The sequence below is a fragment of the Saimiri boliviensis genome, chromosome 2, assembly GCF_048565385.1.
Source record: "Saimiri boliviensis isolate mSaiBol1 chromosome 2, mSaiBol1.pri, whole genome shotgun sequence".
Classification (NCBI taxonomy): Eukaryota; Metazoa; Chordata; class Mammalia; order Primates; family Cebidae; genus Saimiri; species Saimiri boliviensis.
Genome location: NC_133450.1, coordinates 210,883,260 through 210,955,348, shown reverse-complemented (window position 1 = coordinate 210,955,348; position 72,089 = coordinate 210,883,260).

Below are 72,089 nucleotides of genomic sequence, written 5' to 3'. Positions count from 1 at the left end.
ACTCTTCTAAGTGACAGAAACAGCAAGACTCATGGGGCTCAGATTTTATAAGGTTTATGTTCTAATCAGGAAAACATTTAAGATAGTAATAAGTGGTATGAAGAAGATAAATATGATGGTGTGTTAGTAAACAATTGATTCTTTACCAATATCTAGTGGGGAATGATTCTAGTAGGAGGGAAAAGTTAGTACACAGGTCATAGGGCTACAATAACATTAGACTTTTGAATGACAGAAGTGTGGCTGGAATATAATAAGGAAAGCTGAGTGTGCGTGATTCTGAAAAGATAATCAGGCTCTTGATAATTTAAAGGGCCTCATGATCTACTTGTAGATCATAGTCAACAGTTTTGATTTAATTTTAAGTGCAATCGGAAACAGTTGGAAGATTTTAAGCAGGCAAATTACATAATCTGATGTATGTTTTAAAAAGATGACACAGGCTTCTGTGTAGGATTACTTTAATACTCCTTATTGGCCTTATGACTAAGAGTGTAAGTCATAAGATGAACAAGGAGTATTAAAGTAATCCCAAGAAATAATGATGGCTTGAACTAGGGCCGTAGTAGTAAAACTTGGAAGTAAACAAATTTGGACTACTGTTTTGAATGTTCAGTTGGTAGAATTTTGTAATAGAATGATTTTTAATGATAGAATGAATCTAGGGAGTAAAATTATTAAGAATAACATAGATTTTAGGGTCTGAGAGTCACATAACAAAAGGACAATGACTAGAGTAGAAACAGATCATGAAATAGAAAAAAGGCTCAAAATTGCTACATTTGGTAATTCATGACAATTCATTTCAGGTCGTGAAGTGAGAAAAAAGCTCAAAATCTCTACATTTGGTAATTCCAGGAAAATACATTTTTAAATATATTTTATATAGGAGTATAGTATTCAAGGAAGCCTGTACCAAAGATAAAACCATGATGGTTACCAGCAAACAGACGGTAATTGAAGCCATGGGGCTAAATGGCTGGACAAGCTAATGTAGTGAAAGAGTTCAGATATGAGATCAGAGATGGCCATAATTGATTTTAGAGGCCAAACCAAAAATTAGCAGTCAGGCTGAAAAACAGTGACAAAGATAACTAGGAAGGAAAAGCTAGTGCGGTAGGATTAACACAAGGAGAATATGTTACATAAAATGCTAAAGACACTTTGGGAGGCCGAGGCAGGTGGATCGATCATGAGGTCAGAAGACCGAGGCCATCCTGACCAACATGGTGAAACCCCATCTCTAAAATACAAAAAATTAGCCAGGCGCAATGGTGGCGCATGCCTGTAGTCCCAGCACTCGGGAGGCTGAGGTACGGGAATCACTTGAACTCAGGAGGTGGAGGTTGCAGTGAGCCGAGATTGTGCCTCTGCATTTCAGCCTGTAGACAGAGCAAGGCTCCTTCTCCAAAAGAAAAACAATACTAAAAGAGAGACAACAGAAATTTCTTTAAAAAAGAAAAAGTGACCAAGTCTGTTGAGTGTTTCCAAAAGTTTGAATAAAAGGAGAAGAAATGACAATTGGATATTTTCCTCTAGGATGGAATGTGTTGCTTTTGACTAACAGCAACAGTTTTATAGTTAAAGTCAACATTTATAAGACTTGAAAAGAGGAGGAAAACTGATCATTGTGTAAGTCAGAGAAAATGAAGAGAGACTGTGGCATCCAGTGTAGCTGGGCATAAGTTGGGAAGGGCTAAAGAGGTAGACTGAGGCCAATACTGAAAATATCTGGGTTTTATGGAATTTATGGTAATATAAAAAAGGAGCCAGTAAATAATATTAAGGGGAGAAGTAACATGATCCAGACTGCTTTATAAGGCCAGTATTTCATTACTGGTATAGACAAAATAATTTTGAAGATAAAGAGACTTGCTCAAAGGCTACTGAAATAGACCAGATGAGAGGTAATGAGGTATGAACTCAGGCAGCACAAATAGAAATAAAGAATAGGAAGAAGTTTCAAAGATGTTGCTGAAAAAAAAAGAGAAATAATGGTTTGCTGGTTTGCAAATTGTTGCGTTGCTGTGGGCTCATAACAATCCATTCCTGTGGCCAGCTCCATGGTGAGTCAGACAGTTGTCATTTTACAGTGCGTGAATTAGTGGTCTGGGGATTACTGCTGGCTGAAATGTGTGCAGTGCAAAAAGGTGGGGTTGGGAGCTATAATGTGAGACAGATGCAGGGAGAGCGCATTGAGAATCCTCTGCACATGACTAATTGCAGCCTGTGGTTAGTTTACTGATAAGGAGGCTCTTGGAGCTTGCTGCAGCCACCAGAGGATTTTGCTTACCTCTGACCATCTGCTCCAGCTTTGGTTATCTTTTCTTCTTCCATCCAGAGTCCCAGAATGACTTCCTTAAAAAAAAAAAAAAACAGGGAAGGGGAAGGAAGAAGGAGAAAAATAAAGAGCTATCACCTCCTCAAATTGTTCTCAGATTTGAATCTGTATTGGGGGCAAGGGGATGCATGCATGCACTCACACTCAGGAACCCTTGGTTCCAGCATGTGAAGTGGGAAAAGGTATTGGTGCCCTGATTGAAGCTGGGGTAAAAGCCGAAAAGCCAAGTCTTCTCGGCCGACCCCACTGGGCCCTCCTAAGGTTTCTACTGAGATTGTGGCGAGTGCAGTCAGTGAACCACTCACCCAGTGCTCTCATTTTTCATGCTGGGAAACTGAAACTTTAAGAGATGAGGTGACGTGAACAACTGTCATGTAGCTGTTCAGTGGCAGAATGACACCAAAATCAAGTTTTAATCTTGAACTGTTCTCATAATGTATTAATTTTATTCAGAATTACAGGCTACCACTCTGATTTCTTATAGTTTGTTGCTCAGTGGAATAAGCATGTTTTTTTTTCAGTCTGATCTTTTCAAATCTGAGGCTTTACTGACCATCAAAGTACTCCCACTTTAAGAACTGGAAAATTCCTAGAGATAGTAAACAATCCACCAGTGAGCATACTTTTCACATGCAAAATAGCCAAGAGTCCATCATGTCCCTTCCTGCTCCACACACCTCCTCTGTCAGACTCTTACACTTCAGGTCAATATTCCTCTTATCTTATCACCCCAGGTCCAGGTACCAAGCAATTCAGGATACCTCCTTCACTCCAGAGCTCACTGAAATTATTTAAATTAGATAATCATAAGCCTAGTCCTCACCTCGTCCTTCCTATGACTATCATAATAAAAGCTCTTACTCACATTCTTTTCATATTCCTCCTGCTTCCTGCTCAACTCTGATATTCTCCATATAAACTTGCCTGGTGTGGCATGCTCCTACCTTTTGGGAACTGTAAGTAACAAACTATCTTTTCAATGCTAGGCTTCTTCTAATCTCCCATGGATTAGAAGAAGCCTGAATACCTAAATAACAATAAGAACTATGTTTTAAAACACCCATGTATCTTCCCTGTGTTCTTAGTTGTCTTGACTATTTCACCCACTGCAGTGTGAGCTCCTAGGAATAGGAAGAAGATTTTGCTCAACTTTGAAGTCTCCGAGTACCTGGCACAAACAGTAAACACTTAATACATATGTTAAAATTATGAATGTGGGTTTTTAAATAAAACTTGGAAATTTAATACATGAAAAAACCTCTAATAGGCATGATCACCATTCTCAATGAGCTGATAGTCAAGTCTTACCTAGGAAAAATAAAATATGCATTTAGGCAACTGAAATAAACAGTATGCAATTTGCGAAAATAGAAACTCAGATGTGTTCATGTCCACCAGGAAATAAAACTATCATGGGTGTAATTTAAGAAGTGGAACTGGGTATTGACAGGCAAAGCCAGGTATGAGGCATTTCAGTTGGTAGGTATGACATAAATAAAGTCACAGATGTTTAAACACTTCAATATCTCAACTTTTCCTTTACAAAAATGACCAAACAAATAGCATCAATTAAAAGATGAAGTCTTCCTCTGTTTTCTTCACCTGACCAACTCATCTGCATTCATTGTTTGAGAAACCTGTTATTCCTCAAGTCCAAACTTCTTCACTCTCTTCAGTGTTCCCATAGCCCCCATCTCTCTCAACCACAAAATGTAGAGTATTGTGTAATATTGTCCAATTGTCTATATTTCTCATTAGACTTTAAACTCCAGGAAGGGGGTGTGTGTGTGTGTGTGTGTGTGTGTGTGTGTGTGTGTGTACAGGGAATGGTGGTATCAGTCTTGTTTTGCTCATTGCTATGTCAACATTGTCTAGCACACAGTGAATATTCAGTAAAGGTTGACTGATCAATTGATTGCTAAAAAAAGGAAGAAAGGAATTTTTCCAATTTGACTGCAGTCAAAACTGTGTCGATGAGCTGGGAGGTGATCATATAATTTATCATTTCACCTGTGATACTATTACGGCTAAAGGGAATGTCATTATTAACTCTGTTGTGACAACAAGAATAAATGAGATTTGCCTTCACAAGTCGGGGTTTTAAGTTACATTTTGTCTCAACTACTGTCTGCCCTTAGCCTGGTCTAATACAAAATTTCAAGAAGGCAAAAGTGGCAAACTTAAAGATAACATTTCAAAGCTCAATCATTGATGCTTCCTCCATTGTCTTGATCACCTGCTCTGGAAAAGGTTTTCAGTACTTCAACCTTGGATGCAAAAAGTTGCCAGACAGTCTAAGACAATGTTTAATAATAGTAATAATAAAAATAGTGGGAGTAATAATAACAAACTGTCTTCATTTTTAATTGCTACATTACAAGGTACTACAAATTTAGTGACTTCAGTGACTTTAAATTTGCTGCCTTAACAGCTTCTATAGGTCCAAAAGCCAGGTATAGAGTGATTGGATTCTTCACCAGGCTGAACTCAAGGCATTTGCTAGGGCTATAGTTACCACCAGAGTGTTGTGATCCTCTTCCAAACTTGCTGGGTATTGGCAGGATTCCTTTCTCACGTCTGTAAGACTGAGGTTTTATTTTCTTGCCAGCTTCAGATGAAAACTACTCTCTATTCTTAGAGAGCCAGTCTCAGAGTTTTGCCATGTGGTTCCCTCCATACGAAGCATGCAAAATTGATGCCTACCTTCTTCCAGGCCAGCCAAGCACATCTCTCTGGCTTCCTCTTCTGCAAGAACCAGAAAAACTCATTGCTTTTAGAGGACTTATGTGATTAGATCAGACCCACCTAGGAAAACCTCCCTTTTTGCTGTATACTGCAACATAAGATCACAGTAATAGCTTTTCATATTCACAGGCTCCACCCACAATAAAAAGTAGAAGAGATTATACAAAAGTGAGGAGATTTTGGAGATCATCTTAGAATTTTCTCTACCATGTTTCATTTTCGAACAGTTCTCCATAAGACGGGCACTGTGATAAGCACGATGCATACATTATCTTATTTAAACAGCACAATCATCTTATGAGGTAGAGGTTGCTATCTTTACCTTAAAACTGAAAACACTGACACTTAGGGATTATACTTGATGCTGTGGGACCACTCAAAATTCTTCCTCCCCACTTCAGGATTGAGCCCCTGTTCTCCCAATTGCTGCAAGATTTATTTGCTGAGGACTCTTAGCTGAGTCCCTCTCCAGGAGACATCATTGGATAAAGACAATTGACCTTAGTCAGAGCCACACTTCTTCCCCAGAGGAAGCTCACATTCAGTGACTGGAACTGTAGGTTATGAAGTCTCAGCTCTTTGGTCTTGAAACAGGAACATGCAACATCCAGCCCCAGAAGTCCTCACAGGATCAGCTGTGGCTTTTCTTACAAATATCAGAATCTGGGTTTGTTTCAGAGAAACTGACATAGCACAAGGAGATAAAAAATAAACAACCAAAAAAGCTGTGACCTAGTTCACAGAGATAGTATTAATAAAAGCTAGGACCAGTGTTTAAACCCACGTACACACAACCCATGCTGTAAATTACTGTGGTATACTGACTCTTGATCACTCCTTATTAGTCACTTAAGCATTGCAAGTGGAGAATTTGGAAAATGATCATGTCTGTTTCCTCTGAAATCTGAGATCAATTTGGGCATGTTATTATTTGCACAAAGAAGAAATGGAAGAATATTTTACTTTTTTACTGGAGTCAAGATACACAATAAACCTGCGATTGATTTCTTGCCCAATGTTATCAATTCAAATACTTTTGAGAGTTGGACAAGAAATAATAGGTCTCTGGGCTCATCACTTTTTAGTATGAAATTGCAATTCCAATGTCACTGCCTGCATGTCTGCATTAATAGGAATAACTTAAGTTTCCAGGTTTCTAGTTTCTAAATGCTGGTCCTTGTTCCAGGCTGGTGACAGCAGAGTGTCAGGAGCAAATTAGGCATTCAATCAATAGCTGATAAATAGATGGATTATTAACCATCACCCTTAATTTTCTGAACAAGACTGCAGTATAAAGTATCAGGTATACATTTTTAACAAGTCTTTCCAAGTGGTTCTGATGCAGAGTCAGATTTGAACTGCATTATTGCGGTAGTGACACTAATTTTTATTTTGGCAAAATACACCTATTGTCAAATTGATTATTTAACCACTTTTAATTGCAGTAAAGTAGACACAACAGAAATGACTTTTACAATTTTAAAGTCCTTATTTCAGTGGCATTAAACACATTCACAGTGTTGTGCAACCATCATTACTATCTATTTCCAGAACTTTTCCCGCAGCCCAAAAGGAAATCTGTGCCTATTAAGCAGTCAGTCTGTATTTCCCCATCCAACAGCTTTGAGATAGTTGTTACATTGAGTCATCTGACCCAGTTTATGTCCTGATAACTCACATATTTCATGTCTGTCCCCTGAGTCTAGTCATTTCAGACTGAATTCCCTCATATGGCATAATTTGGAGACCACACATAACATGATTTTTCTTCTCTTGATCTGTTTATATTTGTACAAATCCCCTTTAAATTACACTATCTGAAACCTGGCATGCTTTTGCCAGAATGCATAAAGCAAAGCTATCTCTCCTGCCTGGAGCCTAACATTATACTTCTTTAATTTAACCTTAAATAGTTTTGAGAGCAGCTATTTTACACTGCTGATACCTATTGAACTTGAGAACTAATTTTTTATATGTGCTATTGGTAGACTTTATTTCCTTGTGTGTAAAGGTATTTTAGGAATCTAAACTGAGGACTTCATATTCATCTCTTTAAAATTTGTTTTAAAGCAACTTTTTTTCCAACTCACTGAGATCTTTTGAGATATGATTTTAAATTTAATTTTTATCTTGATCAAGTGAGTTTCAAATGTCATATCAGGTTACATAATTCAGGTCCTCTGACAAAACTAGTGTTGGATTTTTATGAGCCTTGGAAAGGCTCAGACACTGTTTTGGAAATATCCATTTATCTATTTCATAATTCACCATAGCTACTTAGAACAAAGGCAGAGCTATAGTATATTCTGCAACGTTACTGTGAATAAGAAGAATGGAGTCCCTTCCTGTATTTGTCAGTGTGAAAGGCTGATTTCTATAATGACCACCCAGAGATCTCCTGTCCTAGCCATACTCCTGTCATGTGTCATTATGGTGACATATCATCAGTCTCGTAATTATGTTATCTGGCACAGCTTACTTTAAAATAGAGAGATTGTCTTGGATTATCTGGGTAGCCCCAACATAATCATATGAATCTCTGAAAGCAGAGTGTTTTCTCCCAGTGGTGGTAGAAGTAGAGTCAGAGGGATTTAAAGCTTGAGAGAGACTCAAGCTGTGGTTGTTGCTTTGAGAATGGAAGCGGAGACCATGTGAGAAAGAGTGTAGGAAGCCTCTAACATCACAAAGCAGACATCAGCAAGGAAATGAGGATCTCATTTCCCATTGAGAAAATCTGTTAATTCAGCAACTGGAATGAGCTTGAACATAGATTCTTTTTCAACGCTTTCAAATAAGAGTCAAGTCCAGCAAACACCTTGATTTTAGTCTTGTCAGGTCTGGAGGAGAATACCCAGCCAAGCCCATCTGGATTTTTCACCAGCAGAAACTAAGTGATAACAAATACTACTGTTCTAAGCCACAAAGTTTTTGGTCATTGGTTATGCAACAATAGAGAAATAATATAGCCAGAGACTAGCTAATAAAATATAAATCATTCTTACTTTTGTAAATGGAGAGAATTGAATTTAATTGGTCAAACAGATTTGGGGTGGAGGGAAAAGCTAAAAATTCAAATAAATGAATTGGAGTCAATCTAATGATTCTGAGAAAAGAAAGCCACCATCACTTCTAGGGCTGGAGGTATAATGAGAGGAGGTGAATTTGCCAGAGGTCAGAGCTGAAATGATGCTGGTGCCAGCCTACTGGGAGCTAGAGCCACAGAGGAGATAAAGACACTGTAGGAGCCATCCAAGTCAGAGAGCGAACAAGGAGAATCTACTCTAAGTTTTCCCCTTCTTTTGCCCTCCAGTTGTCAATCAACCCCATCTCACTGGCAAATATACCAGGAGGCCAAAGAGCAAGGGCTCTTAGAAAAAGTTGTAATGTGGCTGGGCGCAGTGGCTCACGCTTGTAATCCCAGCACTTTGGGAAGCCAAGGCAGGTGGATTACCTGAGGAGTTTGTGACCAGCCTGGCCAATATGGTGAAACCCATCTCTACCTAAAATACAAAAATTAGGCAGGTGAGGTGGTGCACACTTCTAATCCCAGCTACGTTGGAAGCTAAGGTAAAAGAAATGCTGGAAGCTGGGAGGTGAAGGTTGTAGTGAGCCAAGATCACACACTGCACTCCAGCCTGGGCAACAGAGTGTGAGTCTGTCGTCTCAGGAGAAAAAAGAAAGAAAGAAAATGTTATGTCATTATCTGTGATTCAGAACAAAGACATAGAAAGGTAAGGAAAAAATTTGAAAGCAACAAGTTAAATGACCAACACAAAGTTTACATTATTGAGTTTATAGACTATCAAAATAGACAATAAATAATTTGGGTGTCATGTATTAAGTGTCCTGCTTTTTGTCAAGTGGTATGTCAAACAAGCATTTTATATATCTATCTTGTGGAATCATGTCAACAATCCAGAGTTACGTTGGCTCAATTCTTCATGCCGCCATCACTGCCCACTGCTCCTCCTAGGATAAGTTTCTCTCCCTATATTCCTGACTCAAGGTTTGAACATTTGATTTTCTGTGGCTAAATCTGTAGGCAATTGTAATCATATACCTGTTCCTTGGCCTGAAGAAGCTTCATGCTTTCACATGATCTCTTTTGTTATCCCAGAGGAGAAATGAGTCCCAGTTAACATGCAAATCCAAGGAAGATAAGACAAGTACTGCAGAGTCAACTCAGACAACCACCAACAGGGATAAGCAGAGCCACCTCCAATTCGGCAGGCTGTGAAGAGCTCTCTCTCCAGCAAGGTGCAGGCTCAATCAGCCAATGCCCTGTGATTATGAAAATAAGTGATTTTGTCTTAGCCCCAGAATTTTGGGTCGGCTTAATAGGTACCATCACTGTGGCAAAGTTAATTGCCACAAATGTTGGAAAGTAGATAGCGGAAGAACAAAGTATAGATGATTAATACATTTACCCAAGATCACCAGAGTTAGTCAGCAGCAGAGATGGTATTTAAGCATAGGTTTTCCTGACCACAGACCCTAGGCTTCTAAACACTACCTGTACTAATTATTAATAAATCTCAGATTCTAGTTTCAGATTGGAAAGCACATGCAGAGGTTCATGATTGTTTGAGATTCATCATTCAGGTCCCACCTCTTTTTCTTTTTAATGGAATTGCTGTCAGAGTGGCTCTTCTTTTCTTAAGGAATGAGATATCACCAGGAGGACCCAGCTCCCACTGAGAAGAAACAAACACAGATCCCAGCAGCTGCCTGAGTAAGTTCATGCCATCCATCGTCCCCCAAGCTGCTCAGAGACAGTGATGCAGTGTTTCAAGCTGCCTCTGAAATAGGCGAGCAGCTGGGCTGGAGTGTGAAGCTGGTGATTTAAGGTGGTGTCTCTGCCACTCCATGCTGCCACTATGCCCTCAGAGGAATTCACGTAAGTGGGGAGTAGATGAGCTCTCGAGGGAGCTGGCCAGGCCAGTGGTGCTGAAGCACAGGGAGATTTATGGCCGTGTTTCCAAATGGCTGCCAGCAGACCAGTGAGGCTTCAAAAGCCTGGAGAGCCTCTTCCCTTGCTCCACTCCATTTCCACTGCCACCACCTAGTTGCCATTCCCAAAATCTCAGGCCTGGACTATAGCAACAAAAGCCCTGTCACATAGGCTTGAATCTCTTCCATTTTTATGTGGTGGGGATTCAATGATTCATACCTCTTTGACCCCTTTGTGTCATACATCCTAATAAAATAGTCATAATGGAAAAAATATAAGATTAAATATCAGAGCTCTATATTTGGATCCCAAATAATATTAGTTATTACATAACTGGAATTGTTATAACTCTCATATACATATAACTCTCAGCTATTACTGTTATTATTGTTATTATTGTTACCATGGCTAGCAATTATTTAATACTTCTAGGTTCTAAAGGATATATATCAGAGCACAAGCCTATAAGGTAGGGACCATGATCCTCACTGTATAGACAGAGAAATCGCAACTCAGAGAATGTAAGCGCCTTGCCCCAGGTCCCATAGCTAATGAGTAATGAAGAGTGCTTAAACCCAATACTCTAGGCTTTAGAAACTGCATGCTAAACTGCTTTGATGTTCCACTTTCTAGCTCTAAGCATTGAGCTACTGACCTAATTTCTTTTAGACTTGTTTTATTTGTCTAAAAATGGCAAAATAACATCTCTGTTAGTTTTATTCACTTAGTTGCAAGTGATGGAAAATTCAACACACATTTTTCTTTAAGAACAGAAAAGAAATTATTGATTAATGTAACTGATTTTCTTTTTAAACAGAAGTTTCAATGCCATCTCTACCACTTAGCAGTGTCTTTCTCTGTGCTGACTTCACTCAAAGTAGGATCCCTATAGGTGGTGCTCATGGCAATTACAGGGTCACATGCTACTGTCTAGAGCAACTCCAGTAACAAGAAAGCATCTTTTCTCTAATGGTTTTAATAGCCATCCTAAGGTAGATTGATCCTAAATCAGTCTAGTGAGCCTCAGTCACGGTAGCGCAGAAGTTAGAAAACACAAACTGGATGTGATGAGGTCATGCTAAAACCTGTAGTAAAAATATTTCAGTCAACCACCCAAAATGGATGAATTCATTGTGGGGACAGTCTATTCTTAAAAACCAAACCAACCCAAACAAAGCAATATGTTGCCACTAGAAGATTAAGGAAACTGGCATATTCTAAGCATCGAAATGTATAATGACATCATATATATGATTTTATCCTTCTTTTCATAATAGTACCAAAAGCAGGTATGGTAGGTATTCTCATCAGAACCATGTTATAATTGAAAAAACTTGGCTGACAGAAGTTGATAAACTTTCCCAGGATAACAGAGACAGTTAGGTTACAAAGGCTGGAATCACACCCATCTATACTAACTCCAGATTTTATGCACTAATGTTAGAACTGGAATGTGTCATCCCCTTAAGCAGCAACCACTCTTTTGAGTAACAGCTTCTTGGGACTTAAACCAGTACTTGTAAGTGTATATAGAACACATCTCCTTGCAACCTGTACAACCAAGGACATTGGACCCCTATCAAAAACACGCTGTTCTGGAAGACTTTTAGGTAAGCGTTTCTACTGAAATATTGAATTTCTTGTTTCCTTATATTCCCTTCCCAGGTAGAGTACTGAGATATCTCAAAGAATTGGAGCCAAAGAAATCTAGGCCCTTTTGCATTCTATCTTACTAGCTCAACAGAGAAGAAGTGATAGCAGCCCAAGGACCATGCCAGCAGACAGATTTGTCTTGGTCAACATAGGTTCTTGGCCTGGAATTTGCTATCCTTGTAGGTGTGCTGTAAGGAGAGGCAGAGTAAAATGGAATCTGAACTGGAGAAGAGTCACTGGGAAGCGGTAGTTATGTGAGTGAAGGCTTAAAGCAAAATATGGCTGAGAAATCAGCCACCAGAGAGAAAGTAGACAGCAAAAGCTGAAAATGGGAGGACTGAGAGGTCTCACACCGTCTGCACATCCATTTAGATCAACTCTATTGGAATATATCATCATTTAATACAGTATTGGATAAGCATATTCACTGACATGTGAAGATGCTCAGAATATAGGAAGCAATATGTATTGCACTAAACAATCGACGTGCTAATTTCTTAACCCCCAGTCACTTCCTGAGGTACAGTTATTCACATTTTGAAGATTAGTCCATCACCAAGTTTAGAATTGTTGTGTAAGCAGTTCAGTGTTATAAGTACCTCATAGATGACTCTCATTGTGCAGTTCAAGACTCTAAAAAATGCACAGAGAAAGGCCAAAAAATGTAAGATAAACTTTTTTAAAAGGTGGTTTTGTGGGCATTTGTTTTTCTTTTTGTTTATTTTTCTTTTGCTTACAGGGATTTTTCCACTTTTGTTATAATAATAAAGCATGTATCACTTTAGTTACTCAAATGATTATAAATCGAACAAAATTTTCTTAATTTTCATTAAGAAATATTAAAATATTTTTTACCATATGCCTAGTAAATAAACTTTTTCTTGTAACCATATGTTTATGGTTTGTGGATTCAAAATGCATAAAACAGAGCCTTTCCTTTCAAAGAGCTCAAAATCTTGGACTAGCCATGAATCTCATGAATAAACTATAAGCAAGTAGTAACTGTGTGCTACAGGAATCTAGCTGCGGGAGTGATGGATTAATACATTTATTTGCATATGTAACACTAATAATTGCTAATATTTATAGTAAACTCGAAGACTTTTAAAACCCACAGTGTCCATGATCCCATTTGATTCTGAAAGTAGCTATGTAAACTATTTAGAAAAAATATGTAGACTTACTGAGCACTGCAAAGGACGTCAATGTTCAGAGACACCGAGTGACTTTCAGAGTAAGCAACTAATAAAAGGCAGAGGATGGTTTTTAACCCAAAAACGCTGACTCCAAGCTCAGAGCTCTTTTCACCAGAGAGTGCAGCCTCCCATGTAATATACTATGCTTTTGAAAATGTTTTACGTTTATCTTACTTATTTTTACTAAACCAATTAATTTAACTAGGTTATGTAGAGTATTTATTCTATGCTGAGAAAGTAGCTGAGTTCTGGAGATGAAAAAGTAATAAGTTCCACAAGAAAATTATATTTGGGGGATTAAATATTGAAAGTATAAACAAAACCATAAGTACAGAAAGGTGAGTATCAGTTTTTCCACCTTCTATTTAGATTTTTTGCATAACGTATTTCCACAAATATTAAATTAAATATATTATATTTTCTTTTAAACACCATAAACTCTTCCAAACATATTACCCTTTTTACCTGAATATATTAGTAACCTACTCTTATGCCATTTTAATGTAATAAAATATGATTGTAAAATATTATATCTCGAAAAGGCATGAAAAGGACACAGAGTAGGTATGGAAATACTTTTGTTCAGTTAATGAACAACTGAATGAATGATGGAAAGAAATGCCTGTTACTCAAAGATCCAATCAAAGGATTGAGTATCATCTGTTGCAATGTGGTTGTTTTTTATCTGAATTAGTTGGAAGTCTTCAAGAATAACCTTCAGCTTAGAAACCAAAGTGCCTTCCATTTAAGAATACTTGCAGATTATTGGTGATTTTTAACACTTATCATTTCAGTTAGTCCCAGTTTATGTATTTCCTTACAAAGAGAAATTTTATTAGTTGTAGTCAAATACTGAAGATACCATTAAAGGGAACTACAAGAGAGAGAATTTGTCCTTGTAATTCTATAAGTCTTCCTTTTTCTTTCTCTCTCTCCTTATTTCTTTTTCTTCCTTCATTTCTTTTTTAAGCTTTTATTTCTTCTTTACTCTTTCTCCTTTCCTTCCTTTCTTCCTTCCTTATTTTCACCCTTTCCTTCTTTAAAATAATAAATTAATATTCATAAAGGCAGTGTTGTGGGTTTTAAAAATTATTATTATACTTTAAGTTCTAGGATACATGTGCAGAATGTGCAGGTTTGTTACATAGGTATACACGCGCCATGGTGGTTTGCTGCACCCATCAACCCATCATCTATATTAGGTATTTCTCTTAATGCTATTATTCCCCCAGCCCCTAACACCACAATAGTCCCCAGTGTGTGATATTCCCCTTTTTGGGTCCATGTGTTCTCATTGCTCAATTCCCACTTATGAGTGAGAACATGTGGTGTGTGGTTTTCTGTTCCTGTGTTAGTTTGCTGAGAATGATGCTTTCCAACTTCATCTATGTCCTTGCAAAGGACATAAACTCATTCTTTCTTATGACTGCATAGTATTCCATGGTGTAGATGTGCAACATTTTCTTTATCCAGTCGATCATCTTTTCCTTTTTTAAAATAATAAATTAATATCCAGAAAGGCAGTGTTATGTTTTGGTAAATATACTGGCTCAAACATGTACACTGGACATCAGATTAGAAAAGCTGCTTTATGTCCAGTCTCTGTCATTAGTGAGCACATTTATTTGACACTGGCCATTTAGTTACTCTGGATGGTAGCTCATTACTTATTTATTTGACAGATATTTCTTGAGAACCTTCTAGTGTTGACAGTAGAAGTATGGACCATAACTGAGGATCTGAAAGAGGGACTCTGTGGTTAGAGGGCAAAGAGGGAGGTAAGTGAAATGAAGACGGTTAGGTAAGCATGGATCAGATTATACGTAGTTTATAGAGCATGCTAACAATCTAACTGCTTATGTGGCAAATAAAGAAGTACATTTTTGCTGCTTGCCATAATCACATGACTGATTTTGTGACTCTGCTATTAATAGGTTAATAGTAACATCATGCCACAAGCTTGTTAAGTTTTTGTAATATCCCATTGCAATTATAGTGGAGGGCAGAGACTGGAAGTAAGGAAACTACTAGGGAAACTTTCATAATGCTTCAGGTGTAAATTGATACAAACCTTGAACTAGATACTTAAGATGATAATAGAAAGGAACACATGAGTCATGTGAAATCGAAATTAAGGAATAATATTGGGTTTTTACATTAAAAATAAAAGCAAAGTAAACTTACAAAAACACATGCTGAGACCTTCTATGTCCTACACAATATTAGCACCAGTCACTATGTGGTTGTTGATGACTATCTGAAGTATTCTGTTAGAGGATTCTGAAGCTACAGCAAGAGAGGGACAGTGTGTTCTGATCAATTGATAATGGCTATTATTGGCATAGGAAGGATGAGCAACAGCATGGATTCCCCAGATTACATCCTTCCTGCCAAAACACTTATTATAGAGGGTAATTGACTGAGACTAGAAAGACAATATGAATTTTAAGAATTTAGTTTTCACAGTTAGTATTTAAACTGAGACCAGTTCCCTTGTCTCCTTCCTGTTTTGTATCCTTTCTTTATGTTGTTCACTTTGCCGGAGGACATTGGATCCAAGGTAATCATTGCATCCATTTATCTTTGTATATTTCTTTTCTAAGGAGAATGACTCAAATGATCCAGGACCTTATATTAGCTTTAAAACTTGCAAAGCAATGGAACATGCTTTGTTTGAGTTTTCATATTTAGTATAAGACTGAACTGAATTTTTATCTTTATGCTGTACTATGATATTTTAAAAGTAACTTACTCTCCTAGAATAGAAATATCCAATACAACTTTCCAAGATGGGTGGGACTATTCCATATTTTCTTGTCCAATATGATAGTTATTAGCATCATTTAAATTTAAATGTAAATTACTTAAAATTAAATAGAATTGAAGATTCAGTGTGTTGGTCCTATTAGATACATTTAAAATGCTCAAAAGCCAGATGTGCCTAGTGGCTCCTGAACTGGACAGTATAGTTCTAAATCCCAGTTTTCTCATTCGAACTCATTTGAACTTAGAGAATTTATTTCTTGATCATCATGGAGACTGCTATTCTGTATTGATTGCTTGCTTAAACATTTCCAGCATTTTGAAAGTTATGAATATATTCACAACTTTAAGGCTTGATAGAGATAGAATATATAGATAGAATGAATAATTTTTTCTCTAAAGACAGAAGCAGGAGCGAATCTAGAACACCTTCACTTTTTCATTATTTTACACAACTATTAGTAGTTTAAAGGTTCTATTTTATCAAAGTAGAAAATAGGTTATTAAACTTACTTCACCAGTGATGAAACAGAATAATGGATGGATGGATAGATGAATAAATAGATGAATGGACAGAAGGCTTGCCCATAGATTTTGATTACATTCCAATTTTAGCAACAGGATTGTTGATTTCCAGAACCCAACTAATCAGCCCTGTCTGCAAATTGAAACTCTTCTCTACTGTGTCCTCTTAACAACTGTTTTCAAACTTTTCTTAAGGAATTACCTCAAGAATGTCAGGAAATTAAGAGGGTGCTTGCTGGTCAGACATCTGCCCTAACCCCTTATCTCAAGCAGAGTAGTACCTCTTTCATTTGTTTTATATATTAAACTTGCTGCGTACAATTTCATTTAATGAAAGGATAGTCAAGCTAAAAATAATAAGGAAATAATTTAAGCAAAGATGATATGGCTATGTCCATTGACCTGGAACTCATACAAGGACTGAAACATAATAGCAAAGGGTTGAATGTATTAGATAGACGAGTACATCGAGTCTATCTCTGCTAAATGTCATGACTTATGAGTGTTGTGCTGTGCCAGGCACTATGCTGGGTTCTGGAGATAAAGGGGTGGAAGTCTTGTCCCACCTCTCAACCTGTCAGGAAAGGCTCTGTGGACTCTACCTTGCAGCTCATTCTTAGCACTTTTCATCTCCCCCCTGGAAGTGATGACAAGTAATTACTTTTTAAAACGGTGGGTTTGGGAGATGAACTTGTCTCTGCTGCATATAACTACGGTCATTTTGGTACTGGATAATAATATTTGCCTCTATTTGCCTATAGCTAATTCAAATATGTTTTCTATAGTCACCTGAGTTCATTTCTTTATTCATTCAGAAAAAATAATTAAAAGCCTACCATATATCTGTAATAGTGCTAGGCTCCGGGGTAATAAAATGGTAAAAAGAAGTGTGAGATAGATTCTACCCTCAATAATAGAAGGCAAAGCAAACATGAAACAAGCAATTATAGATATATGATTAATTTACCAAATACACTAATGTTTAGTATAGATAGGTAACAGGAAATGACTAATAAAAGGTGTCTCGGGTAAAGGACAAATAGCAAAGAGCTGGACAAGGTGGACTTTAATTTATGAGTGGGCTTCTTTAGTGGGCTCTGGAGGGCTTTCAAGGGAAGAAAAGCATGCAGTTGCTCTTCCTCTGGGAAGTGTAGAGCAATACAGAAGGAAATGGAGAATGGGACTGGGAGAGCAGAAACCATGTGGAACAGAGGAATGACGAGAACGGTATGACAAAGATGTGTACATATTACAGACTCGTTTTGATGGCAGAATAAAGATTTGTTTTAGAATTTAGCCTACCTTAACTTATCCTCAGAGTGCCTTTCCAGGCATTCATATGTATTTTTTCCTCTTCAGGGGTTAAATTCTGATAAAAATGCGTAACTCACACTGTTGTTCTAAAACATAATGAAAGAGTATGTGGAAATAACTGGTTATTGGCGAGACCACAAAATGGTTTTCTATCAAACAGCTTCACTAGACTTATGGGCTTTATTTCCTGGGAAACAATTCTAAGCCCCAGTTCACCCTTTTCCTTTCTTCCAGCACATTCCCATGCACTATACACGGTACCTGCACTACAGTCCCTTTGTCTTGCCATAGCTACAGATAGAGCCTCAACTAACAAGTGATACATGGGAAGTAGGAATTAAGTTAAACAGAATTTAGAGAGGCATCTTGGTTACTGAATACATATCCCAATTTGCTCGGGAAAAATCTTGTTTTCCTCTGTTGGTTTCATGCGATTATTAATTAATTTCTCTCTTTTTTACTCTCAAAGTTTGGATGATAAATTATAATATAGCCATTCTACCTTTTCAGCCTTTGTAGCTCCCTCTATAATTCTTGTTCTCTCCCCTCCCCCCCCCCCCCGCACTCACACACACATACACACACAATTGCTCTTTTTAAATATGCATTTTCCATCTCATTGTATTCTGGTTACTTTACTCCTCTTTTAAATATTCCCTTTACTTAGGCATTTTATTTTGTTTTTCTTTCTCTTTATTATTCCCTTTACACTGCCTCCCTGGCCATCTCCCTATCAAATAGCTATCTTCATTTCTTGTTCTGCATTCTTTTTAAATCTCCTCTCTTCCTTCTCCAACCCTCATCTCTATCTGTATGTATATCTTCATGTCTGTCTCCCATTCACATTCTCCTTCTTTCTGCTTTTTGTCTCCACCCTGCCCTAGTTCCAGTGTTTCCACCTTCATCTTGTATGGGGCAGTCAGAAAGAAGCATCCCTGTGAGTGGATCGGCTGTCTTAGTTTCCCTTTTGTATCCAGGTATGGGTCCAGGAAGACAAGTGAATTCATAGGAGGATGAGTAATGACAAGAGAAAGATCTATTTGTTACAGCTTGTTAGCTACAGAGGAGAGTTTAAAATAGGATTCAAAAAGTAGGAGTGGTCTAAACCCAGAATAGATGGCCTCAAAACACTGATGGTTTAAAAATGTTATTTTACTTGCCAAACGGTTGGGATGAGGTCATGCAGACTTCACTACAAGTTCACTCTTCTTCCTGAATCTAATCACAGAGCACAGATAGAATCTAACTACAAAAAGAAACAGCTTATGCATCCATTTGTCGTTCCTTAGGATGCAGTTAATCAGACTCTTCCTGAGTGAAAGCCAGAGAGCAGGAACATTAAAGCAAAATTTTTGGTGCCATACAGCAATTGAGTTCAGGGTTACTAGGGAGGGCAGGATGGTGCATGTAACTTCTGATAAGGCATATGACTCAAAGGGATTGTGTCTTCCTAAAATGTGAACACATCTGACACTAAACTCTCTATTTTGACCTGGGTGGCAAGAAGGCAGCCTGGTTCTTCCTATCTGTAGGACCTCAGGATCTGGCTGTTGACTCAGGCCATTTTCAACTTTCCCAGAAAAGAGACCACTCAAAGCAACTTAGATAATAAAGGGAAGCTCAGATTTGAGCGAGGACTTTTCAATTCCAAAATTTTAGGAATTTCTATGATGACATGCCGCCTCATTTCGAATTAAGAATTGCAGGCAAAGGGGCTGAAAGGACTTATTTTTTATTTTTTTTTATCTTTGTAATGGAGTCTCACTCAGTTACCCAGGCTGGAGGGCAGTGATGGATCTCGGCTCACTGCAACTTCCCCTTCCCAGGTTCAAGCAATTATTTGCCTCAGCCTCCTGAGAAACAAGGATTACAGGCACCTGCCCCCACACCTGGATGATGTTTGTGGTTTTAACAAAGATGGGGCCTTTCACCATCTTGGCCAGGCTGGTCTTGAATTCCTGTCTTCAGGATCCACCCACCTCCGCCTCCCAAAGTGCTAGGATTACAGGCATGAGCCACCGTGCCTGGCATAATATTAAAGTTGAAGAAGACCTTGAAGTCCTAGATCAAGATTTATGAAACTTTAATGACCAAATTACCTACAGATGTTGTTAAAAATGTAGGTTTTGATTTAGTAGATCTGGATGGAATTCTGAATTTTTAACAAACTTTCAGATGCTGGCTATTCTAGTTATCCACAGATGTCGTTTGAAACAACCAGACCTAAAATGCTTTCATCCTTTTGAGGATATAAAGAAAACTTCAAAAAGGACAGCCCTTCCAGAATCATCATCTTCACCGACAGAGCTAAACTAAACTGAAAGGAGAAAAGGTAAGGTTTTCTTTGTTTTTACTTGTATTATTCTCAGTAATTTACTTGTATTATTATTCTTGTATTATTGGAGTCAGTCAGGTCCAAATACAAATACCAGTCAGCCACATAGTATGTTTTTAACTTTTTCAATCTTCTCACTCATAAAATGAAGTAAATAATTCCTCTACCTCAGCACCATTTTGTTGAATAGGGAATCCTTTCCCTGTTGCTTGTTTTTGTCAGGTTTGTCAAGGATCAGATGATTGTAGTTGTGTGGTGTTCTTTCTGAGGCCTCTGTTCTGTTCCATTGGTCTATATCTCTGCTTTGGTACCAGTACCATGCTGTTTTGATTACAGCCTTGTAATATAGTTGGAAGTCAGGTATCGTGATGCCTCCAGTTTTGTTTTTGTTTTGTTTTGTTTTGCTTAGGATTGTCTTGGCTATGCAAGCTCTTTTTTGGTTTCATATGAAGTTGAAGTTTACAGTGTTTTTTTTTTCCAGTTCTGTGAAGAAAATCATTGGTAGCTTGATGGGGATAGCATTGAATCTATAAATTACTACAAAAATTAACTCTGGGTGGATTAAAGATTTAAACATGAGACCTAACACCATAAAAACTTTAGAAGAAAACCTAGGCAATACCATTCAGGACATAGGCATGAGCAAGGACTTCATGACTAAAACACCAAAGCAATGGCAACAAAAGCCAAAATAGACAAATGTGATCTAATTAAACTAAAGAACTTCTGCACAGGAAAAGAAAGTATCAATAGAGTGAATCAGCAACCAACATAATGGGAAAAAATCATTGCAATCTACCCATCTGACAAAGGACTTATATCCAGAATCTACAAAGAACTTAAACAAATTTACAAACACACAAACACACACACACACACACACACATACACATACACCCATCAAAAAGTGGGTAAAGGATATGAACAGACACTTTTCCAAATAAGATGTTTATGTGGCCAACAAACATGAAAAAATACTCATCATTACTGGGCATTAGAGAAATGCAAATCAAAACCACATTGAGATACCACTTCACTCCACTTAGAATGGCGATCGTTAAAATCAGGAGACAACAGATGCTGGAGAGGATGTGGAGAAATCGGAATGCTTTTACACTGTTGGTGAGAGTGTAAATTAATTCAACCATAGTGGAAGACAGTGTGGCGATTCCTAAAGGATCTAGAAATAGAAATACCATTTGACCCAGCAATCCCATTACTGGGTATATTCCCAAAGGAATATAAATTGTTCTATTATAAAGACACATGCACATGTATGTTTATTGTGGCACTGTTCACAGTAGCAAAGACTTAGAACCAACCCAAATGCCCATCAACGATAGATAAAGAAAATATGCCACATATACACCATGGAATACAATGCAGCCATAAAAAAGGATAAGTTCATGTCCTTTGCAGGGACATGTATGAAGCTGGAAATCATCAGTCTCAGCAAACTGTTGCATGAACAGAAAACCAAATACTGCATGTTCTCACTCAAAAGTGAAAGTCGAACAATAAGAACACATGGACACAGGGAGGGAATCGTCATACACTAGGGCTGGCGGGTGGAGGGCTAGGGGAAGAATAGCAGGTGGTGGGGAGATTGGGGAGTGATAGCATTAGGAGAAATACCTAATGTAGATGATGGGGCAATGGATGCATCAAACCACCACCATGGCACGTGTATACGTATGTAACCTACACAATCTGCACATGTACCCCAGAACTTAAAGTATAATAAATAAATTTTTAAAAATAATAATTCCTCTATCTCACTAAGTGTTTTTAAAAAGCAAGAATTAAATGAGAAAATACATTTAAAGTTAACGATATGATATCTGGTACATAGTATATGTCTCATAAAATAGTCTTCTTTCTTCTTGCCATTAGCATCTGATACATATGTGAAACTAATGTACAAAGTTGCCACCCAAAACACCAACAAAAGGTACTGGATGTTGAAGACTAATAGAAAGACATACATTAGAGGAAACTTCCCCTTCCTTCCAAGCATTTAACAACCAAATATAACCAAATTTCCAAATTTAACATTTTTGATTCTAGGAGCTACAACTCATGGTTGTGCAAATCGAGCTATGAAAACCTCTAGCAGTCCCTATACACTTCCTTGTTTTCACAACATTGCATATTCGTGATAACCTTTAGGCAGGTAGCAATAAAACATGTGGACCAAGAGGAACCTTTTCTGATTTTTACAATGGTCCCTTTGGACTAGCATTTGTGTTACCTTTACTGACCCACTAGGTTTGACCTACAAGAGACTTGTGCAATTTTATTAGCATCTTTCCTGATCGTCTTTCTCTTGGCTCCCTGTCTGTCCTCAGAGGCACAGGACAAATTGTTTCTAATATCTTTTTTTCTTTTTTTGAGACAGTCTTGCTCTGTCACCCAAGCTGGAGTGCAGTGGCATGATCTTGGCTCACTGCAACCTCTGCCTCCTGGGTTCAAGTGATTCTCCTGCCTCAGCCTCCAGAGTAGCTGGGATTACAGATGCGTGCCACCATACCTGGCTAATTTTTGTATTTTTAGTAGAGTTGGGGTTTTACCATGTTGGTCAGGCTGGTCTCGAACTCCTGATCTCATGATCTGCCTGCTTAGGCCTCCCAAGGTGCTGGGATTATAGGTGTAAGCCACTGCACCCAGCCATTTTTAAGACATTTATTTATCAAATGCCCATCTTGTCTTTACAAATCAAGGCAAAGTTTAATGATTTTATGTCTACCCTGCACCTCACTTTCTCATTTTTATTGATTGATCCATAACTAATGAGATTAATTTATGACTAATAAAAATGTGCTTGTTAAAGATGACCTCCAAATTACTTCTAGTATGAAGCCAAAAGATCATGTGCCAGTAATACCAAAATTCTGCCTTCAGACACAGAAAATTTTCCCTTTATGGTGTCTAGGCAATGCATATAATATTTTATGAATCGAATATGCTTGTGTTCCAGACCTTCATGGAGAACTCTAGTAAGCTGGACAGTACAAGAGCCATTTTTCATTGGAGTCAACTGCCATTTTGTGGTCTCTACTGAAACCAGTTATTTCCACATACTTTCACATTAAGTTCCACAACAATATTTTAAGTTAGGCACTATGAACAGCGTTCCATCACTGTTGAAACACTACCTTAGAGAATCAAAAAATTTTCCTTAAAATCTCCAGCACATACGTTGTAGAGGCAGGGTCCCAAACTGATCTCTAGGATTCTTCTTTCTTCTATTTTTATGTTTTCCATATTAGAGCACCCTGGAGACTTGAAAAGACTCATCAGAGCTTGAATGGGTGGGCCACAGATGTTCTGACTTCTTCCCCACAGTCCATGCCACCTGGCACCACCTGGCCCTATGATCCAATGCCAGGTGGAAAGGCCACCTCATTCCATAACAATCAGAGCCTGGAATGAAAGTAGTGAAGCCAGCAGCTGCCCTTTCCTGTGTTCTGTTTTCATAGCAATTGCTGCTGAGATAATCAGATGTTTGTTCCAAGTGATAATTCCTTGTTTGTTTACTCTGGCCATTTGAGGCCCAAGCTAGGCCATGGCTGGCAAGATGAGAATTCAGCAGGGTGGCTTGTGACATCTGAGAGTAGGGAGGCAAAATTGGCACCAAGAGGTTTATTTGCAGCCAGAAATGAGCAGCAGGTAGGGTTCAGGTTCTCTAATATCCAAGAGGGAGGGAAAGTCCCAGATTTCAGGCATTTACTCTGAAAATGTGGGGGTTCTCTTATCAAAGGCAGAAATATGGGACATAGGCTCAGAAAACGGAGGGGTCCTCTTGGAGGTCCTTACCCTCTCTTTGTCTTCTCTCCTTCAATGTAAAATGGAAGGATAATAAACAGTAATGCTGTGATCATTAAATTAGAAATTGCATTCATCTATTTGGAAAATGCACATTTCCTGGAGTCTCTGTGTGTCCGGCATGGGCCAGTTGCAGCAGAAACAATAGAGAATGACATAAGAATGGTAGCTACTCACACAGAGCTTAAAGCTTTGTATATATCCCAGTATTTAACAAATAATCATTTTTTATTACAATGTAATTGTACCAAGTGCTGTGAAAATTATCCTGGAAACTCTTCTTTTTTGGCTCCTAGTGTGCCAAAATTTTCTCTTTTTCTCCTAACTTACTAACCTCTTTATATTTCCAAACACCAAAGATCCTTAAAATGGTCTAAAAAGCCCTATAAGAACTGTTTCGTTATTATCTCTTACTCCATAACTTATTGCGCTTCCCATCACTGAGTGTATTTTGGTCACATGATCAAGGACTGCCAGGCATGCACACCTACCTCTATTTCAACTGCTTGCTTCACTTCCACAAGAAATACTCTTACCTTAAGAATTTATACGGCTTATTCTTTGGTCCCTCTGTCTGCTCAAATTTTACTTTTTCTTTGTGCCCTTCCCCAACCACCCTATTTTAAAATGCAACCCTGTTCACACCATTGCCACACGTCTCTTGCATTATTTTTTCCCATATCAATTACCAGCACCTGACATACTTTATATAATAACATAATAAGCACCAATATAGTAAGCTAATAACTATAAGTTCAGACTCAATAAGGAGAGGGGCTTTCACCTCTTTTTATTCTCACCTGTATTTGCAAGCACTCATATAATGCCTGGCATGTAGCAGTTTTTTGGATAAATATTTGTTTAATACAGACATGAATGAATGAATAAATGAATGTGTAATAGAAGAACCAAAACTTGTCTGGGATTATTAAGAATTTTAAGTGGTTTCACCTGTAAAAAGTGTTGTATAGCTTTTACAGTGTCTTAATAACCTTGATCATAATTTCAATTATTGTTACTATTAGTGGACTTAGTAGGTTTTTGTAGTATCTGCATTAAGTAAATAAATTTATTCAGTTTTATGCTTACTGCACCTCCCCTTTCCAAACCATAGTTTCAATCATTCAGTGCGATGAAATGAATTTTCTCTGATGGAGAAAATAGTTTTCCCTCCTTTGTACATTATGTACAACCAAATGTGGTTCTCAAATACATTTGACAATACAACTAAACTTGGTCGTGTCCTAACAGGGATCATAAAAGCTAGGGGAAGTTTATTAACATTTGCATATATTATAGATTTTACCATGTACATTTTGAAAAAGCTGTGTTATGCATTTAATCAGACTAAGAACAGCCACGCAAGAGAAGCTAATCTTGTTTTGCATACACCTCATTCATTTCAAAGACAGCTTCAAAACACATTACCTATATTTAATAAGCTCCAAAATACCTTTGTGAACTGGCACAGATCTCAACATTATTGCACAAGGAAAGATAGTGGTGTGTTTTGGAGACCAAATTGTCAAGTTGGGAATGAAACAAGGGTCCAAAATTGTCATTAGAAGTATTCTTTTATATCTTCTGGCAATTTTGCTTTCATTTTTAAAAATGCACAAATCAGTTGGAGGTATGATGAGTTACCCTTTCTGATACATATTTATATCCTGCTATTATGCTTTTTAAATTGTCCTGGGATGCTAGTCTGGCATGCCTGCCCAATAAAGAAACAATGTGAGTTGGTTTAGGGATATCAGTAATACAGAAAGGATTAATAGATTTTAATTCAATTCTGTAGTATTGCCAGAAATTTCTGAACACTTGACTCATGAATTTCTCAGTTTACAACTACAGACATCCAGAAAAAAAGGAAAAATCTAACATTCACTTAAACATTAGCATTGCCTAGGAACATCACTTGAAATACACCACAGTCCTTCAGTCTTCAGAATTTTCAGTTGGAATCTGAGATTTGACTTACCAGATAAGCAAGGACAATTTTGTTTCCTTATCTGTAGAACTGAAATAGCAAAACTGGGTTTGTTTTTGAAGGATGGGTATGATGATCAAATGCAATCATATTTATGACTTATTTTTGTGGATTAAAGATATGTGTGAATATCATGATAAACATCATATTTGTGGTGAAAGGGGATTGAACATCATTTTTTTTTTCTTGAGATGGAATCTCACACTGTCACCTAGGCTGGAGTACAGTGGCACGATCTCAGCTAACTGCAACCCCTGCCTCCCAGGTTCAAGTGATTCTCCTGCCTCAGCCTCCTAAGTAGCTGGTATTACAGGCGTGCACCTGCTAATTTTTGTATTTTTAGTATATGTAGGGCTGTTGGGCCCCACAGGGTCAAGGGGCGTCCCTTATGCTGTGCTGAGGTGCAGGATCCAAGAAACAAAGAGACAGGATACTGAAGTACTGGTGAAGAGCATCTGGACTCGGGGGGCTCTGCCACTTGTGAATGGAGATCAGCGAGAACCCCAAATGCCCAGAAGCATCTGTATTTATTAGGTATAAGCAGGGGGTAGGGTCCTGGGTGAGGTCATCATCTATAGGCTTAGTAATAGGGCATACATAATCACGAGTGTCACAAGTAAGGGGGTCACCCCATATATCATTTGGACAGAGAGATGGGCTGTGCAGAGTACAGGGCTGTGCCATGCACAGTAGTAGAAGGTTGTGTACAGCAAAGGGGTCCACCCCCATTAGGTCACTGAGGCAAGGAGGTGGGCAGTGTGCAAAAGGTGTTGCATACGACACTTCTTATCTGGGGGCTGGAGACTTCAAATGATTTCTAATAGAAGGATACCGTAAACCAAGTGGGAGCTGACAGACCTGTGCTCTTCTCTAAGATATTTATGGGAGGATAATTTGAGCTTGCACAGAAGCGAGAAAAGACTAACAGGGTGTATAGCTGCTGTGACTGGTCACACAAGAGGAGTTGTTCTCCCTCAGTTATTTCCAGGATCTCAGGCCTGAGGCCTGCTTTTACACAGGAACTGGATGCAAGGCACTACAACTCCTTTATCAGGAGAGGCTCTTGCTCCAAGCCTGCCATACAGTGTATGCCCTTTCAGGCAGGGATGCCACCGCCTGAGTCTTTGGTTCTTGTCCTGGTCTGGGTAGTTTCCCATGTATTGCTTCTGTTCTGTGACTGCTCTAGGCATGCCTCCTACTACAAACTACTAAATGGTTATATAGAAGGATTCTACAAATCAGCACTAAATGTGTCAGTACAGCTCCGACTACAATACCTATATGATTATATAGAAAGATTATATAGAACTAAGTATGCTAGATATAAGTATGAAGTAAGATTATATAACCAAGATATATGTAAGCAGTAAGTTATACTTGGGGCACTAATTCTATAAACTAATAAATGATTACATATAAAGGATTATATAAAGGAAATAGTTGAGTAATAACACTATAAACTAAGATATTTTTTAGGCACTAACTGTGCCTGAGGTCTGGACAGTTGTCCTTCCTCGGTGCCCATAGAGGGTGTTACTCACAAGTAGTGAGGAAGTTTCACCATTTTGTCCAGGCTGGTCAACTGATCTCAAGTGATACAACTGCCTTGGCCTCCCAAAGTAGCTGGGATTACAGGTGTGAGTCACTGTGCCCAAATCCATTTTTTGTGTATGTGCTCAAAATGATGTATAGGACAATACTCCAGAACACTATTCTTCACAAATATCAATCACTTTCATAGTTCTCATTAAAAAATACAGTTATCCATGACACTGTTAGCCTACCTATGTAATGCAGATGCTAACTTTAAAGAGAAAACCAAGAAGAAGGGTTACAACAAAAATTTGGCCAAGGGATGGAGTTTCTTGCATAAGACATCTCTGTGCATGCGCACACATGTGCGTGCACACACACACACACACACAAACACACGCACACAAATGAAATTAATGTATGTGAATTAATCCTTCACTAATATTACCAAATGCTATTTATTGAAACATCTGTTTATATTTTAAAGTATTTTTCAGCTATAATAAACTATATTTAAATAACTATGGCTAATAATATATATATATATATATATATATATATATATATTTTTTTTTTTTTTTGAGACGGAGTTTCGCTCTTGTTGCCCAGGCTGGAGTGCAATGGCGTGATCTTGGCTCACCGCAACCTCCGCCTCCTGGGTTCAGGCAATTCTCCTGCCTCAGCCTCCTGAGTAGCTGGGATTACAGGCACGCACCACCATGCCCAGCTAATTTTTTGTATTTTTAGTAGAGACGGGGTTTCACCATGTTGACCAGGATGGTCTCGATGTCTTGACCTTGTGATCCACCCGCCTCGGCCTCCCAAAGTGCTGGGATTACAGGCTTGAGCCACCGCGCCCGGCCTAATATTTTTAGAAAAATGAAAAACTATAGCTCTTATGTAAAAATAATGTAGGACTTTTTTTTAACCTAAAAAGCATTCATAATATATTTAAGTAATCATTTAACTAGACTTGATGAATTAGATGTAGCTATCACTCCCCCAGTAATTCAACTCTGATATTTTACTATCATCATCAGTGCTGAACCTATTGGGATCTCTGTTATTTGGAGTAATACTAAATAGTTCCTTCTCCCTTACTTCTAGAGACAGAGGCCAAGAAGGTTGGAAAACCTTATTTCACATTTTTACAGGGCAGATGCCTTCATATTTATGGAAGAATTAATGAATTAATCTTTTATTGTGACATTAAAAATAAGAATTTTGTTTAGTGTTTCAGGGAAGAGATATTAAACTTTCTGATTATCTCATTTAATGCCTTGAGTTGAGTCTTATATCTCCATTTTACAGCTAAGAAAAACCAAATCCATGAAAAAGACACTGTGAATGGCTTTTTTATTTATACTAGGGTATAAATTATTGACAAATAAAGAGCCAAGCATGGTAGTTCACTCCTGCAGTCCCAGCACTTTAGGAGGATGAGGCAAGAATATTGCTTGAGCCCAGGAGTTTGAGACCAGCTTGGAATACTTAGTGAGATCCCATCACTACAAATAAGCTGAAAAATTAGCCAGATCCAGAAGCAAATGACTGTGGTCCCAGATACTTGGGAGACTAAGGTGGTAGTATTGCTTGAGCCTAGGAGGTTAAGGCTGCAGTGTGCCATGATCATGCCACTACACTCTAGCCTGGGCAACTGAGCAAGACTGTCAATTAAAAAAAAAAAAGACAGATAGATCAATCTCTGCTTTTAAAAATTTACACTTACAAATTTACATATTAAATGGGTATAAATATATGAACTGGCTCACCTGCTAAGGTACTCACACCCCTGCAATCGGTCTTCAAGAGAGTCTCAGATTGAGCCTTTTAAAATCCAAGTCATATCATTTCACTCATTCTCCATGTCATTTTTCATCTTTCCCAGAGCAAGAGCCAGTGTTCACAATTGCTTCAGTACCCTACATAGTCATTCCGTCTTAAACCGTATTAACTAACAACCACTCCCTCCCTCACTTCATCCACTCACAAAACCCAGACTCCAATGCTGTTCTTCAAATACAAGTGCATTTCTGCTTCAGAATCTTTTCTGCTTGGATTCACATTAATAACTCCAGTGTTTCTTTAAGTGTACTTAAATGCCCACTTATGGAAAGGTGCCCTCAAAGCAGTAGGCCTGGTCTGCACTCCCCAGGACTAGAGCATGCAGCCCAGAAGTGCTGAGCCCTTGGCCCCACGAAGTCATCCAGAAACAAAGCCAGTTGACTGAACACCACTTATACCACTGTCAAGACACTCAAGGGCATCAAAGAATATAAAGGCAAAAATCCTTATCCAAAAAACAGCAACTTCAAAGATTGAAAGAATGTCAGCTCACACAGATAAGAAAGAACCAGCACAAAAATCCTTACCAACTCTAAGAGCCAGAATACCTTCTTACCTACAAATAACTATACTAACTCCTCAACAATGGTTCTTAAACAGATGAAATTGCTGGAATGATGGATATAGAATTCAGAATCTGGATGGCAATGAAGAACATTTAGGTTCAGAAGGAAGTTGAAACCCAAGCCAAGGAATCTAAAGAATCCAGTGAAAAAGTATAAGAGCTAAAAGATGAAATAGCTACATCAACATAAAAAAAATTGATGTGATAGAACTGAAAATTTCATAAGATTTTCATAATATAATATGAAGTATTAACAACAGAATAGACCAAGCTGAGGAAAGAATCTCAGAACTTGAGGAATAGTTCTTCGAATCAGTTCAGCCAGACAAAAATAAAGAAAGAAGAATAAAAAAATAATGAGCAAGACTTCAGAGAAATATGGGATTACATAAAGAGACCAAACCTGTGACTCATTGGCATTGCTAAAACAGAGGGAGAGATAGCAAGCAACTCAGAAATCTTATTTGAGGATATTTTCCATGAAAAATTTCCCAATCTTGCTAGAAAAGTCAACATTCAAATTCAAGAAATTCAGAAAATTTCTGTAAGATATTATACAAGATGACCACTGCCAACTCATACAGTAGTTAGATTCTCTAAACTCAACATGAAAGAAAAAAATGTTAAAGGCAGCTAGAAAGAAGAGGTAGGTCACCTACAAGGAAAACCCCATTAAGCTAACCATGAGCATTCAGCAGAAACTCTACAAGCCAGAAAATATTGGGGGCCTATATTTAGCATCTTTAAAGTATAGAAATTCCAACCAAAAAATTTATATCCAGCCAAACTAAACTTCATAAGTGAAGGAGAAATAAAATTCATTTCACACAGGCAAATACCAAGAGAGTTCATGACCATAAGAGCTGACTTACAAGACGTCCTTAATGGAATGCTGAACACGGAAACAAAAAAACCACTACGTCCACAACAAAAACAAACAATCCTATTGGTATATTAATAGGCTACTGATTTTTGTACATTAATTTTGGATCCAGAAACCTTGCTGATGTTGTTAATTAGATCTAGGAACTTTTGGACAGAGACAATAAAATAGGTATAAAATCATATCACCTGCCAACAGAAATAGTTTGACTTACTCTGCTACTATTCGGATTACTTTTCTTTCTTTCTTTTGCCTGATTACTCTAGCTAGGACCTTCAGTACTAGGTTGACTAGGAGTAGTGATAGTGGACAATCTGGTTTTGTTCCAGTTCTCAAGGGGAATGCATTTTGCTTTTGCCCATTCAGTATGATATTGGCTGTGGATTTGTCATACATGGTTCTTATTATTTTGAGTTATATTCCTTCAGTGTCTACTTTATTAAGGCTTTTAAACATGAAAAGATGCTGAGTTTAATCAAATACTTTTTTCTGCATCTGTTGAGATGATGATGTGGAGTTTATTTTTAGTTCTATTTATATGATGAATCACATTTATTGATTTGCATATATTGAACCAAACTTGCAACCAAGAGATAAAGTCTACTTGATCCTGGTGGATTTACTTTGTGATATACTACTAGATTCAGTTTGCTGGTATTTTTGTTGAGGAATTTTGCATCTATTTTCATCAAGGATATTGGCCTGAGGTTTTCATTCATGCTGTGTCTATGAAATGTTTTGGTATCAAGAAATGTTGGACTCACAGAATAACTTCAAGAAAGAGCCGGCCGGGCGCGGTGGCTCAAGTCTGTAATCCCAGCACTTTGGGAGGCCGAGGCGGGTGGATCACGAGGTCGAGAGATCGAGACCATCCTGGTCAACATGGTGAAACCCCGTCTCTACTAAAAATACAAAAAATTAGCTGGGCATGGTGGCGCGTGCCTGTAATCCCAGCTACTCGGGAGGCTGAGGCAGGAGAATTGCCTGAACCCAGGAGGCAGAGGTTGCGGTGAGCCGAGATCGCGCCATTGCACTCCAGCCTGGGTAACAAGAGCGAAACTCCGTCTCAAAAAAAAAAAAAAAAAAAAAAAAAAGAAAGAGTCACTCCACTTTGATTTTTTGAAATAGTTTCAGTGAGAATAGTACCAACTCTTCTTTATATATCTGGTAGAATTTGAACATCAATCCATCTTGTTTGAGCATTTCAGTTTGGTATGCTTTTTAAATTTTTTTTAATTTTTTATTATTTATTTATTTATTTAAAATTGCATTTAGGTTTTGGGGTACATGTGAAGAACATGCAAGATTGTTGCACAGGTACACACATGGCAGTGTGATTTTCTGCCTTCCTTCCCCTCACCTATATCTGTCATTTCTCCCCATGCTATCTCTCCCCACCTCCCCACCCCCCTCCCTCCCCCATTTCCCCCCAATGGACCCCAGTGTGTAGTGCTCCCCTCCCTGTGTCCATGTGTTCTTATTGTTCAACACCCGCCTATGAGTGAGAACATGCGGTGTTTGATTTTCTGCTCTTGTGTCAGTTTGCTGAGAAAGATGGTTTCCAGGTCCATCCATGTCCCTACAAAGGACACGAACTCATCGTTTTTGATGGCTGTGTAATAGTCCATAGTGTCTATGTACCACATTTTCCCTGTCCAGTCTATCATCGATGGACATTTGGATTGGTTCCAGGTCTTTGCTATTGTAAACAGTGCTGCAATGAACATTCGTGTGCATTTGTCCTTATAGTAGAATGATTTATAATCCTTTGGATATATACCCAGTAATGGGATTGCTGGGTCAAATGGGATTTCTATTTTTAGGTCATTGAGGAATCGCCACACTGTCTTCCACAATGGTTGAACTAATTTTATTACTCATTCAATTTTGAAATGTTATTGGTCTGTTCAAGGATTTTATTCCTTTCTGCTTCAGTCTAGGGAGATAGCATGTTATCTGGAACTTATTCACTTTTTTCTAGGTTTTCTATTTTGTGTGCATAGAGATACTTGTACTAGTCTGCCATGTTGTTTTTTTTTTTAAATTTCTATGGGGTTGGTGGTAATTTTTCCTTCAGCATTTTGACTGCTTATTTGTATCTTCTCTCTTTTTTCCTTAAAAATCTAACCAGAGGTCTATCAATTTTATTTGTTCAAAGAAACAGCTTCTTGTATCGTTGATCTTTTGTATGGATTTTCTCATCTCAATTTAATTCATTTCAGCTCTAGTTTGGTTATTTTGTGTCTTCTGCCAGCTTTGGAATTGGTTTGTTCTTGGCTTTCTAGTTCTCCAAGATGAGATGTTAGGTTGTTCATTTAAGATATTTCTAATTTTTATGTGCATGTTTAGCACAACAATCTTCTCTTAACACTGCTTTAGCTGTGTCACAGAGTCTTTATTATAACTTTCTTTCCATTAGTCTTGATTTTGGTCTTAATTTCATTGTTTACCCAAAAGTAATTCAGGAACAGGTTGTTTAATTCTTATGCAATTGTATGGTTTCCAGCAGACAGAATGCCAAATCAAAAATGGCAATAGCATTCACAGTATCCACAGGAAAAAAGAATACTTCGCAATGCAACAAAGCAAGGAGGTGAAAGACCTCCACAAGGAGAATCACAAACACTGGTGAAGGAAATCAGAGATGACACAAACAAATGAAAAAACATCCCCTACTCAAAGTTAGAATCAATGTTGTTAAAATGACAATGCTACCCAATGCAATATACAGATTCAACGCTATTCCTATCAAACTACCAAAGAGATTCTTCATAAAATTAGAACAAAAACTATTCTAAAATTCACTTGAAAGCAAAACAAAAAGCTGGACTAGCCAGAGCAGTTCTAAGCAAAAAGAACAAAGGATGTATCACATTACCTGATCCTAAATGATATTACAAGTTTACAGTAACGAAAACAGGATGGTACTGGTACAAAAACAAACGCATAGACAAATAGAACAGAACACAGAATGCAGGAAGAAGGCCAAACTTCCACAACCATCTGATCTTCAAACAAGTGGATGAGGACAAGAAATGGGGATAGGGTTCCCTATTCAATAAACAGTGCTGCAATAAAGGAATAGCCATAGTCAGAAGATGGAAACTGGACCCCTTTCCTACACCATATAGAAAAATCAACTCAAGATTGATTAACGACTTACATGTAAAATTTAAAACTACTAGAGCTTGAATAAATCCTAAAAAATACCATTTGATACATAGGTCCTAGCAAAGATTTTATGATAAAGTCACCAAAGCAATTACAACAGACAACAAAAATTGACGATTGAGATCTAATTAAATTGAAGAGCTTCTGAACAACAAAAGAAACTATTAACAGAGTAAACAGACAATCCACAGAATTGGAGAAAGTATTTGTGAGCTTTGCATCCGATAAAGATCTAATGTCCAGAATCTGCAAGTAACTAAAATAAGCATAAGTGAATTAACAAGCACAAACAAACAATACCATTTAAAAAACTGGACAAAGGACACAGACACTTCTCAACAAAAGACATACACATGACCAGCAAGCACATGAAAAAACATCATTGATTATTTGGGAAATGCAAATCCAAACCACAATGAGATATTATCTCACACCAGTCAGAATGGCTATTAAGAAGTCACAAAAATTACAGATGCTGGTGAAGCTATACAGAAGATTTACATTCCCACAGCTTATATACTTCTGGCATTAATGTAAATTAGTTCAGCCACTGTGGAAAGAAGTTTGGCAATTTTTCAAAAAACTTAACACTATCATTCAACCCAACGGTTCTATTATTGGGTTTATGCCCAAAATAATATACATCATTCTGCCAAAAAGACATGCATGCCTGTTCATTGCAGCACTGTTCACAATATTAAAGACATGGAATTAACCTAGAAGTCTATCAGTGGTAGACTGGATAAAGAAAATGTGGTACATATACACCATAGAATACTACACATCCGTAAGAAAGAAAAAAATCATGTCCTTTTCAGCAACATGAATGGAGCTAGAGGCCATTATCATAAGTGAATTAACACAGAAAGAGAAAACCACATACTGCACATTCTCTCTTGTAAGTGTGAGCTAAATATTGGAGTACACATGGACACAAATAAGTGAACAATAGACACTAGGGCCTTACTTAAGGATGGACAGTGGGAGGAAGGTGAGAATCGTAAAATGAAGAATTGTCTATTGGGTACTGTGCTCATTAGATTGGATGAAGAAATAATCTATACACCAAACATCTGCTACAGATGTTTTACCCATGTAACTACTTGGCACATGTACCCTGAAACCTGAAAGTTGGAGGAGAAAAGTAAGAAAATAATGAAGTGAAAGACTAAAAAAGTGGCACTTAGAAAAGATCTTTTGGAGCATTTGAGATAAGAACTGAATAAGGTAATAATGAGCCAGCCCTGGGGAAAAAATGAGCACAGAAAGTTCCACCCAGGACTAAGAGAGCTTGTGATGGACCTAAGTGGGGTGTAATCTCTGCTTGATTGAGAAACAGAGAAAAGGAGAGTGTGGCTTATGTGTAGAGAACAAAGTGAAAGGAGGAGAGGATCTGGCTGAAGATAGGGATCAGTGTTGGTTGCTGTGAGCCATGGTAAGAAGAGGAATTTGATTCCCAGTACAATGGGAAGCTTTTATTCATATGTGCATAGCCAAAATCATGGAGATTATATGATATCAGTGATAGAGCTAAAAAAAAAATTATCTTCTCTACAAAAAATGAAGCTTCCTTTTAAAACTCAGGCCCAACCAGCCAAAACAATCTTGTCAGGTGAATATGACCTGCTTTTTCATGGGATTAGCCAGAATTGTGCTGTCTACAAATTCCACTTGAAAATCAGTGTGTGTGAGTTTCTCTCCTGTATAGAGATTGTAGTCAGCTTTCTTTATGAAACTGAAAAACTTGATCAATGAACCCTCAATTTTCCTAATCCCCACTGTTCTGCGCTTATAGATGCTTTAATTTTAATTTTGCATGAATAATTTGGCCAATCTGTTCATGTATTTTAGTTTATTATTGAAGTATTTTCAGGGCAGATTAAATGTTTATACTGTACAAAATTTGATAATTAGAACTAATTAGATAATTTTGTTTTAAATTTATTTATTAAATACAATTAGATAATTTTATTTCTTTTTTTTTCATTTTTAAATCAGTGTTTTTATTAGTTTCAATTAATGTAGATAATTTTATTTCTTTGAGTGAAAGAAATAATGCAAAAATAAGCAAACAAAAATTATTGAAATCCTGAAGAAGGTGCTAATGAAGACATTCACATGTTGACAAAGAAATGCAGAGGAATCCAAAATATAGAGAAAACCAGAATGACATTTCTTTGAAAAGAAATGTCAAACTATTCTTGATATCTTATTAAAAATAACAATATCAACTATTCTTGATATTGTTATTTTTAATAAGCTGGGAATCAGCTTATTAAAGTTATCAATGTTAGTGAGTGAAAATGAATAAAGGGATACATAGGTGTGTATGTGTGTGTGTGTGTGTGTGTGCGTGTGTGTGTGTGTACATGGGTATAGGTAATACATTCCCTCATTTCCTTGATTACTGCCCATTAGCCATGAATAAATACTCTCAGTATGATAATTCACCCTATGACCTATAATATAATACAATGTAACACAGATAATATAACCATAAATTAATATATATAAATTATACTACTATAGATAGTACATTAATTCTATATTATATATAATAATAAAATATGATTATATTAATATAATATTTTATTAATATAATTGTATTATAATGTAATAATAATATAAGACAGAAGACATCACGTGCATATCTGTGCACTTAATAGCTTACCGATATTTATCACATGTACCATCTTGCTTAATATGAGAACTAAGTAGTTTTGCTCTCAGAGCAGCAGAAACTTCTTTTGAATAGCCCTGGGGAAAATTGTTAAAAATTGTCTCAAAAGTGCAAGTCGATATTATTTAGTGCCTAAATCTTCTTCTCTAATACTAAATATAATCAATCTCTTGAATATTTCTAAATAGCTAGAAGAGATTCAAATTTCCAATAATTAAAAATTCCTAAGGTAATACAAGATAAATATTTAAAGTAACAAATGCCTTAATTTTACTGATTTTGTCTTTAAAGATTATGTCAATGTATTTTTAATTTTTATAAATTTTTATGTTTAAATAGGTGTGTGTACACACACACACACACACACACACATATAGAGAGAGAGAGAGTAATTTGAGCACTTTTTAAAATTTGAATTATTCTTTACTATTTTGATTTAGAAACTAATTGCCTACACACACACACACACACACACACACACACACATATATATATGTGCTATATATGCTCTCTCTATATATATATGCATGCTACAAATATGCTATATATATATGCAATATATATGCTATGTATATATAGATAGTTTGCAAATATTTTCTCTCATTCTGTGTGTTGTCTTTTCACTTTGTCAATTTCCTTGGCTTTGCAGAAACTTCTTAACTTGATGTGCTCCCATTTCTCCATTTTTTCTTTGTTTCCCTGTGCTCTTGGGATATTACTGAAGAAATCCTGGCTAAGACCAATGTCCTGGAGAGTTTTCTCAATGTTTTCTTTTAGCAGTTTCTTAGTTTGATTGAATTATTTTAATCAATTTGGATTTTATTGTTGTATACAATGAGAGATAAAATCTTGCATGTGAATATCCAGTTTTCTTAGCACAATTATTGAAGAGACTATCCTTTCCCCATTGTATGTTCTTGGCACCATTGCCAAAAATAACTTCACTGTATTTGTATGAAATTACAGTGAGGGTTGCAAATATTAATAGCATCTTATAACACACATTTTAAATTGACGTCAACTTAACACTGACTGCAAAAACAAACTAATGAAGAAAAAACTAATATAAACTGTACAGTTTAACTTCATTTCTTGCCACTTTTTGACTTTTGCTGTTTCTATTACATCTTATTCCACTATCTATGTCTTGAAAAGTTGATGTAGTTTTTTTTTTTAGACAGAGTCTTACTCTGTCACCCAGGCTGGAGTGCAACGGTGTGATCTTGGTTCACTGAAACCTCTACTTCCCAGGTTCAAGCGATTCTGCTGCCTCAGCCTCCTGAGTAGCTGGGATTATAGGTGTGTGCCACCATGCCGAGCTAATTTTTGTATTTTCAGCAGAGATGAAGTTTCACCACGTTGGCCAGGCTTGTCTCAAATTCCTGACCTCGGCCTCCCAAAGTGGAGATTTCAGACATGAGACACCATGCTCAGCCTTGCAGTTATCATTTTTGATAAGTTCATCATTTAGTCTTTCTACCCAAGATATGAGTGGTTTACATACTACAATTGCAGTGTTAAAATATTTTGTTTGTCTGTGTACTTATTATTACCATGAGTTTTTTACCTTCAGTTAATTTCTTATTACTCATTAATATTCTTCTTTTTTAGATTGAAGAAATTCCTTTAGCATTTATTGTAGAACAGGTCTAGAGCTAAAAAAAAAAAAAATCCTTCCGCTTTTTTTGTGGGGGGAGAGCTGGGAAAGTCTTCATCTCTCCTTCATGTTTGAAGGATATTTTCAGTGAGTATACATTTTCAGGATAAAATACTTCTTTCCCTCAGCACTTTAAATATGTCATGCCACACTTTTCTGGCCTTTAAGGTTTCCACTGAGAAGTTTGCTCTCAGACATATTAGAACTCCTTTGTATGTTATTGTTTCTTTTCTCTTGCTGCTCTTAATATCCTATCTTTATCCTTGATTTTTGGAAGTTTGAATATTAAATGCCTTGAGGTAGTCTTATTTGAGTTAAATCTGCTTGGTGTTCTATAACCTTTCTGTAAATGAAAGTTGATATATTTCACTAGGTTTGGAATTTATCTTTAATTATCCCTTTAAATAAGTTTTCTCTGATGCTCTCTCTTCCTACTTACTCTTTTAGGCCAATAATTCTCAGATTTGCCCTGTTTGAAGCTGTTTTCTACGTCTTATTATTGTGCTTTATTCTTTTTATTCTTTTTTCTTTTGTCTTCTTTAACTGAATATTTTCAAATAGCCTGTCTTTAAGCTCACTAATTCTTTCTTTTTCATGTTCGGTTTTGCTGTTGAGAGACTCTTCAATATGTCAATTAAATTTTTCAACTCAGAATTTCTGCTTGATTAAAAAGATGATTTCAATCTCTTTCTTAAATTTAATAGGATTCTGAATTTCTTCTCTATGTTATCTTGAACTTCATGGACACTCCTCAAAAGAGTTACTTTGAATTCTCCATCTGAAAGGTCACCTATCTCTGTCGCTCCAAGATTGGTCACTGCTGCCTTACGTAGTTTGTTTGATGAGGTCATGTTTTTTCTGGAATGTCTTGCTGTTGGATGTTTAGCAATACCTGGGTACTAAAGAGTAAGGTATTTATTGAAGTATTTGCAGTCTGTGCTTGTTTGTACCTGTCCTTCTTTGGAAGGTTTTCCAAGTATTCAAAGGGAATTGAGTATTGTGATCTAAATTTTTGGTCACGGCAGCCATATCTGCATTAGGAGGTGCCTCAAGTTTAGAACACTATGACTCTTGCAGACTCATGGAGGTGTCACCTTGGTGGTCTTGGATATGATCCCAGAGAATTCCTTGGATACCAGGTAAAGACTCTTTTCTTTCCCTAACTTAACCTCAGAGTCTCTCTCTCTCCATGCTGAGCTGCCTGGAGCTCGTGGGGAGGAGTGACACAAGCACTACTGTGGCTTACCACCACTGGGACTGCACTGGGACTGACTTGAAGCCAGCACAGCACCAGTGTTTCATCCTTGTCTGGTTACTGCTGATGTTCATGCAAGACCCAAGTGTTCTTCAATCAGCAAGTGGTTAATCCAGCCAGGCTTATGCCCTTCCTTCAGGGCAGTGACTAACCCTAGGCCCAGGGCAGGTCCTGGAATATCATTGGGGAGCCAAGTCCTGGAGGCCGGAAACTTGGGAATCTACCTGGTATTCTGTCTACTGTTGCTGAGCTGACACCCAAACTATAGACAAAGTCCTTCCGATTCCTCCCTCTCCTTTCCTCATACAGAATAATTCTCTCCCTGTGGCCACCACTCCCCAGGATCGTGGTGATTATAGCCTGGCTACTGCCAATATTCACTGAAGCCCACAGCGCTCTTCAGTCAGCTTGTATTGAATGTTCCCAGGCCTGCATCTCTCCCTTCAGGATAGTGATCTTCCCTCTGGTCCAGGGTGAGCCCAGAAATGCTGTCCAAGAGCCAAGGCTTGGAATTGCTTGGTGCTCTACCCCATTGTGGTGGAGCTGGTATGCAATCCCCTTTATTCTTTTTTTTTTTTTTTCTCTCTCAGAGAGTGTTTCTCCCCATGGCCACCGCAGCTACTGGGAATGTGCTGGGTCATACCTGAAGCAGCCATCACTGCCCTGTTTTCACCTAAGGCCCTCTGTGAAAACTGCCTGGGTACCACTGATGTTTATTTAAGGCCCGAGGGCTCTGTAGTCAGCAGGTGATGAATCCTGCCCAGACTGGTTTTTTACCTTCAAAGCTACAGGTTCCCTCTTTCCCAGGGTGTGTCTAAAAATGTCTTCTGGGAGCTAGGGCCTGGAATGGGGATCTCAGCACTCTTCCCAATGTCCTACCTGCTGTAGCTGAGCTTTTACCCAAGTTGCAAGACAAAGCCCTCTCTATTTTTTCCTTTCCTATCCTCTCCTCCAGCAGACGGAAGGAATCTCTTCTGGAGCTCTGAGCTGCACTGCACTCCCTTGGCTGTCCTGTCCACTGTCTCACTGGTCCATGTGCGCCCCACGTTGACTGGCCAGCACAACACCCAGACTTGCCCAGGAATTGTGTTATTGTTGCCTATACTGGGTTTCAAGTTTACTTTGAACCCCATAGCACTTGAACCCCTGGTGGTGTGGCTAGCCAGAACTCAGGTTCTGGATGCTGGTATGAGAAATTCCCCTCCAGCAGAAGCTGGTAAAATGCTGTCTCCATGGATGTCAGCTGAATTCTGTCCTATGTTGCTTTCTGCTATAGAAGGGCAGTACTAAGTTCCAATGCAAAGTCCCACAATCACTGTACTCTCTCTCTCTCTCCCTCTCTCTCTCTCTCTCTCTCTCTCTCTCTCTGTCAAGTACACAGATTTTCTCTGTGAACCTGGTCAATGCTAGGGGGTGAGGATCGGAGTGGAAGTGTCAGCAATTTAAGACTGTCTTTCTTACCCATTTTAGAGACTCTTTCAGTGATATTATGTCTAAACCAGGTACTGAGATTACTTACCTGAGTTTTGGTACTTAGGAAGGTGCTTTCTTATATGGATTTTTTTTTTCCAATTTGGTGTTGCTGCAGGAATGATGATCACTGGATGCTTCCATGTGGCCATCTTTCTCCAAATCTTTCTCAGGAAAAGCCCATGTATTAAATTATCACATGTACCCCCAAAATATATCCATTATATATCAATAAAATTTTAAAAATAAATAAATAAATAAATAAATAAAAATAAACAAGGCTCCTTGGAGAAATGGCTGATTCTTGGGTTGATGCAAGGTATATCAGAATGAACCTGGAGTAGCTTCTAATAACAAAAGTTAAAGTACTTAAGGAAGTAAAGGTATGAGAGTATGCCACAGGGGATCCTAGGGTCCCTTAGGAAGGGTTCCTGCTTGCTAAAGTTGGAAACGTTTTAGTTAACAGTTTAAATAAAATCATGCAATGTGAACATTCATGAGTCAACATTGATACAGATAAACAATTGAATAAATAGATTAGTAGGGAGAAGGAGACAAATATCTGGTACAGAAGAATTCCAAATAACTTACGTAGACACTTCACCATCATAACTATATATTTATGAAGTGCAGTCTGTGCATAGTGACTTCTTTCTAGTGAATACAATATGGAAAGGGAAAAAATATAACTTTACAGTGGAGAAATCCAACAAACATGACCTCAGCTAGTTGATCAAGGTCAACACCAAGAATGAAAAGTCATGTTGATAGTATGTTCCTTTGATCTGACGAAATGAAAATGGCACTTTACCTCTGCAATCTTCCTCCCAAAAATATATAAAACCAATCTAATCAGGAGAAAAACATTTAAAAAGCCCATTTGATAGGTACTCAGCAAAACCATCAAGATCATTGTCAGCTTGGGTGCTGTAACAAAATAACATAAATTAGGTGCCTTAAATAACAAGAGTTTGTTTTCTCTCACTTTTGGATGCTGGCACAGATTAGAATACCAACATGATTGGGCTCTAGTGAGGGCTCTCTTCCTGAATTGCAGATAGCTGCCTTTCTGCTATGTCCTCTCATGGTGGACAGAAAGATAGGAAAAAAAAAACTCCTTAGTATCTGCTTATAAGGGCACTAATCCCATCTTGAGGCCTCCACACTCATGACCTCATCTAACTCTACAGCTAGTGCTCGACTTATGACCATGATTGGCTCGACAGACTGGTCGTAATACGATTTGGTCATAAGTTGAGTAGGCTATATGTACAGTACTGTGAAATGATGTTATAAAAATCTTTAAGTCATATTTTATCATAATTTTCTTTCATTATTGTTCTATATCATAATTTTCTTTGTTCATTTTATGCCATTTGTATCATCTCTACACCATTTGGTTTCTTACTGTATTTTTACATTCATCAGGTTTAAGTAAAACATTGCATTACCAGTACAACTGGTTTAATATTTGCAAAACATACACAATTACAAAATACAGGTGTAAAAAATACCATAGGAAACTTTTTCCCAACTGTAAAACATATCAAAATATATAAACATGTACGAAACATTTTATTGGCTGCTGGTGCTTGGCTGCGGATCATTGATGTTGTCATCTGAGGCAGCAGTTGGGGTTACCGGAGTTGGTTTTTTCATAAACATGGTGAGCTTTGACTGAATTGTATGTTTCTTTTTTTCTTCATAAATTTCACAATACGGACGAAACACATCATGTGCCATCTGTTCAATCCTCGCAAGTCATTCGATGTTTGGGTCCATTGCTTTGAAATATGTAAGAAGTTTATTCAGTAAAGATAAACCGTTTGATAATCCCTTAGTGGTGAACTTTCTTTCTGGCTCCTCCTGTTCTTTCTCTGCTTCTCTTCTTTCTTCTTCCGCCACTCTTTCTTCTTCCGCCACTCTTTCTTCTTCCGCCACTCTTTCTTCTTCCAGTTCAATTAGCTCTTAATTTTTAAGTTCATCAACATTGAAAATCTGTTCTGCTAGATATCCCTCATCTGTAATTAATTCATCCAGACTATTAACAAACTTACGTGCTCCTTCCTCATCCACACTCGCTGCTTCTCTAGTCACTCGAACACTATGCATTTGGAATCTTTTCTTGAATCTCTGGAACCAGCCAGTGCTTGCTAAATTCTTGACTGTAATCTTCTCCAGCACATTCCTTCAGAGTCTGAAATAGACTTCTAGCCTTCATCTGCACTGTAAAAAGACTAAATGGTGTTTGTTTTTGAATTTGAGCTTCCATCCAAATATATAGCAATTTCTCCATTTTGTGGATGGGCCCGCTTCATTGCTTTGTTATAACTGTTGATCGCATGGGTGCAGAACCTTTCACAGCTTCATGAATTCTTTCTTTATCTTTCAAAATCATCGACACAGTCGAGTGTGATAACTTCATATCACGTGCAATCACATTCACTTTCTTTCCTCCTTCATACTGCTTAATTACCTTCATTTTCGTGTCAAAATCGATGGTCTTTCTTTCCTTCTTGGCAGGCTGAGGCATAGATAAAGACAATTTCCTCTTGGTAGACATCTTGGGAGGGGTTTGATGAAAAAATATGCAAGACACAAAACACAAATTGCTGTACTGAGTCTGGGATAACAGTTGAAATGGTGCACGTGGAGATGGTAGTGCTGCCGGAAGCTGGTCCGCACTGTCATACGCCTAGCTGGGCAACGTTTGTGCTGCCAGACACAGAGCAGTCATGGCTAGCGATTGTGGTTGTAAAGTCGAATGGTCGTAAGTTGTATAGGTCATAACTCAATCAATACCTGTAATGGTATCTCAAAGGCTCTAACTCCAAATACCATCATATTGAGAGTTAGGGCTTTGAAATATGAATTTAGAAGAAATCATAATTAATTTCATAATAGTTATTAATAAGGAGAAAATTTTGATCATCTGCTACAACCAATGGGAACCTAAAGAACTATGGCACTACATGCATATGGTATTCTAGATGGGATTATGGAATGAAGAAAGGATAAGTAAAAAGTAAGGAAATCCAGGTAAAATATGAATATTAGTTACCTAGAAAGTACAAATATTGGTTTATTAATTATTATAGATGTACCATGCTAATGTAAAGTGTCAATAATAGAAGAAACTGAGTATGAGGGCTATGGGAATTTTGTGATCTGTCTTTGCAATTTTTCTGTAAATCAAAAGCTGTCCTAAAAAATAAAGTTAACTTTAACACAGGGAAAATTAGAAGGTCATCTTAAAAGCCTAAACCAGGATAAGCTGGTTAACTGCAGATCCTTTTCTCATTGCTAATCACAAACTCTTTTAAATGTCCTAATCTATCTGCTTGGCAACCATTGGGCGGCAGAGAGGTCTCTACAGGTTAATTAAGTTGTTGTGTATATGGGTGTGTGTGTTTTTAAGCATTTACATTTGTGTGCTATGCACTCTTTTTTTTTTTTCCTAGTTCTCTTGGGCCATTTCACCCTTTGCCCCCCATTTTGCCATTACAAAGTGCTGGGTAAATTCCAATTGGCCTTTTTACACAGCATTTATTATTAGGTAGACCTTGTGTTGTATAATCTTTATTGCTGTGCAGACATCAGCTAATTAATCTGTGTAGTATCCTTCTGACATAACAATTTCATTCACTATTTTTATAGTGTGGAAAACTAACAGCTAAGTGACTTTTCTGACCCTTCACCACAAGTTCATTCGAATGTTAACTAAATTTTTAGTCCAAAATTTCTAACATACACAAAAGGGAAGGTTGGACTTAGAAGAGATCTTAAAACTATTCTAATCCATCCCTTGCAAACATTTATAATTTTTTCCATAACATATTTGATGGGTCATTCCAGGCTCTCTGGGAACCGTTCCAATACTTAAGAACTCACTGTCTCATAAGGTAGCTCAGAAGAGAGGACATTAGAACTGGTGAATAATTATGGAAACAGAGTTCAGTGCCACTGTCACGATTGCTCTTATTAGACATCACCTCATTGTGGTGCCCTGCAATGTGTTATCCCATGACTTCAGCCATTTGTTTCTTGTTGTTCCTTTCAGAGCAATACAAAGCAAAGCACTTTTAAGGTACCCGAGAGCCAAGAAGAGACAGTGAACTATGAAGAAGATGACGAGTCTTTGATTCCACCTCTGGAGCAACAGATAAAGGTAAATAAAAATAATTTATTTAAGAAAATTAAATTACTGACTAAAGAACCACACTAGAAAATGTTAATAGAAAATGACCAATACCCAGACATATGGGTCTAAATGACGTAATTTCAAGATATTATTTTTATCTGTTTCACAACATCAGTGGATTAAAAGTGATCTCGCTGTGTATCAGTAGAGGAATGCTTGAATAAACTATGTATTTTCTTAGATTGTCTCAGGAACTATATCCTTGAAAGGAATAATAGTGATTGGATTGTCCTGCTCTAGGGAAGAGAAAAATGTCATCAAGGGCAGTTGGAGTCTTGATATTCAATGTAGATTCTTTGTTCTCATTAGATGTTGTAGTCTTGCATGTCATAAATAATTTTAGATTGATAAAATTATTTAAAAATTAATGATTTATGTATTATAAAGGTAATAGATAAATGTTTTTTAAAGTACACAAAATTATGAAGAAAAGAAAAAAATACCCTACATTATCTCATGATTCAGTTTTGGCTATTGATCATGTTTTGATAATTTCTATTCAATTATTCTGGGCATATTTCAGTGACTGAAATCATGGTGTATATACAAATTCTATCCTAATTCATTGACTTAACATCCATTTTATATGCATACAGTTTTTCATTTTATTATAAAATCCTTATAAATATTTTGATGGGTATCTGCTATTTCAGAAGAATGTGTTATAGATACACATATTACAGGTTTTATGGGATTGGTTCATCAAGCTTTCATCTGTGTTTGTTATTATTTCCTTAGTATGGACTTCCAGGCATGGAGTTTTGGAATCAATATTTTCGGAAATTTTAAGATAACTAATGCATTTGTGAAATAGATGGTATTTGTTTATAACAAAAGTCATATGTGTATTTCCTTAGGAAATGCTCAAGGTTAAACACTTTATAGTAAAGCAGTGATGTTTTATTGTAATTTATTGACCAGTTGCCAAGTGCCTTTCAGATGGCAAGCTAAGGAGAGAAAGAGGAGAGATAACACAAACTTTGATGTGCTTATGTGTCTGGTATCTTCTGAATGCATACAATTATCTTTTCTCTCTTTTAAGATATAAATATCTCAATGGAAATCAGAAACACTAAGAAAAAAATATGTATGTATAATGATGTGTTAAAAAAATTAGGATTATAAAATTTTAAGAAATGGTAAATAAACTGTTTGTGATAAGGTTTAAAAAAAGCAAGGTTGTGCAGACTTTGAACAGAGATATCGTACAGAAACTTTCCAGCATTATGTGGAATATAATCTATTTATTGCAATAAGGGAAATAATAGCTTTCTGAGAATGTTGGACGTCGATCTTGTTGTAACTTCATAGTCAGTGTCTGGAAATTTTCGATTTTTTCCAAAGAAAGATAAAAATTTGCTAATTTTGTAAAAAGCCTTAGGGGACTTTGGGCAAATACAGGGAAACATTGACCATGGTTTCAAACATTAGCTACTTAAAGTCTTTTGTAACTTATTTACTCTGAAAATCTTGTATCTTCATCTACAACATAAAGAAAAAGAACACCTTTCTTAATGTATATTGAGAGCATAGAAAGGGATGATTCAGTTATAGCCTGTAATAGCACATTTTCTAATTTATAATGCAACTTCAAGTGTTTCTCAGCCAAGTCTTTCTTTTTTCCTCAAATGGAGCCCTTCAGCATTTGAATATGGCTATCCTGCTGCCCTCATATTTTCTCTTTTTATGGAAAAAATTAGCCATGTTCTTTCTCCAGTTCTTCTTGGACATGGATTTCAGATCCCTTCCTATAATGACAACCCTGCGGACATATTTCAACTTATCATCACACTCATCATTCCTTTCACTTCTTTATTTTCAACAAAATTCTTAAAAACTAAAATGTCCTCCATATGCTGAAATTGTCAAATCATTTTTCTAAAACTCTTTCTATTTCTCCTCCTCAGTATTATTAAGCTGAAGACATAATCTGTGAGGGTGACTTATATAGCAGCTGAATACAATTCTCCCTTTCTATAAAACTCACTTTGCCAACTGTCAGGGCACACCAGCCTCTGAAGTCTTTATTGAACTTCCTGCCGTAATTCGTCCATCTCTTTCATGAAAGCTTTCAACTAATTCAGCAGCCATCAGCAGGTAGTTATTAAAACCATAATTTTCTCCAGCACTTCTCATCTGTCTGTCGGAAATCTCATCTGCTATTGTGTTGTTGAGGCTCTTGGACCTATTGAGCATTTTTCCTGGTTTTATCAGAGCTAATTGCTTGACACTGAGATGGAATCACCACCACCTAATCTCTACCTCCCAGTAGAGATGCTATGAATATATTCTTTACTTCCCTGACACCCATTTCTTAATGAATAGATGGAAGTTAAAGACGATAGCACATCCCAGGGCTGTGTTTCTCTGTATGAGAGTCTGGCGAATCCCCTAAATAGCCCCGTACACTGGATAATTGGCATATCCTATTGTTGCCTTTTCCATTGGAAACTGGTGGCATTAACAGATAGTGACTATTATCTAAATTCTTGCCTGGGATTCCTTGTATATAAAGTTTAATCAAGAACAATGACTACATTGAAGGAAGAGAAAAATGAAAACCTGCTGAGGCTTATACTTCAGACATTTTTGTTTGTAAATGATGGAATTTGCATTTTAAACTTGGCCAGTGTATCTCATGAGTTAAAAGCTTTATAATCTGATGTCACCTTTAGTCAAGAAATTCTATTCTGGAATTGGGTAGAGAAGGGGATCATAGCATGTCTCCCCCTCTTTGAAAGCCTGCAGACTTAGACACAGAAAGGCAACTTATCTCTGTTGTCTACACCCTAAAATCAAGGAAAAATGTATCCACTGAAGGATCAGATAGATTCACAGAAAAGGATTCCTACCATTGGTCAGAGGAGGTATTGCTGTGTAGGAAATAACTGAGTATATTTTTAGGTAATCTGTAACTACTTGTGTGTGTGTGTCCTGAAATTTCTATATCAAAATTATTATAAGAATTGTAAGTCTTTAGCAACGGCTTGCTCAATTTTGACATTTTTAACACAGGAGAAGATTTTTGTTTTTCTACTTACTAGTAATAGAGCTTAGGTGGGATCCATTGTATATTGTACTGCCTAGTGTTTGGACGCAGTCCTTCTAGTTTACCTTCAGCATAAATTAGAAACCAATACTCATAATTTCTATTTCAAAGATAAAAGAGAATGTACAGATTTAAATGGTTTTTTTTCCAGTGTCAAGCAAATTAATCAGAGTCAAAATCAATACCTACATGGTGTGAATCCTAGCTTTATGTTCATGTTATACTCTTCTGGTACTTATTTGAATTATTTCAAAAATTATTTTTATTTCCTCTACCAGTTTAAAAACTTACTAATAATTTTGTTTTTGTGACCATCTCCCATTAAATTTTCAAAGAAAATGCGTATTAAGTATGCCTAATCTTTAAATAAGCAATGACTAACACCTAGAATTTCACCAGAGGCTTTTAAAAAACATGGATACTCTATTGTTACTTTCATATAGGTTTCAACACATTGAGGCAATTTCTTGCATTTTTTTGTGGTTTTCACTGATTCCAAGTTTGGAAGTCTGGCTGAAATCAGCCTACACCCTAAAATTATACTTCACATTAAGAAGTAAGGTGTTTTCCTTAAATAAACATCTACTAAGTAACTCATGTCAATCACTCCCTGGTTTTCTGCCCCTGTGCTTCCCATAATTGTGGACACTTAGCCTCACACAGAAGCATTTAAAAAGCCAGGTATCTGATCTTTACCCTAATCCTAAATTTTCTAGATCTTAACTTCCACATTTGTCTGTTGATAAGTATGGATAAATAATCTTTTTATTATTTAAGGTAATGCTACTTGCTGTAACACAAAAACCCAAAATATATGATAGGTCAAATATTACAGAAATGCACTTCTTACTCAAATAAGCTCAAAAAGCAATGTTCCTAATTGGTGGGCAGCTCAGTGATGTGGGATCTTTTCATGTTGTACTTAAATCATTGTCAATCATGCCTGCCAAAGATGCCTCCTTCATTTACCTGAAGTGGAATGGGAAAGAACATGGACTCTCATCTATAAGGAGGGTTTTGTGGCTCAGCCTGCAGGAGCACACATCAGTTCTAGTCATGTTCTGCTAGCAAGTATTCGGTGACTTGGCCACAAACAATGCAAGGAATTGTGGAAAAATGTGTGCTCAGAAAGAAGAAGAAAAGTTTTGATACGTGGTCCTTCCATAGTGTCTGTTACAGGACAGAGAAATAAGTTACAGGAAAGGGGTCCCGATCCAGACCCCAAGAGAGGGTTCTTTGATCTTGTGTAAGAATTCAGGGCAAGTCCAAAGTGCAAAGTGAAAGCAAATTTATTTATTTATTTTATTTATTTATTTTCTTTTGAGACGGAGTTTCACTCTTGTTACCCAGGCTGGAGTGCAATGGCACAATCTCGGCTCACCGCAACCTCCGCCTCCTGGGTTCAGGCAATTCTCCTGCCTCAGCCTCCTGAGTAGCTGGGATTACAGGCACATGCCACCATGCCCAGCTAATTTTTTGTATTTTTAGTAGAGACAGGGTTTCACCATGTTGACCAGGAGGGTCTCAATCTCTTGACTTTGTGATCCACCCGCCTTGGCCTCCCAAAGTGCTGGGATTACAGGTGTGAGCCACCGCGCCCGGCTGAAAGCAAATTTATTGAGAAAATAAAGGAATAAAAGAATGGCTTCTCCATATACAGAGCAGCCCTGAGGGCAGCTGGTTGCCCATTTTTATGGTTATTTCTTGATGATATGCTTAACAAGGGGTGGATTATGGATGCCTCCCCTTTACAGGCCATATAAAGGGTAACAGGTAACTTCCTGAGGTTGCCATGGCATTTGTAAACTGTCATGGTGCTGGTGGGAGTGTAGCAGTGAGGACAACCAGAAGTCACTCTCGTGGCCATTTTGTTTTGATGGGTTTTGACTGGCTCCTTCACTATAACCTGGTTTTTCAGCAAGGTCTGTATGACCTGTATTATGTGCTGACCTCCTGTCTCGTTCTGTGACTTCAAATGTCTTAACCATCTGGGAACGAAGCCCAGTAGGTTTAAGCCTCATTTTACCCAGCTTCTATGTAAGATGGAGTATCTGTGGTTCACATGCCTCTGACATTTGCACAGTGCCATCTAATTTTCCATATTATATAACTATAAGATATGTAGGGATGTTGCAAGTATTTGATAAGGTATAAGGCTTTATTTCAGATATATATAAGATAATATTCTCTTATTTTCTTGTTTTTTTTCTATATTATATTTACTTAAATATATTACTCATCACTGAAATTACATATACTATTATTAAATGTTTAAAACAGAATTTCTTGACCTAAATAAGGTTCTATTTTTGCATCTAGCCAGTTTAGTTTTGTTATCACCCTCTTAGCTCCTGTTTTTTGGTTGTTCTGTAACTGACAAAACTTTGGGATTTCTCATAAATTATTCTTAAACCAATTTCCTTTGAATTCTACAGATTTTATGTTTCTAACTTTCCCTTCAGCCGTTTCTAACTTACTCTATTGTATTTAATTCATTGGGCCAACAGTAACTGATATGATCTCCAGTAAAGATGCCAAACTTAATTATATAACCATCATCCTGCCTTAGCATTGCAAACGATTTTAATGCCTCTAAGGACACCAGTGTTTTACTCAAGACAGAGTCAAGAATAGCTCCTTGTCTTGTAAGTTTTAGAGTGAACTCTTCCCAGAACCCATTCTTTACGGCACCGTGGAATTAGTTCCACAAACTGTGCCCCAATGTGACATTCATCATATCTATTTTATTGCCTCCCCTTTGGTTTTTCAACATTTTGAATTTGCTATCACTTCTCATTTGTTCATTTCCTTTGCCATGTGGATGGTGATTTAGTGGAATAATACACAACTGAGTTAGAATTCTAGCTCTGTCACTTACAGGATGTGTGACCTTCAAGATGTTATTTAACATTTATGAGACTCAGTTTTCTCATTTGCAAAACAAAAAAGGAGAATTATGCCTGCATAATGGTGCTATTTTGAACATTGCATGAGATAACGTATGTAAAAATCCCTAATGCATTTCCTGGAACATAAGAGGTTTTGAAAGATTTTTCCCTTTCTTCTCCTTGGTTGAAGAGGCCTATAAAACCAAATTCATAGGTTCAATTTCTGTATGCCCTATGGCAGTACAACAAAATTGGATATATCAATGAAACTGGATTGAGATATTCCAATATACTTTAAGGTTTAGAAGAGTTTTAAGAAATAATTTAGTGTAACCTCTTATCTTCAACTCTATGCAGACACCTTTCTAATGAATTGTAGGGAACACAAAAATAGGTCTAGAGTTCTATATTCACAATGAGTTTATAATTTGGAATAGAGAATTGGATGTCAGCCAATAATTACAAAAGGAAGTTCTTATTTCTGATTATTGGGAGCTAAGTAGAGCTTCTTGGAGTACATTACATTTGAGCTGAGCCTTGGAGAATTAGTAGGATTTTTCGGGTATGTATAGAAAACATCTATGTTGATTTAAAGTTTAATACAAGTGGGCTTCTTTGGATCTCAAGTTGTGTACTCTCATGTGCTAGAAAGATCTTTAATATTTCTGCTCTTCTTCACCAGAAACTCCATTATAGGGTAGATGTAAATAAGCCTATTTTCTGAAGGAGATTTTTGACCCAAGAAAGGAGCATATCTTCTCCTTTGCTACAGTGGTCCTTGATCATAGCTGTACACACCACATTGATGTATCTGTCACTCCACAGGGCTGGGAATTCATTTACCAAGTGTCTACTTAGTGCCAGGGATTCTTCTAGGGAAAACAAGACATAGTTCCCTGTCCTCATGAAGGATATGTTCTAATAGGGAGAGACAGGTGATAACCATAATAAATAATACATACATGTACATGTATTCATAAAGGTATATAATTTGCCACAAGACACCTAGGGAACAAAACAAAAGGAAAAGAGGGTAAAACAGTACCCAGTATTGGGGAGAATGAGGTAGTCTGTAATTTTCAATAAGAAAAACTGGCAGATATATTTGAGGAGGTGACATTTCATTAGACTTGAAGAGGTGAAAGACTCATACTTGCTATTATCAATGAAGAGAGATTTGTAGGCAAAGATCCTAAATTAAGACTGTGCTTGGTGTGTTGCTAAATAGCTAAAAGACCAGGCAGCCTAGAGGAAAAAAAAAGAGCAATAATAAAATAATGAAAATGATACAATATTATCTCAGAGCAATAACATGTTGATGATGGTAGACAGATTGAATCATCCCTGCAGATGATGGCAAGGACTTCGGCTTTTACAGTGAGTGAAACGTGGAACCAGTGCAGCATGTTGCACAACGAAGTGATACCATATGACTTGCATTTTAAAATAGTTATTCTTGAACTGTAGTGAAAATAGATTGGTGTGGTGGGAAGAGCAGGGAGAGAGGGTAGGCAAACACAGCAGGCTAGTGCTGTCATGTAGGTGAGAGCTGATTGGGATGCAGACCAAAATAATAGGTGGATTTTAAATCTATTTTGATGATACAGCCAAAGGGATTTGTAATGTGTTTATGGAATGTGATGGTAAAAGAGAAAGAGAGAAGCCAAGAATCAATCCAAGGAAGGGGGCATCTAACTTAGATGGGAAAGCAGGTGGAGTAGCATATTTAAGGAGAAAGATTAGGTCAGTGTTGGACATGTTGATTTGAAATGTCAATTCTACATCTATATGGACATATTGAGTAGGCAGATGGATACAGGGTTCTGATGTCAGGAGAAAAATCGGAGATAAAAATATATACATTTGACATCTTCAGCATCGAGAGAACACCAAGATTAATCCAAGTGTTTACATGTGATCACCAGGAAAGTGGTGGCAACACGGAAAGAAAAGTCAAGGACTGAGCCTGTGATCGCTCTAAAATTAAGAAGAGCCCGTGATCACACTAAAGTTAAGAAGTCGGGAAGAAGATGTAGAACCACCAAAATAAGTTATGAAGTAGTAACCAGTGAAGCCAGATAAAAATTAGCAGAGGGATAAAGGAAAATGAAGAGACAAGAATATGAAAGAGAAGAAAAGGTAAACTGAATCAATTACCTGTGAAAGAACAGGTAGGTCGAGAACTGAGAAGTGACCACTGGATTTAGTAATATGGACATTATCGGTGTCCTTGACACAAAGAGTAGTAACAAAATAATGGAGGCAAAGACTACGCTAGCCTGAGTTTAAGAGGAAATGAGGGAAAAGGAATCAAAGATATGTGTCAACAACTTCTTTTGAGGATATACTCTCCCATAAGAGACATAGGACATAAATTGGATGTTCTTCATGTTTACCACACTGAAATTATATAGTAACTAGACCAATGTTTTAAATGACAAAATCATTTTGAATAAATGAAGGAAGAAAATGAGGTCTCTGTCTACTAAATTTGACTCATTTAACTCCAGGAGAAAAAGTATTTCAATAATGCCTCTTCCTCAGTACCCACACTCATTCAGGTACCCCAGGCTGTAAACTATATCTTTAAAATAAGCTCTGTTCATTCTTGACACATCTCTTTTTAGATATCATTGAAACTCAGGTACCTCCAACAATTACCACCTAACTGATCTCCCTGTGTCCATCCTCTTACTTCGCTCATTCGATGTGTAAAAACTGCATGATGAGTTGTCCTCAGTCAGACTATTCTTCACTTGCAATGTTTCCACAGTGCATGAAGAATAAACTTCAGACTTCATGTCTTCTCCCCATGTTCCAGACAAATGAAACAATGGTTTTCTCTGTGTTGTAAAGATGCCCTTTGATTTTTCATCATCGCATTTTAACTCTTTCTGTTTCCTCCACATAACTTCCTTTCTATGTTATATACAATAGAATTATTTTTAAAGCATTTGCTACAGCCAGAAGCAGTGGCTCATGCTTGTTATCTTGGCTCTTTGGGAAGCTGAAGCAGGTGGATTCCTTGAGCCCAGGAGTTCAAAACCAGCCTAAGCAATATGATGAAATTCTGTCTCTACAAAAAATACAAAACCTAGAGGGTAGTGGCGGTGTGTGCCTGTAGACCCTCGTTCTGGGGAGGGCAAAGGATCAATTCAGCTCAAGAGGTCAAGGCTACAGTGAGGCATGGTTACACCACTGCACTCCAGCCTTTGTGACAGAATGAGGCCCTGTCTCAAAAAAACATCAAGAAATGTCTTACAGTGACTGTAAGGCCGGCTGCCTCACAGAGGGTTAATCGGACACATCCATCTCTCTCCGCACCTGATAACTGCATAATCACTCAAGCTCGTTATCTGGCCTTGCTGCAGGGCTTCCCCACACCCGCCTCCGCATACCAGACCCAAGCCCACATTCAGCACTAAATTATGCATTCAACCCCGAGCCTGCTGTTGATAAACCCTGCAGGAAAATTTTTTTAAGAAGCCCCATCAGACCCTGCCCCGTAGCAGTCTGCTTTGTATGCCCCTGAAAGGCCTGCCTACCCATGACCACTAGCTCCAGGCATTTCCTGCTTCTTTATAGCCAATAAGATTGCCTTCACTTTGTTTCCCCAACAGCCAATCAAGGCCCACTTACCAAAAGTCCCACCCACATACCAATGGCAGCTAGTTTCAGGTAGTTCCTGCTTCCTGACAGCCAATAAAATTGCCTTTGCTTTGTTTCCCCAATAGCCAATCAATTGCCTTCCCTCCCCATAAAACCCCATGACCTAAACAGCCGGCCCTCTCTGGACCACAGAACCTCACCCGGGAGATGAATAAATTAGCTTCTCATTTTCTTGTACTTGCCTCAGTTTCCTCATTTTACCTCAGCAATAAATCTTACAGTGACTTTCCTCTCTTAAAGCCTTTCCTCATTCTACAAAATGTCAAAACCCCAAAACTATCATATAATTATTTCTAAACTTTTCTTGTGATATTTTTTGTTGTTTTATAGCTCATATTATAGTTATTTGTATATTATATTCATTCACCTTCCAATCCATGTCCAAATACAAATAAAACATTATTATACTTCATAAGTTTTCCTACTATTTTAAGGACAGATTTATAACTATATTAGTCTGTTCTGTGTTGCTGTAAGAGAATATCTGAGACTGGGTACCTTATAAAGAAAATATATTTAATTGGTTCATGGTTGTGGAGGTTAAGAAGTTCAAGGGTATGGCCCTCACTTCTGGTAAGGACTTCTGTGTTGCATCACAACCTGGTAGAGAAAGTCAAAGGGAAAATGGACACCTACAAGGAGGGGAGCTCCTGAGGAGTGTTCTGGCTTTACAACAACCTACTCTCATGGGAATGAATTCGTTCCTGCAAGAGCCAATACAGTCTCTCAGGAGTGAAAACAGCATCAAGCCATTCAGGAGGGATTTGTTCCTATAATCCAAACACCTCCTTCTTGGCCTCACCTCCCAACAGTGCCATATTGGGGATTAAGTTTCAACATGAGTTTCAGTGGAGACAAATCCACCATGTCCAAACCACAGCAACAGCTTATAAAGACCACAATCAAAGAACCCAATTTCTCACTTTATTACTAATCTTTTTGGTCTTCTTTCTTCAACCTATCAAAATTGGACTCCAATTAAAAAAAATTAAAATTATGAATCTTTAGGGTTATATGTACTCTTCAAATATATAAATCTTCAGAGTTATATGCAATGAAATATTAATCGTGATAGTAATAATTGTACTATCAGTAACAATTAACACTGGCAGAGGACTTACAATAGGCTGGGTGCTTTTCAAAGCACTTCAGCCTCAAGATGACCTCCAATGATACTCACCTCTTGAGATTCATGCACTTCTATATACCCCTCCCACACTGAGTAGGGCTGACTTTATACCAAATAACTTATTGCAGAAATGATGACATGTAACATCTAAGAGAAGGTCCTAAAATATATTAGAGTCTTCGTCTTGATTTCTTTTGAGTCACTCACTCTGGGGGAAGCCAGTTGCTCCCAATGACAAGGGAACACCTAAGCAGCCTATGGAGAGGACTTCATGGGATGAAGCTGAGGCCTTCTGCTCATGGCCATTACCAACATGCCAGCTGGACAAATGAACCTCCTTTGAAACAGATCCTCATCCCTGGTCAAACCTTCAGATGATGGCAGTTCCCATCATCATCTTTTTTTGTTTTGTTTTGTTTTTCTTTTTTATTTTATTTTATTTTTATTTTTTTATTGCATTTTAGGTTTGGGGGTACATGTGAAGAACATGCAAGATTGTAGCATAGGTACACACGTGGCAGTGTGATTTGCTGCCTTCCTCCCTATCACCTATATCTGGCATTTCTCCCCATGCTATCTCTCCCCAACTCCCCACCCCCTGCTGTCCCTCCCCTATTTCCCCTCAATAGACCCCAGTGTGTAGTGCTCCCCTCCCTGTGTCCACATGTTCACATTGTTCAACACCCACCTATGAGTGAGAACATGCGGTGTTTGATTGTCTGCTCTCATGTCAGTTTGCTGAGAATGATGGTTTCCAGGTTCATCCATGTCCCTACAAAGGACACGAACTCATCATTTTTGATGGCTGCATAATATTCCATGGTGTATATGAGCCACATTTTCCCTGTCCAGTCTATCATCGATGGGCATTTGGGTTGGTTCCAGGTCTTTGCTATTGTAGACAGTGCTGCAATGAACATTCGTGCGCATGTGTCCTTATAGTAGAACGATTTATAATACTTTGGATATATACCCAGTAAAGGGATTGCTGGGTCAAATGGGATTTCTATTTCTAGATCCTTGAGGAATCGCCACACTGTCTTCCACAATGGTTCAACTAATTTACACTCCCACCAACAATGTAAAAGTGTTCCTATTTCTCCACATCCTCTCCAGCATCCGTTGTCTCCAGATTTTTTAATGATCGCCATTCAAACTGGCATGAGATGGTATCTCAATGTAGTTTTCATTTGCATTTCTCTAATGACCAGTGATGATGAGCATTTTTTCATATGTTTGTTGGCCTCATGTATGTCTTCTTTTGTAAAGTGTCTGTTCATATCCTTTGCCCACTTTTGAATGGGCTTGTTTGTTTTTTTTCTTGTAAATCTGTTTTAGCTCTTTGTAAATTCTGGATATCAGCCCTTTGTCAGATGTGCAAACTGCAAAAATTTTTTCCCATTCTGTTGGTTGCCAATTCACTCTACTGACTGTTTTTTTTTTTTTTTTTGCCATGAAGAAACTGTGGAGTTTGACTAGGTCCCATTTGTCTATTTTGGCTTTTATTGCTATTGCTTTTGGAGTTTTGGTCATGAAGTCCTTGCTTACAACTATGTCCTGAATAGTTTTGCCTAGATTTTCTTCTAGGGTTTTTATGGTGTTAGGTCTTATGTTTAAGTCTTTAATCCATCTGGAGTTAATTTTAGTGTAAGGTGTCAGGAAGGGGTCCGTTTTCTGCTTTCTGCACATGGCTAACCAGTTTTCCCAACACCATTTATTAAACAGGGAATCCTTTCCCCATTGCTTGTTTTTGTCAGGTTTGTCAAAGATCAGATGGTTGTAGATATGTTGTGTTTCCTTCAAGGCCTCTGTTCTGTTTCATTGGTCTGTATCTCTGTTTTGGTACTAGTACCATGCTGTTTTGATTACTGTATCCTTGTGGTATAGTTTGAAGTCTGGTAGTGTGATGCCTCCCGCTTTGTTCTTTTTGCTTAGAATTGACTTGCCTATGCAGGCTCTCTTTTGGTTCCATATGAAGTTTAAGGTGTTTTTCCAGTTCTGTGAAGAAGGTTGTTGGTAGCTTGATGAGGATAGCATTGAATCTGTAAATTACTTTGGGCAGTATGGCCATTTTCACGATATTGATTCTTCCTGACCATGAACATGGACTGCAACCTCATGAGGGACTCAGAGACAGTATTTACCTAACTCATTCAAAGATTTCTGATGCAAAGTAACTGTGACTGATATTAAAGGTATACTGTTGTTTTAGATTATTATGTTTAGAGTAATGTGTTATACAACAACAGATAAATAATTCTGTAACTAGCTCACTCCATGATGTCAGGTAGGTGACATAACCTTGAACTTCTAAATTAATGAAAGCATCGGAAGAGAACATAACAATGCATCCTTCCTAATTTAAACACTGTTTTTGTGTATGTACTACCTTACTATCTTTCAGAAAAAAAAAAAAAAAGAAAAAAAAAAAAAAAAAAAAAAAAACCAATTCAGTCTTCCACAAGAACAGCCTCTGTTGATGACCATTTATTTTCTCTGCAGTGGCCTTTTGCCATATCTAACTGATTGGTCTTTAATGCTGTTTTTGATATATTGCCCAATACATCCATAAATCCACCCCCAGAATGTTATATGAGGCTGGCATAATGCTAACTCTCTTAAACCACAAGGGAAGCAAATGCTTCTAATTTATGCTGCCTTTTTATTTCCTACATAATTTCGATTTTAATGCTTCATCTCAACCACATCAATATCCTTTTGCCACTAGCAATTGAAAACAAAAAGTAAATGTTTCATTTCTCCTCTTGGCCAACTAATGGGGAATATTCATGGTTCTGGGACTCAATGTGGTTGGAAGGAGCTATGATTAACTTTGTAGAAGGGGTTTAATATATTGGGAAGCACTCAATTTGAAATTCTAAAGATCTGAATAATAGTTTCTATCACTACTAACCTGCAAAATCTTTGGCTAGTTTGTTGTTTTTGTTGTTGTTTTGACTCATCAACAAAAGATATTAAAATAGCTTGTCCTAGTCCATTACACCATAGAATAATTGAAAACATATTGGTTTCTAAGGAATTTACAACGTCAGGGTCAGAGTCCATTGGTAGAAGACCTTTATTAACAGGTAACTCAAGGCACATAGCCCATTATCTAATGTGAAATCTAAGTGTAAATCTGACTCAAAATGAAAGAGAGGTCACAAAAAATGGGGAGGTACTGATATTACCATAGCTTTCTAGATCCCCTTTCAACCCAACACCAAGACTGTGCTTTTCTTGTGTCAGAAAATAGAAGGATCCAAATACAGAGGAGATATTATCAGTTTCAATATGACAAATAAGGTTTTTACATTCTAGTATTTTTTCTATGAGGACCTTTTCCCACATTTTTTCTTGTAATCCCTGAGTATATTATGTCTACACCTATAGCCACCAATAAATATAAAGTTAATTATAGAACTGTATCTGCCAGCAATGTGTTAATAGTTTGTTTTAAAAAAATTAAATTAAATAGATTGTACATACTGTTACTAGGAAACAAGAGAGGCTATTAAGGGGTTTATCTTCACTAACATATAGGCTATAAATATAGAGAAAGCATGGGCTAAAACATATAATATGGCTGAATATAGAATGACACAAAGCTGAAATACAGCTTAAAATTTAAGTACTTATGACTTCTGACCTCAGATATGAAAGAGGTGAGTTAAAAGCACTCTCTCTATGCCAGTGAAGCTTATTACCATAGGAGATTTTAAAAGATGAATCTATTAGTGTTTGGTCCTTGAACTGGATTCAAGAATCTTGTTGCTTCTAAGTTTCTGTTTTATATTATGAGAGTCATGAGAGCTTGTTGATATATCTGAACTATAGAAGATTATTCTGTGAATAGAATGGGTTTAGAATATATAACATGAAGTTCTCTCTAAGTGTGACTATGTCTCTTTTAAATTTTGTACTCTTTTTATTAGAGCCAAAATGGACTGATACTATAATAAGAACATGAATGTTATCTGTTATAGCAAAATCTAATTGGTTTTGGTCAAAAATACTGAAAATATGTTTAACCATATATACTTCATGGCCTCTGAGAAAATCTTTAAAATACAGATAAAAAATTAGTATGAGGCCAATGAAGGGCAGGTGAATTAGAATGCTGAGTATTAGTAGGATCAAAATAAACCTTAAGTTACCTGATAAATAGGCAATTTCTGAATAGAATAAGCAGAATTACCTAAGAACAGATGTTTGGATTAGGAATCTGCAACAGCTCTGTCTTCTTAGAGCATTACTGGTAAGTCATAGTTGACATACTTATTCAGCAACTTCTTGGATTATTACATGGACAAGAAAGACTGAGAAAGAAAAATAATGACCTGTTACAGTTTTAATGTCTGCTATGGGCACAGGAGTGGGCAGTGGTAGGATGTATAATAAAAATATGCCAGATACATAGATGAGCCAAAGACATTGGGGCTATTTGTAGGCTATTTGTGATCCAATGCTTTTATTTTATAGATGAAGTGATAGGAAACCAGAAAAGTTATATGAATTTCCCAAAGTCTTGCAACTATTTAGTCTCAAAGCTATTTTGCACCCCCTAATCTGTACACTTTCTGCTCTGTGCTTCTGTTTCCAATTAAAAAGGCAAGTGAAAAAATTGACAGATACAGAATGGTATAACTTACATGCTTGTTCACTACTGGGAGATCTGGTTTTATCCTTATCTCATATTTTAACTATAAAACAGTCTTATTTGAGTTAAACAGTTAAGGGAAAAATTGTAAAAGAAAGGACACAAACAAATGTATTTTATATAAGGAAATGCAATTTCTAAGCAGAAAACATGGAAAAACGTTGCCAAAAAGTGATCAATTTAACTGTGTGTAAATTTTAATATACCATTTATCAACAACTAAATAAATTTAAAGTGAAATCAGAAAAAAATACACTAACCTTGATGGTTAAGAGCCTCATGTTCTTAATTAAAAAATACTTTATTCAAAAACAAAAAATTAGAATAAAGAAGTGAACTTGAATAAACCAAACCAAATGGAACAAAAACATGAAAATATTCTAACCTCACAAGTAAAACAATGCAATTAAATAAAGTATGTTATTTTCTCTTATCAGATATTCAATCATAAAATTTTTAAAAATCTCAGCATTCCTGAAGCTGTGAGAAAATTGAAATTATTAGTGTTAGTGGATTATATTATTTATTTGGAAAATATGCTCCCCCACCCCTCTATTAGCTCCATTGTGTTGGGCCTCTGGTTGTTTCCTTCTCTGAGGGAGGATTATGCCACCCACAGTATTACATCAGGCTCAGCCATGTGATTTGCTTTAGCCAGTAAGATGTGAGCAGAATGACAGGCACCTCACTTGAACAGCAGCTTTAAAAGCCATCATGTCACACTGCCATTAATCTTGTCCCTCTATCTTAAGAATATGTCCCAGATAAAATTGCTGCTTTTGCCCTTGATCCCAGAATGAAGGAAACAGATGAACAAGAGCTGCAAGTGACCCACCGTAAAGGGATACTGGGAGCAAGATATCAGATTTGATTGTTGAACCCACTGAAATGATGCTGTTTTTATTGCAGCATAACCTAGCAAAAGCTGAAACATATAGTCGGAGCATAAATTGTACAGTATTTCTTAAAAACACCGTGGCAATCTATATCAGAGGTCTTATAAATTAGTTGATACTATTAAATTATAAATTCCCTTTATGACTCTATGTGCCGAGAGATTAATTGCAATATAACCCTTGATGGTGACAAATGGAAGAAAGCCAAATGTCCAAAATGAGGAGAATGATTAAATAAATTATGATAAATCCATACTATGGGAATGTTATGGAGTCATTAAAATTATGTTTACAAGGGATATTTAATAGCATAAGGAAATAAAATAGTCACTATGTAATATGATGTGACAAAAGACTGCAAATTTGAAAATGCAGAATGATGCCAAATTTGTAACATAGACAAATTTGTATTGTATGTGTATTAATAAGGCTAAAAGGAAGTATATAAAAATTTTTATGAGTGCTTATTTCTTGATAAGTGAGAAAAAGGGCTACTTAAAAAATATGTCCATATGGTTTTAAAATTATGAACAATAAAGATGTGTATTTTTACATTTAGAAAATAATGTACTTAATTTGTCTTCATTTTACAAATCAGAGACAAGAATCTCAGAATGGTTGAGAAGACCCCAAAAAAGCCAAACTTAGAATCGGGCTTTATCTGTGCTTTCAACCATTTTACACATTCATTGTTTCAACATTAGACTGCATTGACTGTATGATTTAATATTCACTGTTCAAATGTCTTTATTATGCAGATGAAAATATAGTATAGTCTATTATTCATCACAGCAACTTCTATTGAAGTCCTCTTATTTCATCTTCAAGACATAAATACAACAATCAGTGTAACTTTTACAAGTTTCTAATAAGAATTATTTGTGTGAATGTTTATGCTGTTGGTTGATTTTAAATATCTAAAGTCACCTGGCAAAAGTTAAGGACTTTTCTCTATAGAGTGTAGGACACTTAAGGGCAGGCAGGAAACATATCCCGAGTTCTTCCATGTAATTCTGAATGGATTTATTCATTTCCCTTAACTCTTCCCCACTGAGAGACTTCTATCATCTTTTAATTTTTACTTTATCAATAATGCTTCCATGAACATCTTTCTTCACTGACTGTGCACTGAAGCAGATATTTCTATTGGATGATTCAGCAATGAATTATTTTATGCTTCACTTTTAAGGATGTCCTTCCCTAATGCGTGCTTAATAAACTTAACTTCATGTTGGAGAGAACAACTCAGACACTCCTGCTCTCTGAAGATATTTTCCATTTATTTGCCTTGCTTAACATTCATATTTTAATGCCTGCATTACTTTGCTATGATTGCCATAACAAAATATCACAGTCAATGTGGCTTAAACAACAGAAATGTATTTTTTCTCCCATTTCTGGAAGCTAGAAGTCCAAAAATGAGGTGTTGGTAGATTAAAATTAGGTGTCACTAGATTAGTTTTCCTCTGAGTCCCCTGTCCTTGGCTTATAGATGGCCACATTTTCCTGTGTCTTCACATGGTCTTTCCTCCACACATGGTCTTCCCTCCATGTCTGTATCCTCATCTCCTTTTCTTATAAGGACATCATTGATATTGAATTGGAGCCCACTCCTGACACCTCGTTTTACTTCTTTAAAGTTCCTATTTCCAAATACAGTCACATTCTGAGGTACTGGGTGTTAGGCCTTGAACTTACGAACTTTGGGGGCATGTAATTCAGCTCATAACAGGGTCATTGATTTTCAGGTCTGCCTCTCTGTCTGGTGTATGAACCTACCTGATGGCAGGTGCAACTCTCAAATGCCAGAACCTCAAACATTGTAAGTGTTTAATCAATGTTGGCTGAATCAGTCAGACTATGGATGTGATAGAGCATAGATACTGAAAGAGTACAGAGCAGAGGAGGACAAGAGGGAATGAGCATTTTCAGGGAATGTTTCAAGAGACATGGACTGAACTTTAAGCAAAGACTTGTAGTCACAGAAGCTAGAGCTTCCTCCAAAAATAGAAGACACCATATCCAAAATCTTGGAGGTTGACATGACTTGACAGATTAACAGAATGGTGAGAAAAATCAAAACCCACAAGACTGGTCAGGGTTTCAAAATCATCTAATCCTTGGGGACATTTCCATTATTTTCACACAAGGTCATTCAGTCTCTACTTGGACATCCTCAAAAATTAAAGTGTACTTGCTGCAGTTGCAGAACGGAATTATTTTGGTCACTGGCTTAGTATTTACCAAAGTTACCTCATTCAAATATTATCTGAATAAGTTTGGCTGCATTTGCAAACCATCAATTTAATAATGTTTTATTTATTTGACTCCCATTTTTTAGACAGTGCATTTAAAATGGAACTTTATGTTATTATCAGAACTACTTGAAAACCAGTACCCCTTCACCCAAATATAAGGTATAAGTATAAATAAATCCATAACTATAACTGTAATTGTTGATATAACTACACAAACACAAGCACACACACTTACGTGAACTTACCACAAGTGCTGGGTACACCAAGCTTTTGGAGAAAATTATAATAACAAATCTTTTTAAGTGAACCTTAGATTACTCCATTTCCATTTTTTTATTAGGAAATGCAACTGGGTGCAGTGACACACGCCTGTAGTCCCAGTTATTAGGAGGCTAAGGCAGGAGGATCCCTTGAGTCCACAAGTTTGAAACCACCCTGAGCAACACAGTGAGAACCAGTCTCAAAAGAAAGGAAAAAAGAAGATGAAGGAAGAAAGGAAGGAAGGAAGGAAGGAAGGAAGGAAGGAAGGAAGGAAGGAAGGAAGGAAGGAAGGAGGGAGGGAGGGAGGGAGGGAGGGAAGGAAGGGAGGGAGGGAGGGAAGGAGGGAGGGAAGGAAGGAAAGGAAGAAGAAAGGAAGGGAGGGAGGGAAAGGAGAAAGAAAGAAAAAATACAGCATGTTCAAGTTATTATAAGGAAGAAATTCTAGTTTTAGATGAAGGTAGGAGAGGGTAAATGTTGAGGACAAATCACTGGAAGAGTCAAATAGCAGAACAATTTTCCCTGGAATTCTGCCTAAGTGCAATGGGCATTAGAAAGAGCATTACTGTGGTGGTAACACTGAAAGGTCAGTCTCTTTACTTTGAAACAGGTTTCTCGTAGTTCGTGCTTTAATTTAAACTAAAAAATAATAGAACTCTATTTTAAGTGATTACAGATTAAACAATTCTCCTACAGTCTGATTTCATCTGTAAATTTGCTCAGCAAATCCTTTCTCCATAAAGAGTAGAAAGAACATTTTCAAGCAGCCCCATTTGAATGAGGGCTTTAAAAGCTTTTGCTTAAAAGACTTCTGAATTCCTACTCCTATAATTTCCATTTGCCTTGTGACCTTGAATGATCATTTTACTTCATTGAACCTCAGTTTCCAGACTTGTGAAACAATAGGATTGGAGCGGGTCTTGAGGTGGTCTTTGGAGTAACAGCATCAGCATCAGCAGGAAACCTGCAAATTCTCAGGCTCCACTCCAGACCTACTGCACTAGAAACTCTGGGGTGAGGTCCAGCAATCTGTGTTGTAACAAATCTTCCAGGTGATTCTGATGCTAAAGCTTAAGAACCATTGGACTGGAGGCTTGGAAAAGCTCCCTTGGCCCTGCCATCTGTGAAATGTTGTGATCTTGTGGTCGTTGAATGAGAGAGAGCAAAAGAGACCCCGTGTTACTAGTGGGAGGGAAACTGCCTTGGATGAGCTGCTTGGAGAATGAATTTGCTCTTTGGAGAAGAGTCACCTGGCCTAACTAATGACTACAGATCCCACGGGGAGAAAATCCTGGGAAGGGTTTCTCTGGCCACCTGGAAAGGAAACAGTGACAATATGGGAGAATTCTCTCCTGGTGCTTAGGGATGGGACGAGGCAGGTAGATAATATCTTCATTAGGAGCAGCTTGGCATGCATCATGCATCATGTGTACAAACAGAAGTGCTGTGTGATTTTGCCTCAGCACTGGGGCTCCCAGAGATGTGAAAACTCCTATACACCAATGTTCTCATTTTTTTTTCTTCTAAATTTTAGGAAGAGTGGAGTTTTAGGGGAGTGGGGAAGCTGTGAGGAGGTAAATCAAAGCAAAGCTAAAGAAAGAGAAAGTTCCACAATTTCCAAAACCAGGAGGCATTTTCTGTCCCACAGATTCCTAAGAGAGCAATGATTTCCCCAGCAAACAAATTCATCACCACCCCAGTGGAGCCTGCGCAGATGCAAAAGCAGAATGGGTGGGAGTTGCAGGGATGGGGAGGAAGGAGAGGCAGAAAGGAATTCTGGCACCATCTAGTGGCCTGTGAGGCAAGGCTCTCGTCCTTACAGTCACAGCTCCAGATGGCAGACACTAAAGCAACTTGTTTAAAAGAAAGCCTTTAGCATAGTTTAATTGCTATTCCCCAGGGAATTAAATAAACTCTGAGCTCTCCACTATGGATGAGCCCAAAGTGACATGTCTGATAGCAGTGGTAGAGATTAGTGGACAGGAGGCTGCTATTGTATCAAATAATCCTGAATGTATTAACAATTTCTTTCCATTGGAATAAGGCTCACAATTTACATGGGAAATAGCTCAATCCATCCTCAAATTAACCCTGAACAGCAGGCTCTGAAAAAGAATTATGCCTAATTCTATGGATGAAAACAGTGACGACAAGGGAGATGCAACCCAAGGTCATGTAGAGCAAACGGCAGGGACAAAACACCATTCCCAAGTGGCCCTGTTCATTAACACCAAGCCCACAGTTCCCCAGGAACTCTATGTAATTCTTTGACAAGTTCAGGGCGTAAAACTCAAGATTTCATTCCTTCACAGAGTGTCACCTGAATATTCTAGAGATTTCATGGTTTTTAAATGGCAGAATTAAAATCAATAATTTCATCTTTTTGTTGTTGCCATTAGAAGCTCTTTTGCCTTCTATTCTGAAGGAGATAGTGATGAAAGTTATTCTTTCTTTCATAAAGTTAGTAAATTAATTGAGCAACCAGAACTAAAGTGTAGGGAGTAGTTAAATAGAGAGACAGTCACATCATATAGAATGAACTACTGGGTCATTTGTCAGAAAGGACTGAAAATGCTCAAGTTCCTTAGGGGCAAGAAAGTAAGATTCTTCACTAAGCAGAAAAGAAAACTTTCAACTGGGCAAATTGAGGATGATAGCATCAGAGCTTGACCCCTTGCACTGTCCTTACTCTAATCTATTATATGATTCTTGGAGACCATCAGGGCAGAATCCTCACTTCTTTTATACTGATGCACCTCTCACACTCAAGGTGTCTTCTGTACAACTTTGCAAAGCGATTGTAACATTTTCCTCTTAACTCTCTCTCTGTTTTTCATTGTAGCCTTAAGAGAAAACACAAACCTCTTACTAGGTGCTACAGACTAGGTAATCCTGCATTTTCCTCTTGATTCTTTTGTATGCCATTTTCAGCACCATTTCCACCATCTTGCCACTCTGGTCTTCTGACCTTTCCACAGTAAACCAGGCTGAATGACAATTAACAAATGTGCAGTTTATTTTTCTTATATTGGAAAAAGTATTTTCTAAAAGTGCTGGCACATTCTTTCATATATCTGTTTAAATGGCACCTTTCAAGGAACCCTTCCTTCACCTCTGCCTCCTCCACTTCTCTACCACATCATGTTTTTCTTCTTCTTCTTTTATTTTAATTCTTTTAATTTTCCACTCATTACATGTTCAAATTATTTATATGATGGTTTATGTATTTATTATCTGTGAATCCAAGTAGGATAGGATATAACGAAAATAGAAAAGATGACATCTGGCATATTTCCAGTACAGGACTCAGAGTATGTACTCAAAAATATTTTATCTTTATAACTAGGACTCAATACAGAAACAGATCAGGGTTGAGTACTCAAATGATATTGGTTGAATATACATCACTTAAGGAAAAGGTGAAACAGAAGTTTGGTAGGAAAAAAGATAGTCTTTTTAGTAAATGGTGCTGGGTAGGGCAATTGAATCTCCACATTCAAAAAATCTGATCTCTATATTATACAATAGAAAAATTATTTTAAGCTGGATTGAATCTTCAATTGTGAAAAGTAGGACATAAACTTCTAGAAGATATTATAGGATAATGTTCATGACTTCATGTATGAAAATTTCTAAAACAGGACATAAAATGCTCTAAGTATAAAGTAAATATTAAATAAGTAGATATTTAAATTAGGAATATTTGTTTATCAAAAGATATCATTGTAAAAAAGTTACAGAATTAAGGAAGATATTTGCAATAGTATATATAACAAAAATTCAATTCCAGGATATAGAGAAAACATTTATAAATCACTTTTTAAAAATCCAGAAAACTCGCCAGGTGCGGTGGCTCAAGCCTGTAATCCCAGCACTTTGGGAGGCTGAGGTGGGCGAATCACAAGGTCAAGAGATCCAGACCATCCTGGTCAACATGGTGAAACCCCGTCTCTACTAAAAATACAAAAAATTAGCTGGGCATGGTGGCGCGTGCCTGTAATCCCAGCTACTCAGGAGGCTGAGGCAGGAGAATTGCCTGAACCCAGGGGGCGGAGGTTGCGGTGAGCCAAGATCGCGCCATTGCACTCCAGCCTGGGTAACAAAGAGTGAAACTCCATCTCAAAAAAAAAAAAAAAAAAAAAAAAAAAAAATCCAGAAAACTCAGTAGAAAATTAGGCAGAAAATTGACAGACACTTTACAAAAAATAAAGCAAAACCACATGCAAATGAAACTATGCTCAACATCGTCACATGTCAAGGAAATGCAAATTAAAACTGAGAAACAAATTCACATCCATACAACAGAAAGGGAAAGATAGATGAATTGGTAGATGATGGAATCTAGGTAGATAGATGATAGACAGATAAAAGTAGATGATGACAGATAGATAGAAATATAGACTATAAAAGATAAATAGATAAATAGATGATAGATAATAGACAATAGATAGATAAATAGATAGGTAGATAGAGAGAGAGAGAGAGAAAGAGAGAGAGAGAGTGCAAATAATTATTCTCAAAGATATGCAACATTCGCAGATCTCAATTACTACAGTGGATTGTAAATTAATTGACCCCGTGACTTCGGTAAATTGTTGGCAGTATCTTCTACAAGTGAACATGCTTACCCTTGAACTCTGAAATTATCTTCATGTTTACGTAGCCAAAAGCAATGCAGGTGTGTGTGTGTCTACAGAGGAATACAAGAATTTTCATAGCAGTAGTATTACCAGTAGCTATTAGCAGTATCACTAGTATTATTAGTTCTATTACTAGTATGTACAGCAATAGCCCCAAATTGGAAACAAGCCAAATGCCCATAAATAGTAGAAGCAATAAGGTGTGATATATCCCCAGAACAAAAAAGGAATGAAAAAGAACAAATGAAAAAGAGCAAATTATTGCTACACCAAACAATTTAAACAAATATTATAAGCATAATAGCAAAATAAGTCACAGACTAAACACTACACCAGCATCATTTTCTCTAGTTCAAGTTCAAAAATAGGCAAAACTAATTTCTGATGATAGGAATAAGGATATTGGTCATGTTTTCTGGATAGAATGATAACCTGTGGGTTAGTGTGAAATTTTAGTATGTCGATAATGTTCTCTTTTCTTATCAGGGTGGTGGTTACATGAGTACCTTGTCTTTGTGAAAAATCATCAGGATGTGTACTCAGAATCTCTGCATTTTTCAACGTGTAAGTATACATCAGTTAAAAAAAGTTAAATAAGTATATATTGTTTTAATGAAAGAAGAGAGAAAGCAAGGAGAATGAGAAGGAAAGAAGAGGAGAAAAAGAAGAAACAAATGAAAGAAAGAAAATAATATCGCTACATGTTCTATTACTTCTCATCAACCTGCTAGAACTTCCACAAACTCACTGTGGAGACTTCATCATCAACTTTGCCCAGTTCTGCACTGAATTTTCACTTATTCTTTGTGGAAGTCTATGGCAGTATGTGCCATGTGGGTCTCCTCTCTCAGGCTCTTCTACTTTTAGCCATCCTCTCTGGTGGAGGTAACAGATTCATCAGACCAAGTCCAGATGTTCAAAACTAGTTCCTTCTAATCTTCCCTAGAGAAGTCATGTCTGGGAAAGAATACATGCTTAATGTGAAACCTGTCACAAGCCTTAATAAACCAGCCTAATCTTAGAGGGGACTAATCAGGAGAAAGAGACATTAGAATTAGACCAGCTCAGGAATTGTTGTTCAAACTAAGAAAAGTTTGATCTTAAAAACATAAATAAATAACAAGGTATGCATGAGCTAGGGACCATGGATATTTATCTCCTCTCTTAAGCCCCCCACTGCTTTGTATGTGGAAACTTCTACAGCAGAGGTCCTTAACTTAATATTTGTAAACCAGAGGGTTGTGTTATAATACTCTAAGTTATTTTGATGAGATTTGATTAATTTGATATCCTAAATTAGTGGAACCTAAATCTTGCTGTTATCAGAATCATGCAGGGGACTTGTTTAAAATATATTCTTCAAAACTTATCCTAGACATAGTGATTCAGAAACTCTGGAGATCAAATAATATTTAGCGAGTTTCCTAAGTCATTCAAGTAGCATAGCACAGAGGTTAAGACTGCCTATTCAGAATGATCAGACCTCTGTGGGAATCCCAGCTTTTCTATCACACTTTTGTTGTATAGAATTGTGCAATTTATTCAGCTTTCTAAGTCGCACCTTCCTCATTAGTAACATGGAGATTATAATTGGATTTATCTTTTAGCACTGCTTTGAGTTTCAAATGAAATGCTGAGCCCAGCACTGTGTTTGACACATATAAAGTGCTCGGAAATGTCATGCAATATGTCCAGGACTAATGCAAAGTCAGCAAGCATTTGGAAACCACTCTTTGAAAAGACTTCATCTCCCTTATTTATGCAGGGGATGTCAGCACAGCAATTACCGACTTCTACTGTGCATATCAGCAAATTCACACATTCATGGTATGTGCAGGGTCTACTCACACTATCACACAGGTGTATTTTTCTAACAGGTAATTATTTACCTATTCCACTATAAGCCAAGTGAGGTCAAGATTCAGATCTATTTAGCCTACCATTATAACAGATACACTGTATTTCACTTTGCATTTAGCATAGTGCCTGACACATAGCAGGCATGCAGAAATAATATTGCACGAATGAATACATGAATTAATTAATGATTGAAGCATGGACAGTTATATAGCAGTGCTGCTCAGATGTACATGGTCATGCTGGTTTAGAGCACAAGAAAGAAAACAGGAAGTGTTCAATAGGAATTTTCTCTGGAGAACTGAAGATTCATAGAGTTGGCAAGTTTTACAAATAAAAATACAGGATGTCCAGTTAAATTTGAATTTCAGATAAGCAACACATAATTTGAAGTATAAATATGTCCCAGGCAATATTTGGGATATACTTATACTGAAAAACATTCATTGCTTATCAGAAATTTAAATTCCGCTGATGCCTTTGGATTTTATGAGGTAACTCTAAAGACCAACCTAGTTCAGTGTCATAAATCAGAAACTATCAAATATGGTAGGGGATAGTAGTTAGAATTTTTACAAAAAATTATCAGCATTCTATAAAGAACTGATTAACTTGTATGTTTGTGTGTGTGTGTGTGTGTGTGTGTGTGTGTGTGTGTGATATAGAAAGGGAGCGAGAGAGAGATTTTTTCCAGTAAGAATTTGCCTTTATTAAAGCCTTGTACGGCAATATGTAAAAAGTTAGAATATCAACCCTAATGAATAGTTTCTTGACAGCTTTATGTGACAGAAGATTCTTAGATTCTCAGCCAATTCTTTGTTATGCTGGTGTCTCTAACTAAAACAGAGGTCCATGTTTCAGCTAACAAGCAATTAGCCTTCGTAAGAAATGTGTAAACAAATCATTGACTTGTGAACTTTCTAATTGTTCTCACCTATTTTTTGATCTAAGCTCATAATGCTGCTATAGAGGAGATTCAGATTCTGGCTAGGGGACTAAAGGATTATCTTAAAGTCCTCTTTCTAGCAATGTAGACATTCATATACATTTATATGCATTCATACAGAATCACATACTTCACAAATACTTGAGAAATAGACTGTCTGGAGAATAGTACTCAACAAGACGTTTAAATGGAAGATTCCTAAGATTGAGAATGATATCTGCACTACTGCGACCTACAATAACCACTTTATTTAATGTTACCTTGCGACCTTCCTACTCCCTGCCCTTCTAATCTCAGTTACCCTGCTCTACATTTTTCCCCTTCTTTTTATTATTATTATTATTATAATTTTTTTTTAATTTGAAATGGAGTTTCACTCTGTCTCCCAGGTTGGAGTTCAATGACACGATCTTGGCTCACTGCAACCTCTGCCTCCCACGTTCAAGCAATTCTCCTGCCTCAGCCTCCTGAGTAGCTGGGATTACAGGGCCACACCGCCACGCCCAGCTAGTTTTTGTATTTGTAGTAGAGATAGGGTTTATTCATGTTGGTCAGGCTGGTCTCAAACTCCTGATCTGCCTGCCTCAGGCTCCCAAAGTGCTGGGATTACAGGCATAAGCCACTGCACCCAGCCTCCCTTCCTTTATATAATAGTACATGTGACATCCTAGCCTACTATAAAATTTACTGATTTACTACATGTATTTTTTTAATCTTCTCTAAGAAAATAACTTGTCTTCAATAGATGGCCTGTTTAGGCAAACATCCTGTATTGAGTGGAAAGCAAAATAGTTGATAACAATTAAAAATATTTAAGACCTCCCTTTGTCTCATCCAATATCATCTCTATCACCCATGTCAGAAGTACCAAGATTGACTTTTTCCTGCAGTCCTCTTATAAAAAGCACCACCTCTGCATTTCTACTCCCTGCTCCTATGAA